Source organism: Phascolarctos cinereus, unplaced genomic scaffold, assembly GCF_003287225.1.
Source record: "Phascolarctos cinereus isolate Bilbo 61053 unplaced genomic scaffold, phaCin_HiC Scaffold_726;HRSCAF=1367, whole genome shotgun sequence".
Classification (NCBI taxonomy): Eukaryota; Metazoa; Chordata; class Mammalia; order Diprotodontia; family Phascolarctidae; genus Phascolarctos; species Phascolarctos cinereus.
The window spans coordinates 318,809,124-318,881,212 of NW_027556098.1; the positions used below are offsets into that span (position 1 = coordinate 318,809,124).

Consider the following 72,089-nt stretch of genomic DNA (forward strand, 5'->3'; position numbering starts at 1 on the left):
TCTATTTCTGTTCACTTCACTTTGCATCAGGTCATGTAAGTCTTTCCAGGTTTTTCTGAAATTATCCTGCTTGTCATTCATTATAGCACAATAATATTCCATTACAATCATATACTACAGCTTCTTTAGCCATTCCCCAATTGATGGACATCCCTTTGATCTCCAATTCTTAGCCACCACAAAAAGAGCTGCTATAAATATTTTTTGTATAAATGGGTCCTTTTCCCCTTTTTTGATGTCTTTGGAATTTAGACCTGGCAGTGGTATTGCTGGGTCAAAGGGTATGCATAGTGTTATAGCCCTTTGAGCATAGCTCCAAATTGCTTTCCAGAATGGTTGGATAAGTTCACAACTTCACCAAAAATGCATTAGTGTCCCAGTTTTCCCACATCCCCTCCAATGTCCATTATGTTCCTTTTTGTCATATTAGCCAATTTGATAGGTGTGAGGTGATACCTCAGAGTCTAAATCAATAATGATTTAGAGTATTTTTCATATAACTAAAGATTAGCTTTGATTTCTTTGTCTGAAAACTGCCTATTCATATCCTTTGACTATTTATGAGTGGAGAAATGACTTGTATTTTTATAGATTTGACTTGGTCCTCTATATATTTGAGAAATGAGGCCTTTATCAGAGATACTTGGTGAAAAAAAATTTCCCAGTTTTTGTACTTTCCTTATAATTTTGGTTGCATTGGTTTTGTTTGTGCAAAAACTTTTTTGATTTTATATAATCAAAATTATCTATTTTACATTTTATAATGATCTCTATATTTTCTTTGAAGGATTTTTTTTAACAGAGAAGTGACATCACCATCCTGGATAGAATGCTGGATCTGAAGTCAGGAAGACCCAAAGGTTCAAATACAGCCTCAGACATTTACTAGTTGTGTGACCCCAGGCAAGTCATTTAACTTCTGTCTGACTTGATTTCCTCAACTGTTAAATGGGGATAATAATAGTGCCTACTTCCCAGGGTTGTTGAGAAGGTCAAATGAGATAATATTTGTAAATTGCTTAGAACAACGCCTGGCACACAGTAGGCACTTAATGTTTTTTTCCTTCCCTTCTTTCTTTCTTTCCTTTTTATCTTTCATACTGTGAATAATAATAGTCAGTAGTACAAGGCACAGTTTGGGAAGAGGGGAGTATAGAGGACCTCTCTGGGGACTATTACAGTAACCTGGTGCTAATGAGGGCATGTACAAAGACTGGCAGCAGTGGGGATTGAGAGGAGGGCATGTTTGCAAGGGATGCCGTAAAGGCTTCTGGTCTATTCAATTGACTACAAAGGTGCTATTGATTGTTTGCCTTCTGGGAAATATTTCTATTTTCATAAGGAGTTTCTAAAACATAACAACAACAGTAACAATAATTTAGAGGCACAAATTAATGGATAGAAGACTGGTCCAAGCAGAAAGATCCGTGCTCAAACACTGGCTTTGATAGTTTCTAGCTATGTGACCATTGGTGAGTCCTTTAACTTCTCCAAGTCTCAGAAAACTCTCCAACATGAGAAGTTCTAGAACTGTGTAACTGACAGTCACCTCATGCTTGTTCCATTAATAGTCCTAAAGCATAGTTCTGACCATTTCACTCCCCTAGTCAAGAAATTTTAGTAGTTCTCTCTTGGCTCTAAGATAAAATAGAAATTCTTCAGTCTGACATTTAAAGCCCTACATCAGAAGTCCCCACACTTCCCTGCATTCCCTGTTTGGGGACCTCTGTGCCACAACATTTTTCTGATGAGTTAATTAATCATCACCACTTGATTTTTCCATTGGAGTTGCCAGGTTTAGTGCTTTATATGTTCTGACCTCAGCCGATGGGACCTCCTCGGCATGTTAAAATAAAGTCAATTGAAATCTCTCTTTAAAATCCAAAAAAGATGGGGAAATGGGTGCAGCTAGGTGGCTCAATAGTTGGAGTGCTGGGCCTGGAGTCAGGAAGACTCATCTTCCTGAGTTCAAATCTGGCCTCAGACATTTACTAGCTGTGTGACCCTGGGCAAGTCATTTAAGCCTGTTGCCTCAGTTTCTTCATCTGTCAAATGAGCTGAAGAAGAAGATGGCAAACCACTCCAGTATCTTTGCCAAAAAAACCCCAAATGGGGTCATAAAGAGTCAGACATGACTGAAAAACAACCAAACAACAACAACAACAAAAATAAATAGGGTAGTATTTCAATAGGTAGAGAGATGGAAAGAGGGTCTATAGGGTGGAGTTGAAGAAATGCACAGAGACAGAAAAATATACACCCTGTTTTCTCACACACATACACATACACACACATGCACACACACCAGGTCTTTAATGTAATGACATAATGTCGTAAAAGCATGGAGAGCTCCAGATGCCATGCTAAGAAGGGTGGAGTTTATCTTGCAGTCACTGGAGAGCCATTGATGTGGAAGCAACATGAGACTGGAGGGTTGGAAACTAGAGGCAGGAGCACCAATCAGGAAGCTGTTAAAATTGTCCAGATAAGAGGCAATGGGGGGCCTGAAGTAGACTGGTGGCCATAGATGAGAGGAGGGAAGGGCTCCAAAGAGGCAGAATGGAAGAATTTGGTAATTAATTGGATAGTGGAAATAAGGGAAGGGAAGAACACAAAGATTCGGCCAATCAGCACATTGATAGTGAAGCAAGGCTACCACTATTTCTGGCATTCTTTGAGGTTGGCCATTATCATTCTGTGATGGCCTGCAGTGTCTTAGGCAAATCATTGGATCTCTGTTTTGTCATTTATACAGTGAGGGTGTTGGCTTAAGTGAACTATGTCCTTCCAGTTCTAACAGTAGATGAGATTAATGGAAAGGACCAGATAAGACCTTTCATTAGAGTGAGGTGGCCTGCCTATGGTGACCTGGTGTTACCAGGCATCCTCTTCCCTACATGTGCCCTCCAGGTAATTTAACTGTCTTTGGAAGTAAGGAAATCTCAAGTCTGTCACCATGTTGTCAAGGCCTAGGCACATAATTTACTGTTGAGGATTTGTTCAGGATGGTAGAGACTGAATCCTTGATAGAGTCTTTTGTTAAGTTTGGACTGGCTAGGAGGAAACCAATGCCCACAGTGGGTATTTTCTCAAGATCAACGCAGAAAAATCACTGACAAAGAAGGGACTTGGTCCTGACTTCCAGATCAAAGTTATTGAGACTGAGTACTCCTTTTCTTCTACTGATGTCCTTGTCATTCATAAGTTTACCCATTCCCTGTGCTCTCTGGGGCAATGGGTGTCTGAAGTAGTCCTTTCTCCCTATGGGGCCCAGACTGATCTTACCCTCCTTCATCCCTCGTGCCAAATGTGTTGCTTCTACCCCAACCATCCTTCCCTTTTTTTCTATCTCACATGTTTCCCCTTCTATCTTTCATCTTTCTCCTTCTCTCCAATCATATGGCTAACTCTCCAGTTCAGTTGTTCTTTGTTGCCTGGACTTTTGAAGTAGCTTACTAGTTAGTCTCTCTATGTCCCTCCAGTTTTTCCTATCATCAGTCCATCCTCCACACAAGTTGCCAAATGGTTCATCTTAAAGCCCCAGTCTGTATGTCACTTTTCTGCTCAGGAAGCTTCAGTGGCTCCCTATTGCCTCTAGAATAAAATGAAAACTGCTCTATTTGGAATTTTAAGAACTTCACAAATTGGTTCCAGCCTCTCTTTCCTGACTGATTTCATGTTACTCCCCATCATGCACCCTCATGTTCCAACCCATCTTGCCTACCTATCCTCTTTGTGTGAACTTCCTTTCCCACCTCTGTGTTTTTGCACGGGCTGTCTCTCATGTTTAGAATGTACACCCTTCCCCACCTTCATGTCTTGGAATCTTCTGCTCCCTTCAGTTTGGATCAAATGCCACCTTCCTGCATGACGCCTTCCCTACTCCCCTTCCTTCACTAGCCACAAACATTCATTTTTATTTATGTCATATAAGTTTTATATTTACTTATCTAGGTACATCTTATTTCCTCCTCAGTAAAATGTAAGTTCCTTGAGGATGAGTAATATTTCCTCTTTATATTTCTAGTGTCTCCACAGTGTTTTGCATGTAGTGGACACTTAATAAATACTCTTTTAATTGAATTGAAGTTGCTCAAGGTTTTAAGGACGCAGATAGTACTTGCTATTATTATTCAGTCATTTCCAGTTGTGTCCTTGGCAAAAGATATTGGAGTAGCTTGTTGTTTCCTTCTCCAGCTTATTTTACAAATGGGAAACTGAGGCAAACTGAGACTGGGTCACACAGCTAGAAAGTATCTGAGGCTGGATTTGAACCCCTGAAGATGAGTCTTCCTGACTCCAGGCCTGCATTCTATTCACTGCACCACCTAGCTGTCCCACAGAGAGGCCAGCACCCCAATCCCAGCTATCCTCAATGAAAGGTGTGGTCCAGGTCAGCAATATGATTCAGAGATCATCCTCCCCACCTACCCACCCAGCTGGATGCAGTCGTGAAGGGAGAAATGATTACTCTTCCCCTGAAAAGTCTGACTGGCCCACCTGCCACATGATAAATGACTCCCCCAGAATCTCTCTCTCAACAGAAGGTAGAAAGGTAGCAGGGAAGATGCGGGGACAGTGGAGGTAAAGGCAGGTGGGCTGGTGATATGTTGACAACAGCCCCCCCCCCGGCCAGGCTGAGGTCTACTTCAGAGAGAAGTGCCCTCCCCAGATGGTGGGTCCTAGTTACTACTCTGGACTTTCTTCTCTTAGCTGGAAATCCCCTCCTTAAGCATTCCCAGGGTACTTTGTCCCCCTACTTCCCACCTTATATTGGTATATGTACTTCTCCTGATCCCAGATAATATATGGACTCCTTGCGAAAAAAGAGAAGTCCAAATCTTTTTAATTTTTACATCCCCAAATGTTTAACACAGAGTAGAAACTTAATAAATATTTGGATTGAGTGGGACTGAATTGACATTCTGTGCTCTAAGATCTCTCCCTGATCTGACATTCCATGTTCTAAGGCCCCCAGTTCTGACAGTCTTTGTTCTTAATGATAATGGTCAACTTTTACAATGTAAAGCGCAAAATAGTCAACTTTTGCTGTAAAGTTGGCTAAGTTGTTTGAACTCACTATTGAATTAGAACCTCACTCCAATCCTGTCCAAAAGGCCTCTGAGTGTTATTATCCGAATTTTATAGATGAGGAAAATGAGGTTCCAATAAGTGGAAAGACCTGCCCATGGTTACCCAGCTTATAAACATCAGGCAGGACTTGAACCCAGGTCTTATTAACTCCTAATCCAGCACATGCTGCCCCCCACAAACCCATCACCTGTTTTGTGTTTTGGGTCGTTTGGAGCTCTAACGTGGTATGTTTTCAGGCCTCCTGACTCTGCCATTCTTCGGTTCTGTGGTGTCAGTGGTGTCTGATGGGCACCTAGCCGGAGGGAGCAGGAGGACAATCGGAAGGAGTCAGAAAGCACAAGGAGGCTGAGGTGGACGAATATCTACACCTCAAGGGCTAAAATTTCTTCACCATAGGCAGCAGAAAATCTCATGCCAGCTGCCCCAGAAGCAAGGCCTTAGCCCCTGCTGCCCCTCCCCACCCCTGCTGGGAATCAGGAGAATGGTGCCAGAAGGCTGGCCTCCTTCATCCACAACCTTCTCCCTGTGGGGGCTGTACCTGATCCAGGAACTTCCCAACAAAAGAGCTCCTTGGAAAAGCTTTTGCTCCAGCTGTGGAAGCCTCCCTTCTCATTGTGCCAAAAACAGGCAGAAACGGGCCAGAGCTTCCTTCAAGTTTTCCACTGAATGTGGGGGGAAAACACAACACCCCTCAATATGTTTCTGCAGTGATGTTTCCCCCTGCCCCAACCCTCAACTGAATTCCTTCTTCTAACCTTCTTCCAGCCAGCCCTAAAATGTCAGAACTAGGAGGGACTTTAGGGCATAGAATGTTAGACATGGGAAGAATCTTAGAACAGAAATTATTAGAGCTGTGAGGAACCTTAGAACATAGAATGTCAGACAAGGGAGTAACTTAGAACAGATTGTTAGAGCTGTGAGGAACCTTAGAACACAGAATATTAGACATGGGAGGGACTTCAGAACATAGAATGTTAGACATGGGGGGAATCTTAGAACAGAGTTTGTTACAGCTGTGAGGAATCTTAGAACATAGCATATTAGATGTGGGAGGAACTTTCAAACATAGACTGTTAAAGCTGGGAGGGTCTTAAAGCACAGAACGTCAGAACTCAAAGAATATAGAATATTCGGGCACGAAGCAGCCGAACTGGAAGGAATCCTGCAAATAGAATATGAAATCTCTAGTCCAACCCTTTCATTTTTTAGTGAAGGAAACTGAGGCAAAGAGAGTTGAGGAGACTTGTCAAAGGGGACACGGTGGTAGCAGAGCCAGGACTATCACCCAGGTCTCCTGGCTCCTGATCCAGTCATAAATGAGTCATAAATGAGTCATAAAATGAGATAACATATGGAAAGCATTTTGTAAACCTTAGGGTGCTATTAAATGTTAGGAGGAGAAGTAGAAACAGCAAGAGGAGAAATTGGGACTTGGAGTTAGGAAGGCTCGAATTCAAATTCTGCTTCATACACTTACTAGCTGTTTGAACCTGGGCAAGTTACTTAACCCTGTTTGCTTCAGTTTCCTCATCTGTGAAATGAGCTGGAGAAGGAAACGGCAAACCGCTCCAGTGGCTTTGCCAAGAAAACCCCTAGTGGGGTCACAAAGAATCAGCCATGACTGAAATGACTCAATGACAACAAACGTGCCAGACATTGTGCCAAGAACATCCCAAATGGGATCACAGAGAGTCGGACACAACTGAAGAACAACACGATGTTAGGAGAAGTAGGAATGGCAAGAGGAGGAATAGGGACTTGGAATTAGGAAGGCCCGAGTCTAAATTCTGCTTTATATCTTACTAGCTGTGTGACCCTGGGCAAGTCACTTAACCTCTGTTTGCCTCAGTTTCCTCAACTGAACATGGGGATACTAACAGCACCTCCTTCCCAAGGCTGTCGTGAGGATCAAATGAGATAACATTTCTAAAGTGCTTTGCAAACCTCAAGCTGCCATACAAATCTAGCTCTTATCAGTGGTAAGAGTAGTACTAGCTGCAGCAGGGTGTAATGGCCAGAAAGCTGGCCTTAAAGCTAGAATTTTTTGACCTGGGTTCAAATCCTACCTCTGACACATACTGGCCGTGTGAGTCTGGGCAAATCGCTTAATTTCTCGGCACTCTCAACCACTCTCCAAGACTAGAGGTTGCAGAGAAGGCTCCAACCTGAATTGGTAGAGGGTAGAGCTTCCTGTCCTGGGAATTTGAGTTCCCTATATTAATGAAATTAAAGGTCTAGTCCCCAGTCCTATTATTATTAATGACCTACTTTGCAGTTTAGCCTGGGATTGGCTTCAATTGTAGTAAAAATGCAAATAATGTCCCAGTCCAGGGCAAAGGAAGGGTTCTATTTAATAGAGCTATTCTCATGCCTTGGCCTTTGGACCAGAGTAATGATATTACTCCCTATCATTTTATAATTACATATCTTACCTCTAGAGAGTAAGCATGGTGTGCTGGGGAAAAAAAGGACCTTGGAGAAAGGCCCCAGGGAACAAGTTCAGATTCACATCTGGACGAGGGAAGCTTTGAGACCCTAGCAGAAGTATTATATATGTGGAATCTAGCAGCATCAGTCAGATTGGTTCAAATTAATTAAACTCTCTCTTTATCCCTTCAGTTGCTGGTGCCTCCAGCCAAAATTACTATACGTTGGGGCCCCCTTCAGTTCCTGGGAAGTAGAGACTTTCAGTTTTTTTCTATCACCTGATCTACTTGTGACACTCTGCTTTCTCAGCAGGGCAGCTTCTGAGAAATGTAGGGAGGGGTCAGCTACACTAATATAGTGACCGGCACGTAGTACGCACTTAATATATGCTTGCTGAATGAATGAATAATCGAATTAATTGATTAGTTGACCTTGGAGTTAGGAAGACCTGAGTTGAAGTTCTGCATCGGACTCGTACAAATGATGTGGCCCAGGGTATGTCACTCAATTTCTCAGTGTCCCCAGACAACTCTCTACAACTGTAAATTCCCAAGGAGTCACTGACCTGAATTGGTGGGAGAAGTTTCTTCCTCAAGGAATCTCCTCCACCTTTGAAATCAGAGATCCAGACCAAAACAAAAGCCTTATTTGAACCTTGTATCAACCCTATGTGGCAGACAGGGATTATTATCCCATTTGACAGATGAGAAAACTGAGCCTCAAAAAAAGAAATGATTGGTCCAAAATCATACAGTGATTTAGCCCCAAAGCCAAGACTACAGCCCACGTCATCTCATCGCTGACCACTCTTGGCTCTTTCAACTATATTGAGCTTCAACTTATTGAACATTTTGGTGATCCAGCCCTGGGGAATTACACACGATATATAGCTGTACACAACAATAACAACATTAATAATAGTATTTTAGTTAGTACTTTAAGGTTCAACTAATAGTACTTTAAGGTTTGCAAAGTACTTTATACATATTATCTCACTTGGTCCTCAAAACCACCACATGACATAGGGGCTGTTATCCCCACTTTACAGATGAGGAAACTGGGGCTGGGGAAGGTTCAATGATGTGCCCAGGGTCACATAGCTAGTGAGACAGGATTTGAACTCTGTCTTCTTCACTCCACATCCAACATTCTTTCTCCTTTACCACCTAGGGGCCTGACAAGCACTTCCTCTAAACTTTCCCCCTCCCCACTCCCACACCACTCCCCAACCATAAGAGTTGTTTTCTATCATCTTCAACCCAACCACATAAACTTAACACTCAGAAAGGACATCATAAATATCTAGGTACCCAGGACTTAGTTCTTAAACTCCACAATTCATGGAGAAATTTCAAGGGGTTCATGAATTTAGGTGGGCAAAAGAAAATGGCATCTTTGTTTTTACTCACCTAGAACTGAAATGTAGCATTGCCTTCAGTTATCTGAGAAGGGGTCCATGGGTTTCACCAGACTCTCGGAGGGATCCAAAATACCTCAGCAAACACTAAAAACCCATGCCCTGAAAGGAAGAACACAGATGTATGCCCAGAACCTCCCACTCTCACCCGCTAGATCCCTGTCACTTCTTGTCTACAGTTGAGCTAATTCACTGCCTAGGGATGACATGAGGCCTTGTGTTGATGGGGTTGGGATGTGGACCCCAGAGAGGAAAAACTCTGGATTTTCCCACATGGCCAAATCTCTGGCATTCACCTCACGCTATAAATCTATCAACTGGTCTTTCATTGTGGCTACATCCAATCTCCCAATTCTGTTGCCCTTAATCTAGCCTAGCTTCTCATTCTTTTACCTCCGTATGGCCCTAGCTATTTCCCACCCTTAATCCTAGCTAGGCCCCATTATCCCTTGGCCATGTCTCAGGTCCCCAGAGTTCTGTTCATCTCAGTTTACTGGCCACTCCCATCCAGATCCTCCTTAGATCCCTCCTCCAGTCACCCCAAACTACTCGGCCACTCCTAGATCCCTCCCACAGTCTTTCTGTATGTATGGTCCATCTTGTCTCCATTAAGGTGCTTGGATTCTTATAATCTAGCCATTGCTCAGATTCTTACAATCTAGCTACTAGCTCACTAATGTTCAGACTCCTTAAGAGTCTGCCCAATATGACAAATGTTCTAATAAACCTTGTCTTTGACTGAAAGAAGGCTTGGGTCAAAATCTTTCGGGCCGGATCCTCATGTTGTGATATTGGGGTCCCAGCACCCCTAAACTCCTAAACCTCAACAGTGTCATCTCTGGGTCCTCCATATTGGGAACAGAAGTCTGGTGGGAAAAGCCTGGGGCCAGTTATCTGGGGTTCTCAGATCTATTCTACCACCAACTGGCTGTGGGAGCTCGGGCAAGTTACCTGATTGGTTTTCTCCTCTATGCAGTGAGGGAGTGTTTCCTATACAATCTGTAAGGTCCCCTCTAAGTCTACACTCTGTTAACATGATGCTCAAATGAGATATTTGTTAAGAGTTTCACAAACCTTAAATCACCATAGAAATACTAGTTATTATTATTATTATTTTAGCAAAATATCCATTTCAATCAAATTGTATTACAACAAAATACTAGCTCCCTTTTCTATAGTGGTAAGTTATCAAGCACTTTTCTCACAACTCCATGAAGAAGCCCAAATATGTCCATTTTACAAAGTAGAAAACAAGACCAGAAATGGGAAGCGTATTTCGCAAAATCACCTGGCTAGTAAATCATGACAGGAGTTGGGGATTCAAATGCAGGTCTCCTGACTCCAAGGGCAGGTCTAGTTACCCAGAGACACACATACAATGGGTGATGTATGTGAATGGAACGTTTTAGCTGTCTGATGCCTAAACCATACCAGAGTACTTACAGCCTTACGGATGACATGCTTTTGACCATCCCTCCCCTCCCACTTTCCCCACTCCTTTTTACTATTACTCACTTTTGCCTCTTCTGACACTGTGTTAACTTCACACCTGCCAGGCTGGTCTGACAGCTAGAAAGAGAAAAATAGGCAGAGATCTCATAACTTCATTGAAATACATTGGATTAGGAGGGCTTTCTGGTCAGTGCTTGACAGCCAAGACAAGGTAGATTTGGAGAGAAAAACTAATGAGGCAGACTGTTAACTTCCTAAAAACACAGCCAATCAGGAGGTCTGTCAGAGCAGTCTGAGCAAATCAAAGCAGCTTGTTTATCTGTGTTGCTCTAAGGTTTACAGACTCGGCTTCCAGTAACCCTAGTTAGGGAGGCAGAGGGTGCAGGTATAATTAGCCCCTTTTAATAGATCCCAGATCCACCAGGCTGGCAAGCATCACAGGGAAGGACTTTAAACAAGCCTTTGGATTCCAAAGACCCATTTGCACGACAGCTAATGAGGAGACCGGAGAGGTTTGCATGACATACATTGGTGTTCACAAGGCGCTACCTTTTTCTCCAAAAGGCCAAAGAAGGACCGGTCCAGATCACACGTCTCCAACCGTCAATCTCACTGAAGACCTAAACTGAAAAGGGCCTGAGGACAAAAGGTTGAAGAGAGGGGAAAAAAAAAACCCAACACTCAATTTGGAGACAATGTTTGATTCAACTACTGGTTCTTCCACCTGTGTGTCCCAAGGCAGATCATTCACTCTGACTGAACCAGTTTTTTCATCTGTAAAATGAGAAGGTTGAACCATGTGGTGCTCCAGGCTTCTTCCACCTCTGTGATCTTCTTCATGTCAGGGTTAGAAAGGGCCTAAGAACCTAGAACATCCGAGCCAGAAGGGAGCTTAGCACATTGAACGTGAGAGACAGATCTTTAGATAGTATCAAGTTCAAACTTTAAAGGAGGCTGAAACCCAGAGAGGGGAAGCAATTTGTCGAAGGTCACACAGCAAGTTGGAAGAAGATACAAGACTCAAACTGAAGTCTTCTGACTTCCAGCCCAGGACTCCTTTCACATATGCTGGTGCCTTGATCTTTCAATTCAATCCATTTATTAAATGCCTACCACAGTGCAAGACCGAGGCAGCTGGGTGGTTCAGTAGATAGAGACTAGGCTTGAAGTCAAGAAGACCTGGGTTCAAATCTGGCCTCAGATATTCACTAGCTGTGTGACCCTGGGCAAGTCACTTAATCTCTGTTTGCCTTAATCCACTGGAGAAGGAAATAGCAAACCACTCCTGTATCTTTGCCAAGAAAACCCCATGGGCATTATTAGCATGCTATAGTCCACAGGGTCACAAAGAGTCGGATACAACTGAACAACGACAGCAATGTGGCAAGATGCTGTGCTGTACTTCCAAGCTCTGCCGACCAATTGATCATAACTTTTTTTTTATTTTGTTGCTATAGTTTGCTTTTATAGCGTCTTCATTTCCAAACACATCCTTTCCCTTCCCCTACACCCCCCCCCCCACTTATCAGGGAACCATACTTTATAACAAAAAAAGAAAAAAAGGAAGGAAAAAAGTTCAGCAAACTAGCACATAAAATCAAGGAGTATTTATTAAGCACCTACTCTGTGCAGGGCAATGTGCTAAACTCTGGAGACACCCAGAAAAGCAAAAAATGGTTTCTGCTCTCAAGGAATTCATAATATAATTGGGAAAATAATATGCAAACAATTATGTAAGAACAAGATATGGATAGATAGATAGATAGATGATAGATAGATAGATAGATAGATAGATAGATAGATACCCTTGATGTGATTATATATGATAAATGAATAAGATATATACATATATCTTGATATGATCATATATCATCTAAATAACATCTATTCATATCTATATGTTATTCATATGTATAAATATTACATGATAAATTGGAAATAATTTCAAAGGGAAGGCATTAGCATTAAAGGGGAATTAGGAAAGGCTTCCTATAGAAGATGGCATTTTAGCTGGGACCTGAAGGAAGCCTCGGGTGCCAGGAGTTAGTAATGAGGAGGGAAAGTTTTCCAGATATGGGGGACAGCCAGAGAAAATGCCCAGAGCCAAGAGATGGCATATCTTCTTCATGGAACAGCAAAGGAGGCCAATGTTAGTCGAATCTGTCAGTACATGCAATGTTCTGCACCCATTGACCAATTTATTATTCAGTATACTGAGCAGCTTACCTGCACATAGTAGTTTATGGCAAAAAAAAAAAAGGTACTCTGCATATATTGCATCATTTGATCCTGTCTGAACTTTAGAATGAGGCTCCTCTTGCCCTCCACATTACAGAGGAGCCCTTCAGAAAAGGGTGGAGAGAGGCAGAGCTTGCTTTTCCAGAGAAAGATTCTACAGACAGGTGTCAAGTGGACATAAGCCTGTGGATTTCTTGGAGGTAAATAAATTTAATGTGGTTGGCTTTTGTTCTCCTCTCAACATTTTTTCTTACCTTTCCAGGAGCTCAGGGCTTCTTACCAAGAACACAAACTATACTTCGAACGATGAAGTTAGAGAACTTAAGTTCTAGAAAAGAAATAGGTCAGATTAAAAAACAAAAACATCGTGGGGTAGTAGGAAGTGCACCAGGAATTACAAACAGACAATCTGGCTCCACCACTTGCTACATGTGGGAGTCTCTCTGAACCTCAGTCTCCTCATCTAGAAAATGAGGATAATAATAGTACCTCTGTACCTGTCATGTAAGTCAAATAAGATAACATGGGTAACTCAGTTGGCAAAAGTTAAAGCTATATATCAATGTCAGCTATTTGTGGTGGTTCTGATCTCATGATCTCGGCCCTGAGACAGCAGGCACGCCCAAGAGAAGAGGGCAGGGCTCAAAGGGTGCTGCGGAGGCCACCACCATGCCTGGCCTCGTGGCACAGAATCGTCATTGCCCAACTCTCAGGTGTATGTACTTCTCGACCCTGAACCCCAGGAGTAAAGCACAGCTTTACTCAGTCCATCGTCGACTACTGTCCATCCTCCAATCACTTGCCTCTTTGGAGGAAGGAAAGAAGGAAACAAGCATTTATTAAGCACTTACTATGTGCCAGACATTGGGCTAAGCACTTGACAAAAATTATTTCCCTGTGATGTATCTACTGTAATTATCTCTATTCATAATAACATCATAATTTTCATTATATAGTTGAGGAAACTGAGGCAAACAAAGGTTGAGTGACTTGTCCAAGGTCACACGGGTAGTAAGTGTCCAAGATGGGATTTGAACTTGGGTCTTCCGGACTTCAGGCCCAGCACTATGTCTACCGCAGTACCTAGCTGCTTCTTTGTGCTCTTGTTGGAAGGAACCCCAGCAGCTCTCTAGCCCAACCCATACTGAAAAGGATTCCCTGCTATAATATGCTTCACAAATGCTCATGTAATTTCTGCAGTGAGGAGGAACCCTCTACCTCCTAAGGTGCCCCAATTCATTTATGGGCCACTCTAATTGTTAATATGTGTTTCCTGACATCAAGCCGACATCTTTCATGTCCTGGTTCTGCTTTCTGGGGCTACATAAAATGAGCCTAATCCATCTTCCACAACACCGCCCTTCAAGTATACTTCAAAAGCTCCAACAGTTTGAGAGCCAAAAGGGATTTTAATTTGAGGTCATCTAGTCCAACCCTCCCATTTTCCAGATGAGGAAACTGAGACCCAAAGAGAATGACATGACTTGCCCAAAGTCACACAGGCAATATGACAGAATCGGGATTCTCAATCTGCTGACTCCAAATCCAGTGCCCTTTCCACTACCCTCCATGGCTGTTGACTGATAGATGCTTCTTTGAATGAATGAATGAAAAAAAAAACCCATTTATTAAGTGCATACTACACGCAGAGTACTGTGATATAAATGGAATTTATAATACCTGCTACCAAGAATTCCCATTCCAATGGGAGAAATAACACATAACTGATATAAATAAGTCTCAGAAAGGGAAAAAAATGATTTATCAACCTCTTCAGCCAGTACCTATGGAAGGTTTCAGCTGCAAATCCAGTAGAAAGGTTCCATGGTCCTTAGATTACAGTAGCAAAGGATATAGGAATGCCTCTTCTTTAAGGTCATTTCAAACTTACCAAATGATACCAATTGCTGATGTCGAACCATGTGACAGTGCCAAAGACTTTGGTGGTGAGAACATCCTTTTCTGGGTTATCAATAGCGCAGCTGCAGCACCTGCAGAAGCAATTGCCAGGCTATGTTTCCACAGGCAGTGCTTCCCAGAATGATGGCTGAAGGCTGGACTGGCAGCAGGACTGCTGACTGGGGGGGATTGCCCCTCCCAGATCTCCTGGGTTCATCTGCCTATTGCTGGCAATTGCAACCCCCAGTTGTTGCTGGGGGTGGTGAGGAAGGTGGCCTGCCTCTCCACAATGATTTCTCTGCTCAATGATAATGCTAACGTTGTGATGAACACTCAACCACCTTTGGTGTCCACCTGTCACCCGACTCTCACCTGTGGCTCCAAGAAGCTCTAGCATGCACAGCAACCAAACCCCAGTAAAACCATCTTGGCAGATGGGCTAAACCAAATTAAGGGGAACCTATGGGCCTCAAACCCATCAGTGAGTTAGGGGAATGTCTACCCCAAGCGTGGGAAGACTTTCCCCAGAAGAATGGGCAGATGAGAACAGTTTGTTCTAATGATCACGAAGGCAGCTGATGCAGGCCCTCTGGAATTCTTAGAGCTTGGTTAGACACGGAAGACCTCAAGTTCATCCACTAAGTTCTGGTCATCTCCAGGCCTCATTTGTCTTGCCACTGGACTTCGATGACTCTGGGAGAGTGAGAGTGATGACTGCGGGAGAAACTGCCAAAGGACAAACAACAAAACAATGTTGTGATGTGGTGCTGATTGATGTAATGCCTTAAGAGTGGAAAAACAGTTTACATACATTGTTTAATCTGATCCTTACAGTAGCCTTTTGAAGTAGGTAGAAGTGTTTTTCATTTTACAGATGAGGAAACTGAGATGAGGAGATTAAATGATTTGCCCATGATTATACAGCTAATAGGCACTGAAGGCAAAATTCAAATACGCTTCTTCCTTGCTCTAAGACCAATATTACATCCACGATGCCAGGCTATGTCTCAGCTAACAACAATTATAGCAAAATCTTGTATTCTCAGCACTTTCCTTCAATGATATGACTATAAAAACATGGTCTGCCAGAGGGGACCATTTGTGAAAGCCTTCTCACATATTCATCAGGGAAAGTAGGCAAATGGATCATTAGTTATTGATTTTCTATCACCTTTTATCTGTAATTATGCTTGAGATTTTTTTCAACATTTTGTTCCCTCCTGTCTTAGAGATATAAGGAAAATCAATCCCTCAGTACCCTCAAAATTTAATTCCCTCTAGCATATATCTCTTCTGTGCATACTTAGCCTAAACAAGTTGCTTTTCCATCTTTGTTTAATGCCATCTCTGCTTCCTCATATAACTCATCAAAGCTGAGATATAGTAACGCCACTGTCAATGATGGGAAAAAAAGAGTTTGTTACAGAAATTTTGACAGATTTCTATTTTTCATCTTTTTTTTTTCTGTCTTGCTTCCAGTTTTCTCCTAAAATGGCCTTATGAAGATCTGGCTTAATTGGGTCTCTCATGAAATTCTCTTTAAATTTGTTTTCCCCTCATTTGCTTTTGTTCCTTCAGCACTGTCAATAAGCTTCCCCATCCTCCTCTGTAAGATTCTGCAAATTAGTTTAAATTCTAAACCACTGTTGTCTTTGACTGCCACAGTTCATCACCAATGAGGATATCATATATTTGTTGACTTCGGAGGTTTGTAGACTCCTCTTTTTCCCTCTCTGAAATTTATTTACATCAGTTAAACTTCTTAAGAAATGGCGATAGCCTTCGACAATATCTGGTTGGTTGGTTTGAAATCCAATTCCCACTTTTCAGGGTCAGCAATTTCCTTAAATAGGACAGGCCAAAGTTAACTCAGTTGCATATCATACATATATTCTTAATCAACAGCTTCTCCTCATATCTTAGTTGAATTGATTTTGTTAGTGCAAAAACTTTTTAATTCCATGAAATCAAAATTATCTTCTTTTATAATTGTTCTATCTGTCCTTTCTGAGGACTTTCTTCTAGCCATAGTTGTAAAAGATTCCTAATGTGATTCTCTTCTAATTTTTTCTATTGTATTCAGGTTGTACAACCACTTTGAGCTTATTGTGCTGTGTGGTGTAAGCTGCTGTTGTAAATCTAATGTCTGCCAAAATGCTTTTCAATTTTCCAATCAGTTCCTATCATCTAGGGAGTCCTTCCTCGGGTTATTAAATCAACTCTTTTCTGTTCCTTTCTTATCTAATCTGTTCTACTGACTTACTTCTTTATCTTTTAACCATTCCTAAATTGATTTAATAATTTCTGCTTTATAGAATAATTTGAGGTCTAGAAGTGCTAATCTCCCTCCAGTCCTGTTTTTTTCACCAATATTTCCCTTAAGGTTCTATGTTTTTTATTCTTCCAATCAATTTTGTTACTATTTTGTCTAGCTCTACAAAGCATCTCCTTGATAGTTTGCTTGTATATATTAATTTGGTTAGAATTATCATTTTTATTCTATTTGCAGAGGCCCCAAATTAGGACTGGATATCCCTCCATTTATTGGGGTTTTCCTTTATTTCTTTAAAGTATATTTTTCTTACACTTAGATAATTCTTAAGTATGCATGTCATATCTTCTAATTTTTATTTCTTCTAATTTGTTAGTGATTTTTATCTTTCTTCTAATAAGTCAGCAATCTGACTGTGCATAGACAACTGATTTGGAAGTGACTCCAACATCAGTAACCAAAGATTTCCTTTCTGTTAGAATATAATCAATTTTGGAGAGTTTTTGTGATTTAATTTGGTATTTACCATGTTCTGTGCCTCCTGACTTTTCATAAGGAGTACATCAATAACACACAACTGTGAAACTTCTATATAATCTGCAATCTCGTTGACTTTCTCATTTCCTACTTCTGAACCATGTTTTCCAATTTTTTCCCCATCTTCCCCGATTCCCATCTTTGCAATGTAGTCATTTAGTATTAAATATATATGTTCATTTAATTTAGAGGGTATTATAAAGTTCTTCAAAGACTTTCTGTCACATAAGCTACAATTACCTTCCCGGTGGTCTTTTTGCAAATGCTTATTATAAGCAACACAAAACAAAGTAGCCAAGCATCCCATGAAACTAAACATCCTTTTGCCTTTAGGTATGATAAAAACCAATTCTCCTTTATTTACAGACTCCTTCATTTGCCTCTCCAAGTAGAACATGTAATTCATCCTTCAATTTAGTTTCAACTTCTTAATTTTTTTTGTTGTCACCCTTTATTTTTTATACCACAGTTCTTTCCCAATCAGCTTCCTCTTCCACTGACCCTTTCCTTTTAACTAAGAAAAACTGATAAATCAAGGTAGATTGAAAAAATCAACCTCATCTACAACTAGGATGAATGGATGAAAGTTGCAGGGGCAGATCTCTGCTTGATATAAAGAAAAACTTCCTAACAACTTCCAAAAGTGAAATGAACTGCCACATGAGGTAGTGACTTTCCTGTCAAGGAGATTTTCAAACAGATGCTTGGTTGACCTTTTGTCAGAGATGCTACAGAGAGATTTCCTATTCAGGTACAGTTTGAATTGTATGCCCTCTGAGTTTTCTTAGCACTCTGATATTTTGTGCTCCTATGAAATAAAAAAGAATGACAATGACAAGAGCTGAACCCCCTGCTACCTCGTTGTTTTGCTTTTTTTCTCACCTTGGTCTTTAGTACAAAACCAACTTTTTCAGTTTGCGGGAAAACACAAATCCTTACAGTCGCAAACTGATATATACAAACAAACATGCTTTTGTTTGATCACATTTAACCCACCAGGGAGCACTGCTAGGCACTACTCTGATTCTGCTCCACAACAATTGGTTCTGAATGGTCCCATGTTCTATTTAGGTGGTTATGTGCCCCAACAAGACACAGGGGAATTGTTAAGTCCTGTATTATTCTCAGAGAACCTTGAGAATCTCTGTACCCCAGCTCTATCTCTCTTGTGAATGTCAGTGTTCATTTCCTTTTTTTTTTTTTTGCTTTTTGGTGAGGCAATCAGGGGTGTGACTTGCCCAAGGTCACACAGCTAGTAAGTGTCAAGTATCTGAGGCCGGATTTGAACTCAGGTCCTCCTGACTCCAAGGCCAGAGCTCTATCTACTCCACCACCTAGCTGCCCCATGTTCATTTCCTTAGTCTAAGGATTGTGGTCTGTGTGGATTTATCAAATTAAACTCTTGGCTTGAACCCATACATTCCAGGAAAATTCTATCATTCTCCCCTTCATGCTGTGTTTCAATAGATCCAAATCCCAAAAGAGTGGCATCATTGAGTCAAGCACAGAAGCATGGTTTAAACGTGTCCAGTCTTAATTCATTACCAAAGAAATAAAAAGAAAGAGATAAAATTAGATGTACATTAAAAGAATTCCTCTATGGCTTATTTCAGACCTAGACAGGCTTTAACGAATATAGTTATAACTATAGTCCTAATCCAGGTCAAACTATAGTTATAACTCAATCATAAGTGTAGTCCAAACCTAGGAGTTCCTGACTAAAGTTCATTGCAGCCCATCATTCACAGCCACCAGAAGAAAGCCAATATCCACACTGTTGGGTTTAGCAAACATATTCCCATGTGCTTTTTCATTCTCAGAATCCTGAAGGGTAAAAGTCCAAGAGTGTGTAACCTCATGAAGGTAGGGACTTTTCCATTTTTGTCTTTGTTGACTAGGAACCCCTTTCTGACCATTTTCAATTTTATCTTTGTAATCTTTTTTATCTCATGCCTAGCAGAGTGCTTGGCATGTAGTAGGCATTTAACAAATGCTTGTTGGCTAAACAAACAAATGAATAAATGAAAGGTCTACGAAGACCAAGGAACTTGAGAATTTGAATTCACTCCCAGCACTGCTCCTTTTCCACTTGAAACTCTGTTACTGGAAGCAACTCCCAATCCTGCCCTGTGACTTCTCTGTAAATGGTTCATCATATGGGCAACATGAGACTGTTGGATACTTTTTTCTTGTTCAACACTAGTAAAATCATGGAGTCTAGGGGGCAGCTAGGTGGTGCAGTGGATAGATTCAGGAGGACCTGAGTTCAAATCCAGCCTCAGACATATAACACTTACTAGCTGTGTGACCCTGGGCAAGTCACTTAACCCCATTGCCTAGTCAAAAAAACAAAAGAATCATGGAGTCAGAGGCAAACCAGGTACAGAGAGAAACTCCTCTGGCTACAGTCTCCCTTCTCCCACTTAAATTATCACTCCTGGAGAGGTTGCCTGGTGGCTGGCATGTCACATCATTCCCAGCTCTGAGCTAGTCTTTTGGTATGGTCTCTGCTTTCTGTTTAAGTCTACTGATTCAGGAAGGCCTGAGTTCAAATCCTGCCTCAGACTAGACGTGTGACCCTAAACAAATCATTTAATCTCTGTCAGCCTCAGTTTCCTCATCTGTAAAATGAGAGTGTTGGACTCAGTGGCCTCTAAGATCCCTTCCATCTCTAAATTTATGATGCTATGTAACATGGGCCAATGCTTTTCAGATAAGGAAGAGAATAAGTATTTATGTAGTGCCTGCTATGTTCCAGGCACTGTGCTAAGAGCTAAGGCAAACGGAAGTTAAGTGACTTGCCCAGAGTCACTCAGCTGGTAAGTGTCTGAGACCAGATTTGAAGTCAGGTCTTCCTAAGCACTATTGAAGGATTAAATGAGATACTATTTATAAATCTCTTTGGGGTTTTCTTGTAAATACTAGAATGGTTTCCCATATCCTTCTCCAGATGAGGAAACAGGCAAACAGGATTAAGTGACTTGCCCAGGGTCACACAGCTAGTAAGTGTCTGAGGCTAGATTTGAACTCAGGAAGATGAGTCTTCCTGAGTCCAGGCCTGGTACTCTATCCACTTTGCCACCTACCTGTCCCTGTAAATGTTAGCTATTTTTAATGCAGTGTATTACTATTCCTATGGGCTCTATGTTTTCCCTTATGCATGTGTCTCTAGGCTTTCATCAGTATTGTTTTCATCATCAACATGATCATCACCATCAAACATCTAGGATCATAGACTTCAGAGCTGGAAAGAAATTTGCTAGCTCCAAACCCCTCATTTTACAGAGGAGAAATTTCATGCTCAGATAGGAGAAGAAATTTGCAAAGGGCCAACAGGTAGTATCTAAGCACCTACCTTGTTTGGGACCCTGTGTTGTCACTGAAGACACCAAGAAAATGTCTAGGGTATAACTTCAAAAACAGGAGAAAGAAAAATGACTTTGAATGGAAAAAAAACCAGAGAAACAAAGGATATGGGGAGATATGAGGAGGGAAGGAGTAAGATGGAAAAAGAGGGAGACTGACAGAGAGACAGAGACAGGGATGGACAAAGTGAAAAAATGAAGAGATGTAGAGACAAAGAGTGAATAATAAGGAAAATGAAAGAAGGGAGGAGAGAGCATAAAAGAAAAAAAAAGTCCAGAAAAAAGAGGAAAGACAAGCGGGAGAAATAAAGAAAATGCCCATAAGGAAGAAATAGATGTAAGAGAAAGTGAGGGACAGATCGAAACAGAGAGGAAGAGCTCATTTCTAGTCAAACAAGACAGGTTCCCCTTGCCCTTTCCCACAGACTAACACAATAATAATAATAATAATAATAATAATAATAATAATAACAACAATAATAATAAATTCAAGACTCAGGTTATCCGGAGCTTAGTGAATGCTCCTGTGTTCCAAGCCCCGTATTAGGGCTCGCTAAGGAAACTACTTTCTTTGTTCTCTGTGGAGAAAATTCATTTTTTTCTGCTCTGAGTAGGGATTGTATATTTTTCTAGTCTCTTCATGTCTTCCCCAACATGCATTCACACCACATACAAACGGAACAGATAGACAAAGATTTGAAAAAAAAAATCCTTTAAAAGACCTAAAATAGGGAAAGACCGAAGACCTGTAAGTCAGGCTCCCATGTACATCCTCTGAACGATAGACACTAAAAGGATGTCTCAATCCAATGAGAAGGCAACCTCTTTAGCCCTAAGTCTTTCGATTTAAAAAAAAAAAAGTATTTCTGCCTTTTGTGTTTTTACACCTCGAGCAGTTCCCTAAACCCTCTCCCTCCCCGCCCCCTTGCAGCTCAGATTGCCTGCCAACCTTATAGCTCCGGTGGGAAACCGGGGAGGGGGGGGGGGGTCGAGACCTGGAATGAGACTTGCCTCATTTCAGTTAAAGGTGCATGGGAAAGTCCCTACATGTCAGTTTCCCCTTTTATATGAGGGTGATGGTTCTTGCTGTACCTGGCGCACGATGTAACTGGGAGGAAAGCGTGCCAAGAGAAACGCCAATCTTAGTAAGGCTGTTCTGAGGTCGCCTGCTGCTCTCACAGTCAGGCTGTAAAGTCTTTGAGACCGTGTTCGGGTTTGTATTGATACTCGCAAGCTCTCCTTCTAGGGCTTTTAAGAGGTCGAGGGCTTCTTGGGCATGCCAAAAAAAAAAGTTTAGACATCTTAAACATTGTATCTCTAATTCCAAAAATCTTATTTCTGCCTTGAAGAATATGTGTGTGTGTGTGTGTGTGTGTGTGTGTGTGTGTGTGTGTGTGTGTGGTTGTGTGTGTGTATGGGGGTTGAAGGTGGTGATCTGAACTAAGTGAAATGAAACTGGAACCCACCCAATACACACACACACACACACACACACACACACACACACACACACACACACACACACACACACACACACACCTCCAACCGCCAGATGTTCTCAAAGCTCGTAACCATCTGTTGAGATTTCTCCACTAGCCCAGGATGGGGTGGGGGGAGCTGGAGTGGAGGGGAGGAGGGAGGCAGGGTGCCGAGGGCGGGACGGCGGAGGAAAGCTTGGATAAAAGGGAAGAGATAGATGGTCTTAGGACCAAACGGGCTGGACCAGAGGGGGAAAGGAGCTGAGCACTTTTGAGACACTCCCTAGGGTGGGAGAAGCCGGCTGCGGGGCGGAAAGAGGCGGGACCGGGGCGGGCCTGGAGGGGAGGAGGAGCGAGCCCTGACTCGGGCCCTTTCGCGACGCTCCCTGGAGCTCCTGGGCAGCTGTTCCGCGGTGCCTGCGGGAAGGAGGGAGGTGGCAGCAGCGGCAGCCGCCGGAGGAGGAGAAAGAGGAGGAGGAGGACACAGGCACGCACAGAGGGGATGAGAGCCCCGCGCTCGGGCTAGGCGGCGGCCGCAGGATGAGCAAAGACAGGCTGGAGAAGGGGCTGGCGGCCCAGGCGAAGGACTGAGCACCGCGGGGAGGGCGAGCGCCACTGCAGCCGGCAGACTAGACGGGAGCGCTGGAAGGTGTGTGCGCGGCGGGGCCGGGGCAGCAGCAGAAGGACGAGGGGGGGTCTCGCATTCACTCTCCCGGTGCACCCGATTGGCATTGGTGGGGCAGCTGCTACCTCCTGGGCGTGCAGGCGCCGGGCACCGAAGCCCTCCCTCCCTCCTTCCCTTCTTCCTTCCTTCCTTCCCTCCCTCCCTGTCGGGGCCCCAGCTCCCTGCCTTTCTCTCCTCACCCTCCCCCAGGAGCCCGCCGGCTGCTGGCTCTCCCCCCCGAGCTCATTCAAAGCCCCGGGCTCCCTCCTAAGGCTCGCTTTGCCTGCAAAGCGCTCTCCACTCTGCAGCCTGGGCCGGAAGGCTGGAAACTCAGGCTCAGCTCCTGTCCCCTCTCCTCTAGCTGCCTCCTCTGATGATCATCCTTGCACTGCCTGCGGTCAGGGCTGCCTGCAAGAAAGCGCTCAAGGCATTCGCCCTTCTTCTAGAAATGGGAGCTACTAGTATCCCCATATTTTACTAGAGAGGGAAACTGAGCCTCAGAGAGCAGGAAGGTGATTTGCCCGCGAGTCACCAGGGCTGATCAGTGACAGACGGAGCTGGGTCAAGATGGGGTTTGCATATGTCCTGTGTCCAGATACAGGCTCTTTCCACCGCACCACGCGGCCTCCCGAACTTTTCTCCAACTTCGAGCCCACCCCTTCTCCCCACTTACAGCTGGGTTCGTGACTGGGTGTGGATTTTACTCGAGAGGCAGGGGGTCAGGGCGCAAGGTCTTTCTGGGCCAGCCTCAATTTTCCCTTTTTCCCCAAGCTAGTGGCTGCACCTTTCGCTGGGGGGCTCCGGGAGTGGCCTATTGGCTTCTAATTTGGATGCAGCCAGGAAAGCGGGGTGGAGATGGGGGGGGCAATGGGAGGAGGAGAAATGTGGATTCCGAGGCTCACATAGGCTTTGGAAGACAAAGGCCAGTGAGGGGTTGGCTAGAAAGGAGGTGGTCTCAGCTTCATCCTACAGCTGCTGGCCACAGAGAGAGGGTAAGGGAGTGTGTGTGTGTGTGTGTGTGTGTGTCTGTGTGTGTGTCTGTGTCTGTCTGTCTATGGAAAGGTGTCGGGATTCGGAAGCAGAGAGGCTGGGTTACGATCTCTCCTCTCTTACTAACTAGCTGTGTAACCTTGGGCAAGTCATTTACGCTTTTCTGGGGGCTTAGTTTCCTCCTCTCTAAAAGGTGGCAGGGATAGGATAGACTTACAGTTTCTCAGGTTCATCGCTTCTCCAAATCCTACGACTCTATTTGCTTGCTTGTGTAATGTTTTCGGGTTAGCTTTCGCCCTACCCACCAGTCCTCCTTTTCCAGAATGGGAAGGGGGTGTTGTGAGTCCAGAAATTCATCGCTTCCCACTCCCTGTTCAGAAGTTGAAATCCCCAGAACGAAACTCTATACCCTTTGGAGGGGGGAGGAATCAATCCACCACCACCGTGAGGGGAAGAAACGAAGATATAGGGGAGCCTCTGTAAAAGAAGGGGTCCTTGATTTACTTGAGTGGGGGTCTGGCTGTTAAGAGAGGCAGAAGAGTCTCCCGAAAACAGGAGACTAGAGCCTTCTGCCAGGTCACTCACATCCTGGCTAGCTCGTCTCCTCCCTGAATGTCTTTGCACTTTGGAGGGGGGAGGGGGGGGATGGATGGCAGAGGGACCGACCGCCTTGCTACGGCTGCAAGTCCAGCAGCCCCAGCGGCTAGGAAGGCTCTGGTCCCCGCCCCAACAACCCCACACTTCGGAGTTGGCTCCGCCTCCCCCCCATTTGGTCTGGCCCTCCCTCCCTCCCTCCCTCTCCCAGTTTGGAGAGAGGGGCTGTAGGCTGTGAGGGTCTTGTACAGCACCACCCCCAACCACCTCGTTTGCCTGGGATGAGTCTATTTCCAAACTGGGGGGAGAAGGGGCCATGACTAAGGAAAGATGAGATGAGGGGACCCTACTTTTCGAATGGTTCAGAAGTTTCTCCCTCCTCCATTCTGTCTGGATCAGCCCAGACATGCCAGCCAGAGAAAAGACTAAAACCTTAAGAAAGGGGGAAGTAGGGGGTGGGGAGTGACTGGCTCTGGGTTGTTTCATGGTCAGAGCTAGGAACCAGCCCTGCACACAGAGAGGGGGCAGTTTCCCAGCCAGAAATAGGATGTAACAATAATGTCTGTCCCCAACCCCTCAAACTCCTCTGACCCAAAACTTTGCTGGAGCCAAAGGATCCCCACCCCTTTTCTGAATTACTGATGCTCAGAATTTATTGCATTTCTTCCTCCCCAGCTTCTCTCTGCTCCCTCCGCACTCCCCCCCCCAGCTCAATAGTGATGTGTTGCAGAGATTCCTAAGTGCTCATTCCCAATTTAAGGAGAGGAGAGGAGATGAAGAACTCCTTAGAATGTCATTGGGAACATACCAGAACAGTGAATGATAGAGCTGGGGAGGGACCTTAATGGGACAGTGAAGGAATATTGGATCTTGAGTCTGAGAAGGAAAGTTCAAAACCCACTCCTGCCCCTTACTAGCTGAGAAACTTTGAACAAGGCATCTTTTCTCTCTGGGCCTCAGTTTCCTCATCTGTAAAATGAGGAATTTAGATGATTTGGTCTCTTAGGTCCTTTCCAGCTCTTCCACAATATGAACTTAAGAACACAGAAGACATAAGGTCACAGCTAGAAGAGACTTTACAGCAGGGGATCTTAACCTGGGTCCATAGACCCCTATAGATTTCAGGAGGTCTGTGAACTTGAATGGAAAAAATATATAACATCTTTACTTTCACTAACCTCTAACTAAAATTTAGCATATCCTTCAATTATGGATTTTATAAAAAATCATTCTGAGACGAGGTCTGTAGGCTTCACCAGACTTCTAAAGGGATTCATGATACAAAGAAGGCTAAGAACCCCTGCCTTACAGACTGTTGGCCTTACACCTAGAGCCCCTCCCATTCTACAAAGAAGGAAACCAAGGCCCACAAGTAGGAAGAGAAGAAGGGACATTAGACTAGGAGGCAGGACACTTGATATGTTATTTTGACTTTTTGTGACCTTGGACAAATTGGTTTCCCCTTCTGCTCCTCTGCAGCCTTGAACCTGAAATGGAGATAGTAATCCCTGCCTTGCCCAATTCCACAGGCCCATCAAGGGTCAAGGATCAAGTCATTCTTACTGGATAGGAAATGCCTTATAGCTACAGAGCACCATACAAAGGTGAACTAATAGTGCTGATTCTGGTATTAACATGTATGTTATTGTCGTTCAGTCATTTCAGTCACATCAAGTCTTCATGATCTCTTGTGGGGTTTTCTTGGCAAGATCCTAGAGTGGGTTGCCATTTCCTTCTCCAGCTCATTTTACAGATGAGGAAAGTGAGGTAAACAGGGTTAAACAACTTGCACAGGGTCATACAACTAGAAAGTATCTGAGGCCAGATTGGAACTCAGGTCTTCCTGATTCCAGGCCTGGTCCTTTATTTATTGCCCCACCTAGCTTCAAATTAACTTATATAACCTTGGGAAAGACAGTTCCCCTTCCTGGGCCTCAGTTTCTCTGTCTATATCGTGAAGGAACTAGACTGTGTTGATATCTGAGATCCTGTCCCTAGGCAGAGCTGTCTGGCTAATTGTCAGGGTACATACAAAAGTCCTGCTTTGTTCACTGCAGCGCTCAAAAACACAAAAGAAAGTAATCTCTTCCATTTCCTAATTTTCAGAGCACTTAGTCTATAAAAATCATAATATTTTAATACTTGGATGTGTCTGTGATCTCAGTGATGTGGGCGTGCCCTCCACCAGTGTAGATTACAACTCATTCATATAAACCTCACATTTATAGAGTGTATTATCTAACAGCTGGCATTAATAAAGTGCTCCAAGATTAATGGAGAGAGCATTAGAGTTGGAATCAGGAGAACCTGGGCTCAGTCCTCAGCTGTGGCATCAGCCACGTGACCCTGAGTAGTTATGTAACCTTAGTTTCCCCTTCTACAAAACAGGGATCGTAATACTTACAGTCTCTATCTCACAGGGTTTTTGTGAAGCTAAAATGAGATGATGTATATGAAATGCTTTGTAAATTAAAGAAGGCAAATATTATTGTTCCTGTTTTACAGATGAAGAAACTGAGGTTTGTAGACATGGAAATGACTTACCCAAAGTCACCAGTCTTGTAGCCAGATCGGAGTTCTTTTCACCACAGTGCCTCTCTTCTGGCCTTTGCTGTGTTCTCCATTGCATTAATTCAATCTGGCAAACATTAATTAAGCTCCTATGGTGTGCAGAAGAACACTGTGCTAGGCAGCAAAGAAAATGCTAAGTGTAGAAAGACATACCTTCATGGAGCTTACAGTCTAGTAGAGGCATCTAGATGTCTTATGACAGACAGAAACAGCATGTAAGATAAGAGCATCAGAGAGGCACAAACTGAGTGCCTTGCAAAACCCAGAGGCTTACCAGCCAGGGGATGAAGGGAGCCTTCTTAGAGGAGGTAGAATTTGAATTGGGCCCTTTAAAGGATAGTTAGGACAGACTAAGGAGGGAATTATTGTGTGCTCATCTTTTCTGCCAGATGTATGAAGGGCACAGAGTTCATCTCCTGCTTTCATCTCTTTATCTTCCCCAGTACCAAACATAGATTTGCCCAGAATAAGTGTTTAGAGCATCTTTTTATGATCTTGAACAAGAAACCCATCTGGAATGGAGAATCAGTGAGGGGAAGCACGTGGTCCTTACCCAACCTGGAGGAGCTGGGTTGGGAGGCGGTACATAGTGCAGACAGTTTGCTTTGACAGCCGTGAAGGGAGTGATTCCCAGGTGTGACCTGATGGGAGGGTGAATCTTAGTAGGATGTGTGTGTTATATATATACATATATATTATATATTATATTATATACATATAATATATACACATAATATGTCATATGTGTGTGTGTGTGTGTGTGTGTGTGTGTTCAAGTAGTTAGCCACGTCTAGTCCAGTCCAGGACAGAATGTTAGGTAGAATTTTTCATTTTTTGGTGTATTTTTTTCTAAGGAAAAATCAAATCACCTTTGCTAAGAGTCTGGGGAAAAAAAGTTGACTGTTGAGGGAAGTAAGGAAGGTGGAAAATGTGGTAACATGGGAAGAGTACTGGATTGGGAGTCAAAGGGCCAAAATTCAATTCTGCTAGTGACTTCTTAAGTGACCTTGGGCCAGTCATTTTAGCCTATCCCTCAGAAAGGGAGATGGACAGGTCAGAGGTATTAACCACAGGGCCCAATGCTATATCTACATTTATCAGCCTAAGGTTCTTCTGACCAGAATCCTCCAACCACTATTGGAGGCTAAGGTATATCTTATTTACAGTCTGATAGGTGGGATACCAAGAGACCTACTTCTTTTCTAGTTAAAGAACATAGAATTCTCAGAATGTTGGAGCTGGAAGGGATGATAGAACATATAATAATAATGATAACTAGTATTTATACAATGTATTAAGGTTTCCAAAATAGCCTTACAAATAATTATCCCATTTAATCCTCATAACACAGCCTTAGGAGGTAGGTGCTATTACTAACTCCACTATATAGATAAGGAAACTGAGGCCAAGAAAATTTAAGTGATATGCCTGGAGTTTAGACAACTAATAAGTGTCTGAGGTAAGTTTTGAACTCAAGTCTTCCTGATTCCAAGTCTGACACTCTGTATGAATACATCTGTTGGATAGATACCTATATATGACAATATCTAGCTGTCTGAGGGGGAGAGGGACCTTAGAACATAGAATGTCAGTGCCAAGAGATGCCTTAGAACACAATATGTCAACACTAGAAAGGACCTTACAACACAGAACATCAGAGCTAGGGGGGACCTTAGAAGAGAGAGCATCAGTTTACTTGTCTAAAAAGTGGGAGTCATGTGTACACTAAGTCACAAGGTGCTATGAGGAAAGCAGCTTGTAAACTACTCTATAATTATAAACTTTAAATAGAACTGGAAAAGAATTTCCATGAGAAAGTTGGACTTTTAGCTCTAACAGCCTCTCTCTTTTCCCCATCTGTCAGTAATAGCAGGGGAAATTCTGTCTGCCTTGCCCACTTTCTTGAGATTGATTGTGAGGGAGCTGAAGGAGATTGGGACAGGGACTGACTGCATCTGTGATTTCTTTAGCATGGAGAAGTCCTGGGTGAGAAAGCCCCCTCAAACAATGCAGGTCAGCATCCTCTCTGCAAGTTGCAGTCTTGGAACATTACCTAGAGTATTGAGGGGTGGGGAGCATCTAGAAAAGTTAAAGAGCTGCCCAGCTGTAAAGAAAGGAGTGACTTTCACAGGCATCTCCATGAAGTTGGGGATTAGAGTTTGTGGGAATGAGCCTTTAGAATGTAGGGAGTTATTTCTTCCAAGGCTCCAGCTCTTCCCACGGTTGACAGCTTCCCGAGCTGACCAGGCAGGGTTGGAGGGAGGAGAAAGGGGGAGGGACAGATGCAGAATCAGGGATTCCACTGGCGTCAGAGTTCACAGGATCATGAGCCCCGTCACCCAGCCTGTGAAATACCCTAACCCTCCCTCCTCCTGTGAGAATCTTTGGGCCAAGCAAGGAAGGGCAGGGAGTTCTTTCTGGCTTTCTTTCAGACCCTGAAAATCAAGCTGACTAAATCATTCTCCCATCAGAGGATTTCTTGTTGAAGGGTTGGGCTGTCTGGTAATTCCCTGGGTGGGAGAGGAGGCAGCAAGGAGGGGAAATGTGGGCCTGTTGGAGCCAGAATCCCCAAAGAGGAGAACAAATTATAATAGTAACAACAGCTCACGTAACTCTACCGCTTGATGGTTACAGCCCGATTCACAACTATTATTATCTCATTTGGCCCTGACTGTCACCTTCTGATATAGGGTAGGGAGTGTTATCCTTCCCCTTTCACAGCAAAGGAAACTGAGGTCTAGAGGGTAGAAGTGATTGGTCCAAGATCATATCAATACTGAATAGCAGAACCAAAACCAGAGCCGTGTTTTCTCTGAAGACCTCATCCTCAGACTTGGAAGGTTGCTCCAAGGTCATCTGGTCTAACCCCTACCTGAAGCTCAGATCCTCTGTATAAATGCTGGTGTTTTAGAAAGAGCAGTAGATCCAAAGGACCTGGGTTCAAATGCTGACTCAGCCACTTGTTATCTATATGACCTTGGGCAACTCATTTGATTATTCTGGACCTCTCCATTTCCTTGTCTGTTCAATGAGAAGGTTTGACTAGATAGTTTCTGAAGACCCTTCCAAAACTGCCAGTGACAGGAAGTTCAGTGCTTTCCAAGGCAACCAGTTCAATTTTTGAACAACTCTAATTGTTAGGAAGTTGTAGGTTGCCCAGTAGATAGAGCACTGGGCCTGGAGTTGGGAAGACCTCAATTCAAATCCAGCTTAAGACTCGTACCAGATATTTGATCCTGGGCAAGTCATTTCATCTCTGTCTGACCCTGTTTCCCCAACTGTAAAATGGGGATGATCATAAAAACAACCTGCTTCCCTGGGTTGTTGTGAGGATCAAATAAGATAATATTTGCAAAGCATTTAGTACACATAGAGTAAACACTATATAAAAATATATTCCCTTCCCCTTCTTCCCCCCTTCCTCATTCCTTTTAACCTTCCTCTTATTGATCCTGATTCTTTCTGTCCTCTGAAGGCCTAGCAAAAATGAGAGACATTTTGGAATAGTGGAAAGAACACTGGTCTTAGAGACAGAAAGTCCAGGCCTCAGGGTCAAACTCATCTGCTTTACTAGCTAAATGAGGACGTTAGAGATGATCCCTAAGGTCTCAGCCAGCTCTAATGGTTTGTGAGTCTGAATCTGTTTGTGGGACTCATCTCTGTGTCATGGATAAGTAACTCCTAGCACTTACCGACCAAGTCATCAAAAAGTTGTGATCTTCTTTGAGAGAAGAAATCACCCCACTGTGAGCTCCCTATCTGATGAAATTGCAGATACCTTTTTTGTGAGTCCATAACCCAACCCATCCCCTAGGATAACCCTTTACACACTTAAAGGCAATGGCTCTGCCTCCCCAAGTCATCGCTTCTCTGAGCCACCTGTCTCAAGTTCCATCAACCAGTCCTCATAGGGGATGGTTTCAAAATATTTAAATCCATTCATTCCAAATGTACCACGTCCCATCAGTTAGTATTTGGAGGAATTCACATTAGTCTTAAAAATATGTTCTCCCTGAAATTGGTCATCATAGCTTATATGTTGTCCATATGCTCCAAAACAGGGTAGGAGCCATGTGTCACACACTGGCCCTGGTGTAATGGAAAAAGCCTTTGCCTGGAAGTTAGAATACCAGGGTTTAAGTCCTGATTCTAACCGTATCTAGTTATATGAACCAGGCCAAACCTTCTATATCTACTGGCCCCAGCATCCCCATCTGTAACGTAGGATGATAATAATAGGTCCATTTTCTTTTTATATAATTTTGCCAAGTTTATAGGCTCATAGGATCATTGATTCAGCGATGAAAGGGACCTCTGAGTCATCTATAGGCAGCTAGAAGGCCCAATGAATAGAATGCTGGACTTGGAGTCAGAAAGACCTAGGTTTGAATCCTGCCTCAGACATTTATTAACCATGTGACCCTGGGCAAGTCACACTCTCTTTAAGCCTCAGTTTCCTCATCTGCAAAATAGAGTTAATAACACCACCTATGACTCATATTGTGAGCATCAAATAAGATAACATACATAAAGCACTGTCACACCTTAAAGTGCCATAGAAATGCTAATTATTTGGATCATTATCTAAGCCTACCCCAATAGGTCCATTTTCTATAGGACTTTCAAGTTTACAAGTTGCTTTCCCTACAACAATCCTGTGAGGTGAGAGGTGCAGGGGACACAGCAGGGCTTAGTAGGTAGAGGATAACTTGGAGTCAAGAAGGACTAGATTCAACTCTCACCTCAGACTCTTAGAGCTGGATGGCCCTGGGCAAACTGTTTCCTCTCCCTGGGTCTTAGTTTCCTAATCTGAAAAGTGGGTATAATAATACCCCCTACCACCTCACTGTGTTGTGACAATCAAATGAAATAGTGGATGTAAAGTAATTTGCTGGCCTTCAACTGCTACAGGTCCCTATCAAGTCAACTCACCTGCGTTTCTCCAGCTTCCACAGCTGTTAACAGAGGGCATCAATGTACAGGAAAACAATTTCAACAATATCAGCAGCCCCTGGTGGATGCTTTTCTCATCTACCCATGCCGCTGGGTGGGTTGGCAACTTATGCAAACACACTTCAAGATATGGGGTGAGTCAGACAAATATGTACTGAGCACAGCCCCACCCAGGCACTATAGGACAGTTTGCCCCAGTGTAGTCCAGACCCTGCCTTCAAGGAGCTCCCTGAGTAATTGGGAGGATGGTGTTAACACATGAAAAGCTAACTAACGACAGAGGCAGTGTGTGATTAGGTCCTCAAGAGTAGCAAGAGTAGCAAGGGGGTGGGGGTGGAGAAAGGTGGGGAAGACAGAGAGGAGGAGGAAGGAAGGAGAGAGAGAAGACAGAGAAAGGAAGGAGAGAGAGAAGACAGAGAAAGGAAGGAGAAAGAGAGGGAAGAAAGGAAAGAGAGGGAAAAGAGAAAGGAAGGAGAGAGAGAAGACAGAAAGGAAGGAGAGAGGAGGGAAGAAAGGAAAGAGAGGGAAAAGAGGAAAGAGAGAGAGAAGACAGAGAAAGGACAGAGAAGACAGAGAAAGGAAGGAGAGAGAGAGGGAAGAGAAAAGGGAAGAGTGAAAGGGAGAGAAGGAAGAGGAAGAAGAAGAGAGGAAAGAGAAAGAAAAGGAGAGGGAGAAAAAGAGAATGAGAAAATGAGAATAAACATTTGTTAAGTTCTTACTACTGTTTGCCAGGCACTGGGAAGCAGACTGTTTGGTGGGGGGTCTGGTGTGGAGAAGGCCAGGGAAGTGAGGCTCTTGGTGGAAGGTGAAAGCTGGCCAATCAGATCCCTGGGTGATTGGGGGAAGGTGGAAACAAAGTCTCCACACACACACACACACACACACACACACACACACACACACACACACACACACACACACACACACCCCTCCACAAGGAAATGGAGATGATAGCCTGGGTGGGGAAGGCACATCACAGAGATGTCACATAGATGTCACAGATATGGGGGATGAATTGGAGACTCAGTGTAGGGGCCCCAGATTTGGGGCCAGTGCTGGACCTGTGGCCTGGCCTGCCCTTTATGACCAATGTGAACTTGTGCACAGCATGTAATTTCTCTGAGCCTTTGTTTCCCCCTCCGTAAAATGAGAGGGTCAGATGACATAATCTGAATGAAGGTGGGGAGGATAGTTAGGGAATGCACTGGAATAACCCAGACAAAATGTGATGAAGGTGTATTTTCAGAGAATGTTCCTTTGTGCATACCTCTATAGACAGATACATGTTTGCCTGCTCTCACTAGACTGTGAGCTCCTATCAAGGATGCTCAGGCTTGGGCAGCTTTTCCTCAGACTGAGCAGAAATCTGCCTCCTTCCGATCCTGGTTTTACTGCAAACCACACAAAACAAGTCTTCTCCATGACAGTTCTTCTGATATTTGAAGCTAACCATCCAGTCTCTTCTTCCCACTCCCCCACCCCGACCCTTGCCCAAGGCTTCTCATCTCCAAACCAAACATTCCTAGCCTTTCTGTCCATAAAGCATTTCTAGCTTGTTCCCCAAATTCCCTAGTCTGCCTCCCAGATTATGAGCAGGGTTGGGTCCAGATGGGTTTGGCCAGATGTAGAGAATCTGGGACCTCAGTACCCAAACAGGCAGGCCAGCTCATTAATAATAATAATAATAATGATAATAATAATAATAATAATAATGGCAGCTAGCATTTATGCAGCACCTACTCTGAACCAGGCCCCGTACTAAATGCTATACAAATATTACCTCATTTGATTCTCACAACAACCCTGAGAAGTAGGTGTTTTTATTATCCTCATTTTATACAGAGGGTAAAGGACTTGTCTAAGTTCACCCAGCTAGTATCTGAGGCTAGATTTGAACTCAGGTCATCCTGACTCTGAGCCCAATGATCTATCCACTGCATCACCTAGATGGCTCCACTAAAAGGGGCTGCCTCTGATCCTATCCGCTCCTTACCCTTCTTGCCAGCCTGACCAGTCCTTGTGTAACCTGCAAGGCCCACAGTAGAAATCTGGACAGGACCCAACTGCCAACCCCACAACATTTCTCAGAGTCCAGATGGAGCGCCCTTCAGGGAACTCTTCATCAGCAGACATTTAGTAAGTTTCTACTCTGCACCGAGGCTCCATGCTTGGTGATTTCAGCGATCGTTATCTTGGAAAGGGACCTGAGAACACAGAATGCTAGATCTCAGGATGTAGAACACAGAATCTCAGAACCATGGGGGATCTTTGGCTCCCCAAAGACTGGAGTAAAATCCTTCTACTTCTAAGAAGAAAATCAGGCTCAGTGCATGTCCTGGGCTAGATGTTTGGTTGACTAAGTGAGAAGAGGGAGACTGCCTTAGGATGCTACCTACGATCAAACACTGGAATTTGGGGCCTAGAAAGAGGGAATGGAAAAGCTGACATTCTTTGATACCTCCAGTCCTGTCACTGAGGCTTACCCTATAGTAGTTTGGGGATAAGGTGAAAAGCGGGGTCTATGGTTAGGAGAGGAGATTCCAGACAGCATCTGATTCTGTAGAAGTGAGAGGGAAGGGAAATATCATGACAAGGAAGGAAAGAAGGGTTCTACACTTAACCCTCCACCCCTAAACAGGCCCAGAGGCTGCCTCTATGATAAAGCATTTATATATTGCTTTAAGAGTTGTAAAGCACTTTTAAAATACCTCATTTTGTCCTCACAACCATTTTAGGAGGTACATGCTATTATTATCTCCATTTGGCAGGTGTGGAAACTGAGGCAGACAGGTTAAGTGATTTTCCCAGGGTCACCTGGCTAATACATATCCAAGGTAGGATTTGAACTCAGGGCTTCTTTGTGACTCCAGGGCCAGTGCTCTATAACAACAACAACAACAGATACTTTTTTATTGTTGTTCAGTTGTGTCCAACTCTTCATGACCCCATTTGGAGTTTTCTTAGCAAAAATGCTGGAGTGGTTTGCCATTTTCTTCTCCAGTTCATTTTATAGATGAGGGAACTGAGGCAAACAGAGTTAAGTGATTTGTCCAGGGTCACACAGCTAACAAGTGTCTGAGGCTGGATTTGAACTCAGGGAGATGAGTCTTCCTGGTTCTAAGCCCGGTGATCTATGTACTGGCCACCTAGCTGCCCCAGTAAGGCAGAACTCTATCAATTCCAATTTCCAGCTACATAAGGGCTACCCTATTAGGTACTGCCATCACTGGTGGTATCTTCTCTGGGACAAGATGAGATCCTCTGTCAGGAAAGGGGTAGAGGGAATTCCTGTATTCTCAGCCACCTTGCACTAGATGCCTCTGAATTTCCTCCCAATCCTGACATGCTATGACTAAGCCCTCCATGGCTACCCCAGCCCACCACAATTTCCCTTTTATGAAGTCCTAGCCTTTACTGTTCACATCCCACACCTGGCACCGCCCTAACAAAATATGTCTTATCCTTTGAAATAGACTAAGCTTATTGAGATAAGGAACCCATGAATGGTGTGCTCTGCTCCTGGAAAATTCCCATGTGGTTTAGGAAAAAAAATCTGATTTCCATTGCTTGCCCTGATATATACTCTTATCCCCTACCAGGTGTGCCCCTTGACAAGGACAGGAACCACTCAGAACTTCAGTTTCCTAGCCTAAGACTTGGAAAGGACCGCAAATTCCAAATCAAATTCAACCTAAACTTACAGAAGAATCCCTAGTCCAAGTACATGGCCATCTAAGCTTTTACCTGACAGTCTCCACCATCCCCCAAGGCAACCCAATTCTGAGGACAGTTTTTTGTTTGTTTGTTTGTTTTTGGTTTTTTGGTTTTTGTTTAGGCAATGGGGTTAAGTGACTTGCCCAGAGTCACACAGCTAGTTAGTGTTATGTGTCTGAGGTCAGATTTGAACTCAGGTCCTCCTGAATCCAGGGCCAGTGCTCTATCCACTGTACCACCTAGCTGCCCCCAAGGACATTTTTCCTATGGAGACTGGCTGCCTCTACATCTTCTGGCCTTTGTGCCTAGTTTTTTCCCCAAGGCCAATAGGAACAAGGCTGTGCCCTCTTCTGAGGGACAGACCTACAGATACTAGAAGACAGCTATCAGCCACGCTGAGTCATCTCTTGTCTGGATAAAACATCTATTGTTTCACCTGACCTTCACATGGTGTGATATAAAGGGCTTTCACCCTTCTAGATACCCTCCTGGATACTCTCTACTCTATTACTGTGGCATCGAAACTGGCACTTTATCAGTGTGCCTTAAAGGTGGTACCCAGAAATGTACACCATTCTCCAGACAGGGTCTGAGCAGAGCTATCTGTAACAGGACCATCATCTTCCTTATCCTGGATACCCTTCCTCCTGCCTTCCCCTTCTTCCCTCCCTTTCTACCTGTCTCTCCCCTCATTTTTCTGAAAATATCAATGCCTTTTAGCTTTCCATCAATCATTTCTTGGGGAAAAAATTTTAATACCTCTCCTCCTTCCAACGAAGCCTACCTTGTAATCACAATTTTTCTCAGTGCAACTGAAGACATTTGCTGCATTGACTTGAGAGACACTGTGGCCTAGTTATGGGGGAGGGGGACACCTGTGGCCTCAAGCCACATGTGGCTTCTAGGTCCTCAAGTGCTGCTCTTTGACTGAATCCAAACTTCACAGAACAGATAGATTCCCTTAATAAAAGGAATTGTTCTATAAAACTTGGACTCAGTCAAAAGGCCGTACCCAAGGACCTAGAAGGCCACATGCAACCTCAAGGCCACAGGTTCCCCACCCCCGAAGCCTAGTAGATAGCATGTTGCCACTGGAAATGGAAAACTCTGGTTCAAATCCTGCCACTGGTGCTAGCTGCATGGCCACGGGCAAATTACTTAAGCTCTCTAAGCCTTGCTCTCTCTGTGTGTAAAATGGGAGTGATAATATGAGGTGTTTGGCACACCCTGGACTTGTGGGATTCCTTCAGTGTTTGTCAAGAGATGCTTCCTTTGTTTATCCCCTTTCCCCTCTCTTCTTCATTTCTGTTCATTCATGTCAGTCATGGCCAACTCTTCATGACCCCATCTGGGGTTTTCTTGGCAAACATGCTAGAGTGGTTTGCCATTTCCTCCTTCAGCTCATTTTATAGATGAAGAAACTGAGGCAAACAGGGTTAAGTGATTTGCCCACAGTCACATAGCTAGTTAGTGTCTAAAGCCAGATCTGAACTCACAAAGAGGAGTCTTCCTGACTGCAGGCCTGGTGCCCTATCCACTGCATCACTTACCTCCCCCCCCCGCTTCCTTTTTTCTCAGAGCAGATATGGAGAACCACTTATCTGGCTATAACTGGCTGTATCATAGTCTCACATTGGGAACCCCAGACTTTCACAAGAGAAGCTTTGTACTGAGACTCGGTAGAGGTACAAGGAAGGAGGGTGGCAAGGATTAGCCTGATCCTTCTGGTGCCAGATCTGACCACAGGTGTCAGAGGCAGGCCATCTAACCCAGTGAGGGGCCTGAGGTTGGAGCCCTATCCATGCTATTCCCACCAAGTGGGACCTGCCCACCCTTCTAAATATGGCCAGTGCCTGAGAACTCCTTTCCTCCTGGGTCAGCCCATTCCTTTGTTGGGAAGCTCTGACTATGAGACAGTCCTGAAGAATCCGAGGATTCAGAATCTTCGAAGTCATCTGGTCTAACCCCCTCACATTTTACAGATTGGCCCCCCCTAAGGCCCAGAGAAGACTGACTTGCCCATGGCCACACAGCTTTCCCTCTATTGAGCTGAAATTTGCCCCCTTTGACTTCTCTACAGTCAGTCCTAGCACTGTCTTCTGGTGACAGAACAACTCTCCTCCCTTTTCTTTGTGATAACTCTTTGGGTATTTGAAAGCAGGAAAAATGTCTTCCTTCCCTGTTTCCAAATCTTCTTTCTCCTAGTCCAATGTCACCGATTTCTTTAGCCAGTCCTAGTAAATAGCAGAGCTGGGATTCAAACCCAGGGCCCCTAAATCCCAAACCAGTGCTGTTTCCTCTGTACTATATGGCCTGTAGTTCTTTCACTATCCTGGTCACCTTCCTCTGGATTCTCTCTAGCATTTCCTGGAAAAGACCTTAGATGTAGGATTGTCAGAACACAGATTTAGAGCTGCCCAGGTCCTTTGAGGTCATGTGGGGGAAACTAAGGCTCAGTGAAATGAGGCCCCATCTGCCCTCCAGATGGAGTCTGACCAGGGCAGAGTACAGCGGCAGCTATTGCTTCCCTCCCTCTGGACACTGCCTCTCTGAAGGAGCCTAAGATGGAGATGTGGCTCTGGCACCTCAGGGTCAGCTCAGAAAATGAGGCACTCGTTTGCACGCTTTCCTCGGCAGCTGCCCAAGGAACTGTGCAGAGTAAGACATGCATAGAGTGGCTTCCAACAGGAGTTTGGGGCTGGATCCCTGTAGTCTGCCCTTAATTACTTCCACCTGGGCTCTGCGGCAGCCGCCCGTCCAGCCTCTCCCCTCCCTGATGCTGCTTGTAATCTCATGGTGATTTCTCCTCTGTTCCCCTCCTTATTCTCCCACTTCGCCTTCCTCCTTTAAGAAAAAACAAAGGGGCAAAAAGCCATCCTTGGAGCTGGGATCCCAATGAGAGAGAGCCTGTGGGTACCCCTCACCGTGAAATCAAGTTAGGTCATGGGAGAGGCTGAGTGGGAGAAAAGATGCCTGCTCAGCTATTGCCTCTCCCTAGAGGTACTAAAGCAAAGGTGGAATGACTGACTGACTACCTGTCGGGTGTCTTGAAGAGGGGATTCTCCTTCAGGTAGGGGTTGGACTGCCTGTGTGGGGAGGGCCAGCAAACTGCAGCATCCAAGAGGGTCATCAGATGTAACTTTAGAGCTGGAAGGGATCTTGGAGGTCATCTGGTCCAGTCCCCCCCACCCCCCTTCGCCTCCCATTCCTCATATCTGAGGCAAAGAGAGATGTGACTTGCCCAAAGTCACACAGCTAGTAGGATTCAGTCAGAACTGAGAGTGTCAGTCGTGGAAAGGACCTTATACCATAGGATCATGGGAGCACAAATTTAGAGCTGGACAAGTTCTTGGAGTTGTTTTGTTTTGTTTTGTTTTAATGGGGGGGAAACTGAGGTTTAGAGCAATTTAGTGACTTGCTCAAAGTCACATAGCGAGTAAGTGTCAGAGAGAGGATTTGAACCCAAGTCTTTCTGACTCAAATCCAGCACTCCACCCGCTACACCATGCTGCCTCTAACATTACATCATGATATCTAGATAGGACTTTAGAATATAGAAAGTCAGAAGCAGAAAGGAACTTAGCAAACAGTCTTTCAGGGCTAAAAGAGCTTTGGAACATTGAATGTGGGAGCTAGACTTTTGAACAATGGTTCTCAAATGTTAAAAATTACGAGGGACCTCCTAAAAGAGCTTTGAGATCCATATTTGCTATATTATAATTTATATTAGATATCCATATTAGGATCTATATTAGATATCCATGTTTACTATTATTATAATTTATATCCAATATCCATATTAGGATCCATATTAGATCTCCACATTTGCTATTATTATAATTATATTAGATATCTGTATTTACTATTATTATAATCTATATTCAATATCTACCCATATTTGCTATTATTATAATATATATTCAATATCTACCCATATTTGCTATTATTATAATATATATTACATATCCATAGTAGAATCTATATTTCATATATATATATGCTATAATTAGAAATGAAAACATCTTGGTACTATTATGAAAATAGTTTTAGTTTGGGGACCTGCTAATTTCCCAGACCACACTTTGAAAACTCCTACCTTAGAGAATTAGAGAATTAATCTTAGCATTCATTCCTTTCAACATATTCAGTTTAACCAGCAAGTCTAAATACCTACTTCCTATCTGGTAGGCCCTGTGCTGGTGACACTTTGGTGGCTAGAGATTTTATCTTCAGTGGTACAGCTCAGAATCCATCCACACCTTCTCTTGCTGAGTGATTCCTTTCCATGGTCATGTCTTCTTATAAATCCTCCAAAGGCAATCTACCAAACACACTGGAGATCTTTCTCTAGGCCTTTCCACATTCTTGGAAGAACTAATATGGTGTTTGGACTTGGGATGCAAATGTGAAAAAGGCCCCTACACTTACAGAATCTTAGGATGTAGTGATAACGACTCACTTTTCTACCCTTCTAGGGTAGGTGGCATGAATATTATTTTAAAGCTAGAGAAACTAAGTCCAAATAAGGGGAACTAATTTAATTTGCTTAGAGTAATTTGTTGTTGATTAGTCATTTTTCAGTCATGTCCAGCTCTTCATAACCTCGTTTGGGGTTTTCTTGGCAAAGATACTGGAATGGTTTGCCATTTCCTTCTCCAGCTCATTTTGCAGATGAAGAAACTGAGGCAAACAGGGTTAAGTGACCTACCTAGGGTCACATGCTAGTAAATGTCTAAGACTAGATTTGAACTCACAAAGATGAGTCTTCCTGGCTGCAGGCCCAGGTGCCTATATGAGGTAGGTAGTATAAATAGTAGAATCCCTATTTTACAAATGAACAAACTCGGGCCCAGGGAGGGGAAATGAACTGAGACTCCGTTCACCCCACGGTGTCACAAGTCAGGTTGTCTGTGTTTGGGGAAGAGGGGCTCAGGTCCCTCGAGCCTCCTTTTGTATGTGAGCTTTGGGGTCAGCCATCAAAGCCCCCCAGAGTGGGGAAATGATTATGGAGGTGTGAGAGGAAGAGGGAGACTTTTCCCTGAGCTCTTTTTGTATTTCAGAAAAATGGCAAATTTTCAGGAAACACTTTCTCTTTCCTGAATTTTCCCATTCTTCTCCTCCTTACAGTTTCATCACCCTCTCCTTCCAAGCCCATCTAGAAATTCCCTGGCCACCTTTCCCAAGTAGCTCTCTTGTCCCAATTGTGGCCTCCACAAGCCATCTGTCTTCCTTCTTTCAAAACCAGCAGTAGACTCACTCCGTTAGCAAACCAACCCTCAGCCTTTCTTCATGCTAACAGCTCCCTGAGGTGTGACTCAATGCTGAGCAGAAGTTGAGAAAGGAGAGGGCCATAGAATGTCAGAGGAGGAGGATGTAGAATGTTAAAGCGTAAGCTTGGGATGTCAGAGCCAGAAAAGGCCTTGGAGGCTAGAATGTCTGAATATATCAACCGATCAATGTGTATTTATTATTAAGTGTTACTGTATGCTGGGCACTGTGCCAAGTTCTAGAATACAAAGAAAAAAAGGAAAAATAGCCCCTGCCTTCCACAAGCTTACGTTCTAATGAAGAAGTCTATATACATAGACTGGTATAAACAAGGTTCGTAGAGTAGATACAAGGTAACTTTAGAGGGAGAGACACTTGGCATCCAAGGAGTTTAGATGGTGCGGTGGGTAGAGCACTGGCCCTGGAGTCAGGAGGTTCTGAGTTCAAATTTAGCCTCAGCCATTTACTGGCTGGATGACCCTGGACAAGTCACTTCATCTATTTGCCTCTGTTTCCTCAATTATAAAATGGGGATAATAATAGCCACTCCAGGAAACTGAGGCAAACAGGGTTAAGTGACTCGCCCAGGGTTACAGTTAGGAAGTGTCTGAGACCAGTTTTGAACTTATGAAGATGAGTCTTCCTGATAGAGCTCAGTGCTCTATCTATTGTGCCAACTAACTGCCCCTCAGATAATATTAGTAAAATGCTTAAGACAGTGCCTAGCATATAGTGGGCACTATATAAATGTTAGTTTTTTATTATTACCATTATTAGCTAGGAGAAAAAGCCTCCTGAAGAAGGTAGCACTTAAGTCCTACGGAACATAGAATGTGAAGGCTGGAAAAGGACCCATGAGATCAGCTAGTCAAATCCTTCCATTTTACAGAAAGAGAAACTGAGGCCCAGAAATAGAAATATATAGAAGAAGCGGTAGCCTTGCCCACCTCAGTAAATAGTAGAGACGCTTTAAGGTCAGACAGCTCCTTTGCAGACCAAGGTCAGGTGAAAGATAGATGAGACAAAGAAAGCCAGTGGAAACAGAAGGTGGCATGCTTGATTTTCCTTATTCACAAGTTTGGTGTTTGGATATATTTTTCTCAAGGCTAAAGCCTCCTTGTTTTTGTCTCTCCTGTGTGTACCAGGTTTCATGTCATTGGGCTTTTTATTTTCTTTTTAAAAGCCTGGATGGCTGACAAGTTCTCGTTCCTGCCCCCTACCTTCTTATTTCTAAAGGAGATTTTTATGCATTACTTATTTACTCAGCATCCATTAATGTCCCTGCCCCAGACCTCCAACCCAGTCAAGGGCAATTCCTGGTCTTCGAGAACATTTCTTTCTCAGTCTTACCCAAATTTGCACTAGGTTAGTGATAGAGCTCAGCCTAGAGCCCACTTCTCTCTGCTGGTCTAAACAGCTTTATTTTTTTTAATTTAAAAAAGTTTCATTTTTAAACAATAGAAATCTATTTTCTCTTCCTCCCATCCCCTATCCCATTAAAAAGGAAAGGAAAACTCATTTCTTGTATACTTAGGCAAAATGAATTCCCCCATTGACCATGTTTAAAAATCCAGGTCTGATCCTGCCCCCTGAACTGTACACCCCTCTGTTCCCCACCCCCCATCAGGAGGTAGATAGCATCAGTCCTCAGGAATCATGGATCGCATTGATGAGAGCTCTTCCAGCTTGCAAAGTGGTTTGTCCTTACAGTTGGGTTGTTAACATACAGAAATTGTTCTCCTGGTTTTGCTCGTTTCTCCTGCACCAGGTTGATTCCCCAGCTCACCCCACGCCCAACTTTCTTACTTAAAATGTTGTTTCACACAAGTCACCCAGGAAGGGTGCAAAATTCATTAAGTGTTCCCCTTAGCTCCCAGAGGCTTCTGCTCAGTTCTTGTCACTCACTTTTTAGCACGTAAAAACAACATGTCAAATCCTGGAACACAGAATGTTAGAACATCCCCCTTCTACGTCCTAAAGATCAGGTGTCTTTCAATGCTTTGTAGTTCAACTCCCTTATTTTACAGACTGGAAAACTGAGATCAAGAGAGGAAAAATTACTTGCCCAAGGTCACAGAGCAAGTCAATGGTCAATCCATCTTTCTTAAGGTCCTATTACTTAGAGCTAGAAAAGATCTTGGAAATTATTTCATCTAATTTTATATATGAGGAAACTGAGGCTTAAGAGCTGGGAAGTAAATTGCCTGAGACTCACACAGTGAGTTGGTGATGGAGCCAGCACTCAAATTCAAGTCTCATACCACTGCATGCTAACCCTCCCAATTTGAATTCAAGGCTTTTAAACTGAATCCCCTTTTTACTATACCATGCAGCCTTTCATAATTACTTTTGGAGTCAGGAAGACCTGGTTTTGAATCCTGCTTCACATACTTACCAGCTGTGTGTGATCCTAGGCAGGTCTGTTAGCATTTGTGGGCCTCAGTTTCCTCATCTGTAAAATGAGGGGTTTGGCCCCCATGACCCCTAAGGGCCCTTCCAAGCCCTACATCTGTGGCCGTGTGAACAATAATACAATACAACAAATATTTCTTAAGCATCCACTATAGCTTTGCACACTGGGGAAGTATAAGATTTAGAAAAAAAAAACCCACTATCCTTTCCCACAAGGAGTTAGTAAAGAGCTTAGAGTTTAGAAGAGAAGTCATTTTCCCTCACTGGGCCTGTGTAATGAAAGGATTGGTTTCATTGGACTTTTCTGTAAGGTCCCTCCAAGATTCAGTTCTAACTGGCTTCATGACCTTATATAAGTCATTTCTCCTCTGGGTCTCAAATTTTCTCCCAGAAGGCAGAATGAAGGCCAGCAGGTGAAAACTGTAAAAAGTCAGATTTAGTCTTGAACAGCATGCTATCAGAGCTTTTCCAAAGCAGAATGGGATGCCTTGGGGAAGTTGCAGTTTCCCTCTCAGAGGTGTTCAAGCAAAAGCCAGATGACCTCTGCTCTGGTATGTTACACAAGGGATTTTCTTTTTAGACTAGGTCTCCCTATCTCACCCAGGCAGGAAGTGCAGTGGCCTATCGTGAGCCCAACCCTGCTATCAATAGGTGTGGGAACTGTGACCTACTCTGTTTCCAACCTGGGCCAGTTCACCCTTCCGTAAGCAAACGGTGCCAGGACAAATAGTATGAACGCCCAATCAAATTAGCCCACTGCTGCTCCGAACTGCTGAGTTCAAGCCAGCTCCTAGCCTTGGTCTCATTAGTAACAGGGATTATAGGTGTGGGCCTTCCCTCCTGGCCCTCAGTGGAGATTCCAGTTCAAGGACAGGTTGGGCTAAAGAGAGAGTCCCTGAGGTTCCTCCTAACCTTGAGAGTGTGAGATTTTTCTGTAAAGTAAGAAAATGGGACAAAGTCAGTGAATTTCGAGCTGGAAGTAACCCCAAAAACCATCTACTCCAATCCCCTCCTTTTACACGAGGGAAAACGGAGGCACCAAGCTAAGATAACCTGCCCAAGATTTCACAGGTAGTAAAGAGACGTGATTTCCCCCCAGGTCTTCCGAGTGGCAGTCTCATTCCAGTCTCATCTCTAATATTTCTTCCATTTCTTCCCAATAGTCTCCAAGGTACTTTCTCCTCCACTCTCATTCCCTTCTTTGTCCATACGGTGGCTGAGTCAGGCTGGAGTTGGGCCTTGTTGCATAACCCAAGATCTGACAAAAGTGACTATTTCATATTTAATGACCACAGAGTTGTATAATCACCTGGGGTGACTGAAGAATAATCTCTGGAGCTTTCTCTCTCATCTTGCTTTCTTAAACCTTTGGAATGGATCTATGTAAGAAGAGCTGAGCCTGGCACAGGAGCTCAGACCATTTGGATGTCATTAATAGTATGCACAGTAAACAGGCTGGAACACAATACAGGGCTTAGGGTAACTTTTCTACCCCGCTTTGTTTCCTGAAATTCTGAACACCCTGGCCCTCCCAACTAGGGTTTGGCATGAAAGGCACCTGAACAGGCTTTAATCTGAAAATTGGCCTATCTGAAAGGAACAGGAGGCCAGCAGGGGGAAAGGGGTGGAGGATAGGATGGATGGGTTTGGGGGACTGGGTACAAGCCAGCTGTGTTTGTCCTCACTCTGTATCAGAGTCCTGGGCAGATAGAGTTGCTGGCCCTTTAAATGTTTCATGGGAGCAAGGCCAGGGAGAGGGAGGTAAGTTCAGGAAGGGAGGGCTGTCTGGCTGAACCAGGCAGAGTGCTTGGGGAGGCACAGAGCCTTCCTCAAATAGGCTTATCTTGGAATCCTATGAGTAGTCCTTGGTGCCAAAGTGTAAGACATGACAGAGGCACTGGGCTCCTTCCTGGCTTGAAGTGACTTCTTTTCTTGGGTGAGCTGACATTGGTCAAACTCCACTGGAGAACTATGTCCAGTTCAGTGCATTATGGGCTAGATTAGACATTGATGCACTAGAGAGGAGGATCTTGGTGTCACAGATTGGGCACAGGGAGGCAAAGAGACCCAGAGTTTGTGACCTGGGCTGAATCACTTTCCATCTTTGGGCCTCAGTTTCCTTTTCTGTAAAATGAGACTAGATAATATCTAAGGTCTTTTTCAGCTCTTCAGATAATGATCCTGTACAGAGAAGGATAATCTACTAGGATCAGTAGAGGAAATGTGGATGTTTAACCTGGGGAATAAAAGACCTGAGGGAAGGGGGTCTTCATGTGCCTAAAGAGCTGTCCTAGGGAAGAGGAAGTGGACTTTTTTTGCTTGGTCCCAGAGGGAAACAGATTGGGATAATGCACGGCAGTGAATTCCTTGTCTAGACATTTTCAATCAAAGATTGCATGACCACTTCTTGGATATGCTATAGATTTTTAACTAGGGGCTGTACTACATGCCTTTTGAGGTTTCTTCTGACTCTTAAATGTTGTGATTCTATGACAAGGCGGATTTCATCTCTATATAAGGAAGGGAATCCTAAGACTCAGAGCTGGCCTACGATGAAATGGGCTGCCTTAGTAAGGAAGGAGCTCCTCATCACTGGAGGTATTCAGGCAGAGCCTAAATAATTATTTGTTGGGGACATTGTAGAAGGAATTACTTCAGGGGTTGGGAGACTGGACAGGAAGAATCTGAGATTTCCGTCAGGGCTGAAATTCTTGGTGCTGTCCTGGGAGTCAGAAGACCCAAGTTCTAACCTCACTTGTGCTATTGACTTATGATGTCTTCTAGACCAAATCTGTCTCCTGTGAAATGATGGAATGGATTTAGGTGGTCACTGAGGTCTCTTCCAGCTCTGACGTTCTGTGTCTCGGGGTCCTTCCCAGCCCTGACATCCTGTGGTTTTATAAAATTGCCCTTTATGCTGGGTGTTGACATCTCTCAGACCCTGACCCTGCCCTCGTTCTTTTTGTCTTCCAGGCTGCACAATGCTGTGGTCCCTCTGGCTTCCTCTCCTGTTCCTGGCCCCTTGTGCCAGGGCCATCCACCCATGTTTCCCAGGCTGCCATTGTGAAGTGGAATCCTTTGGCCTGTTTGACAGCTTCAGCTTGACCCGGGTGGACTGCAGTGGCCTGGGTTCCCACATTGTCCCAGTCCCGATCCCCCTGGACACAACCTACCTGGATCTGTCCTCTAACCAGCTGGAGGCAGTCAATGAGTCCATGCTCACAGGACCAGGTTACACCACTTTGGTGGGCCTCGACCTGAGCTACAACCGCATCACCAAGATTTCTTCCACCACCTTCTCCCGGCTCCGATATCTAGAGTCCTTGGACCTAAGCCACAATGCGCTGGCGGCCCTGCCTGAGGAGAGCTTTGCCAGCTCTCCCCTGAGCGAAGTGGATCTGAGTAGTAACAAGCTAACAGAGATCTCCATGGACGCCTTTACTTCTCGAGGGCAGGGGAAACCCCTCAATGTGGATCTCTCCCATAACCTCCTTACCCGGGTGATTCGGCCACACCTGGACAGGGGCACCCCCAACATCCAGAGCCTAAACCTCTCCTGGAACCAGCTACAGGACGTGCCTGACCTCCAGGGTCTCCCCCTGCGCTACCTCAATCTGGATGGCAATCTCCTGAGCAGGGTCCAGGCAGGGGCCTTCGCTGGGTTGAAGGACCTCATTCACCTGTCACTCAGCAGCCTCCGCCGCTCTACAGAGCTTGCCCCGTTTGCCTTCCGTGACTTGCCGAGCCTCCAGGTTCTGGACTTGTCAGGCAACCCCAGCCTTCAGTCAGCCAGGGCCGAGGTCTTCTCCAGCTTGAACTCTCTGCAGGAGCTGAATCTATCAGGCACGGGGCTGGCAGTCCTGCCTGACAGGCTTCTGAAATACCTCCCATCCGTCAAGAGCATCACCCTGGGGAAGGACATCTGGTGTGTCAAGGTGGTCAAAGAGGGCCAATACCGACGAGAGCTGGGCCAGACCAGAAAGGAAGTCTTGTACTGCCATGATGGCCACGGCGCCATGGCCAAAGCCCCCTATGTGTTGTAATAAACGTCACAGATATCACCAGGAGAGGTGGAAATAGGGAAGGCCCCTGGAGGGTCTGGGGAAGGGTAGGACCCACATGGAGGTGGAAGGAAGAAAAGCTACACTACACCTCCATTGCAAGCAGATACTGAGGCCTACCCTCATGCCATTTTTTTTGGGTAAGCCTGTCAGTTTAATTTATATTTATATGTGCCAATACCAGGTTCAACTCCTGATAGAGAAAGAGAGAGAGAGAGACAGACAGACAGAGAGAGAGAGAGAGAGAGAGAGAGAGAGAGAGAGAAAGTGTGTGTGTGTGTGTGTGTGTGTGTGTGTGTGTGTGTGTGTGTGTGTGTGCGCGCGCGCACGTGTGCATGTCCTACTATTCCTCTGCCTAGAGGCTCCCCCGTGAGGCCACTCTTGCTCTTGCCCTGAGCAAAAATTCCCAACAGGGCTTCTATTTCCTAGTCTCCTGAGTAGCACCTGGGACCAGTTAGAGAATATTGGGAACCAGCCATCAGAGCTGAGGTGTGACAGGAAACATTTCTGACTCCAGAATGCCCCTGACTTGGACATCCCCTTTCTGGACTCTGAGGGAAGAGATGGAAATCTTCAGGAATACCCCACCCATGGGTCTGGGGAGTCATCAGAGCTTAGGCGGAAGTTCAGGACCAAGAGAAGAAGGAATAAACATGCCTGAGGGTGTGTCCTCTCCATCTCAGATATCTCTGGTCCCTCCTCCAGCATTCCCCAGCTCACATCTCCAATTTTCCCCTTATCCTTGACTTAGTTATCCTCTGGCTCGGACATCCTCCCTCCCTGACCCACACCACCCACAGCCATGTAATGTAGCCCATGGCTCGTTTGGTGCCAAAGTGGGCCCCGAGCCCACCTCTGCCTATATACCCTTGGTGTTTTTCCCAAAGTGCCTTCCCCCAATGCCTTGACTCACACTGTGCTCAGGCATCTTTCTCTTAGGGGGGTTTGTTTTGTTTCGTTTTGTTGTTGTTGTTGTTTTTTTAATAATGGACAAGCTGAACGAATAAATCAATAAAGAAGGTAGTCATACCAAATAAATGTTTTCTCATCTGAAAAACTTCTGGGGTGTGAGGAGCTGTGTACATGTGTTGTGTCCTATTGATTTACTGGGGACCCTTCTGTGCTTTTGTCCTCCCACTCCAGTTATACATTTTGCACCGATTTATTCTTTCCTATAAGACCTTTCCTTAAATACCAGTCTGTGGATAACTGAGGAATATACTGATATAGAAAAAAAAAAAGCATTGATATCTAAGCACCCTAAGGGTTTGAGTAGACTTCACAGTCAGCATGAGTCAATCCTGTCAAATGGAGCCCAGAAAATGAATCAAGTCTTAAGCCACTCTGAGAGGCATGACTTCTAGATTGAGAGAGATGATCACGCTGTGGTGCTGTGGCCTGAGCAGACCACGTCTGGAGGAGATGCCTGGGGTATGTAGGGAGGAGGTTAAAGTTCGGGTGGGAGTGGGGGTCAAGAAGAGAAACAACTTCCCCTCTGCCCAGTCTGCTCAGTTCTAGGTGCCACATCTTAGGAAGGACATTGAGGAAATGGAGAGCATTCAGGAAAGGACCCCATTGATGGAACTAGGGATGTTTAGCCTAGAAAAGGAGAGAGAAGACTTGGGTAAACATGGTAGCTGTCTTTGAACTATTGGGATGGTTGTCTTATGGGAAAAGCCCCAGAGGACAGAAGTAGGAGCCATGGGTAGAAGTTGGATCAAGGCCAATTTAAGTCTTGATGTCAAGAGAAGCTTCTGAGTTCTCCCAGAGTGGAGCAGGCTATACAGGAAGGCAGTAGTGGCCTCCTCCTTAGGGGCTTTCAAGCGAAGGCTGACTGACCACTTGCCAGGTAAGCTATGGAGGGAAATCTTTTTCAGGTATAGGTTGGACGAAGGCCTCCCCAGTTTGGAATTTCCGTGATGAATTCTGCCACTAGATCTGCCTGACCCTGAACCACTCACTATCCTGATCTAGGTCAGTTTCCTTAAGTATAAGACGAAGTGGTTAGCCTAGATCAGAGATTCTTAACTTGGAGTCCATAAACTTCAGAAAGATTGATAGAGATATATATGTATGTATGTAAATACACACATATATATATGTATATCTATATATCCATCTACCATAATATATATAGTGAAATATATGCATATATGTATATATATGCATATTCTAAAATGATGGCACAACTATATATGTGTATGTATAATATATTTTTATATATTATATACACACACACAAATACATACTTGTTGGATGGTCATTTCAGTCATGTCCAACTCTTTGTGACCCATTTTCTTGGCAAGGATACTAGAGTGGTTTGTCATTTACTCCTCCAGCTTATTTTACAGATGAGGAAACTGAGGCAAACAAGATTAAATGATTTGCTTATGGTCACACAGCTAGTCAACATCTGAGGTAGGATTTGAACTCAGATTCTCCTGACTCTAGGACTGGCACTCTAGCCACTGCATCACCTAGCTGCCATATATACATGTGTGTATATATAATATATATATATATATATATATATATATATATATATATATGTGTGTGTGTGTGTGTGTGTGTGTGTGTGTGTGTATATATGTGTGTGTGTGTGTATATATATATATGTGTGTGTGTATATACACATATATATGTGTATATACATATACACACAAGCACATATATAGATGTATATGTATATAACTTTCAATATACTTTATTTCTTTTGTCATGCTATTTATTTTATCTAATACATTTAAAAACATAATTCTGAGAAGTCCTTAGGTTTCACCAGACTGCCCAAGGGGTCCACGACACAGCAAAAGGTAAAGAAGCCCTGGTACAGAGAGCCTCTAGAACCCCTTCCAGCTCTTATATACTCTGATCCAAAGTAGATGGACTTGGCTTTAAATGCCTGTCAGTGAACAACCTGGCATCACCCTGTTGTAGTAAAAAATATCTCTGATACAGGAGTATGCTGGAGCCAGCTCAAATCTGCTCACCCAAGTGTTAAATTTTCAGTATAAGCATTTTCACCCTTGGAAACTAGCAAACCCTACAATTCATTTTATTGATTGTTTAGACTGAAGAAAGTGATGGGAGAAATGTTAACAATATAGATTGAGCTTAAAAGTGTGTTGTCCATACTTTTTTTTTTTGGAGAGCTGGTTGTTACACACTTAGCAGCAGCGCATCCTTTCCACAGGTGACGGGTGGCATTAGTAGATTACACAATCAATTCAAGAAGAGAACAGCAGCTGAAAGTTTGGAAACCAGGGTGTTGGTTTCGGTGGGTCCTCTCTCAAAGCCTGTTTCCTCCTCTAGATGATGAAGGGAGTGGGCTGGATCTAACTCTAAGCGCCTTTCTGTCTCTGAAGACTTCTGAACTTCTTGACCTGCCCTAATCTTCTGGAGGTTTTCCAGCTTCTCAGTGCCCTTCCCAAAAGGCGGTGCCCCAACTGAGCACAGGCGATGGAATTTAACAAGGGCAGGGGATCTCGTCTGTCTCTGCTCTGGACACTGTGACTATCCAGAAGGCTAAAATCCCATCACATTTTTTAAGTTGTCCTATTACACACTGAGTCATGCTGAGTTTGTGGTCCAAGAGCCTCCAGATAATTTCCCCAGGAACAGCTATGCCTTTTTGTTCTAGCTGGGGCCCAATAGGGGCCTCCATGTGTAATGAGGTTATTGACCTGAGACCTGCACTAAAGCTGCCTATACTCTACCCAGACCTGTCTAATGAGAAGAGACGAGCTTCAGTTGTGGTCTCTTTCTCAGTTTCAGGCCACGACTCATCTCTTAGGGCTCAGGGAGGAATTCAAGGCACCCTTTCAGCCAGGTGTTTGCCTTGGTCTAGAGTAATAGCAACCATTAACATTGGAAAGCAGCATGGTGCTATGGTAAAAAAAAAAAATCCTTGGACCTGGAGTGGGAGGACCCATCCTCCTTCCTGGTCACACTCCAGCTAGAGAAGCAACATTGAGAAGCTAGAAGACAGTCAGAGGAAAGCAACCAAGGTAGTGAAGAGATTTGAGTTCATTCATTTGAAGGAACTGGGAATAAATATAGATAAATAAATAAAAATAGAGCAGACTTGGAGAGAGATATGATACCCATGGAAAGGGGACCATATTTGTTTTCCTTGGCCCCAGAGGGTAGAACCAGGAGGAATGTGGTGACATTATAAAGGGGCTGATTTAGGCCTGATGTCAGGAAAAAATTCTTAACCCCCAAGTGGAATAGGTTGCCTTGGGAGACTGTGAACGTCTTCAGCCTTCTAGAAGCAATATGACCCCTTATTAGCCATGTTAAAGTGGGGATTCCTCTAAGACATGGGTTGAATGAGATGATCCCTGAGGCCCTTTCGAAATTTAAAATTCTGTGCCCTGGGTTCAAATCCTGGATATGGCACTTAGCATTTGGTCAGTGTGGCCTCAAACAAGTCATGTGACATCTTTGAGGATGATTCTCTGTAAAATGAGAGGGCAGGCCTAAATGACATCTCAAGCACCATTCAGTTCAAAATCCTAGCTTACATTTAGCCTTTACTATTCATTATTTTGGGAAGGAGAATGTTTAGTCCGAAGAAAAGAAGACTCGAGGTAGAAACATATCTTTGAAGGGCTATCATGTGGAAGAAAGAGAAGACTTGTTCTGTCTGGCTCCAGATGGCAGACCTAGAAGCAATGGTAAGTGACCTGATTGAGCCCTCAGTCATTTACTTCTTAGGTATGGGGACCCTAGGCAAGTTGCTTAACCTCTGGTTGCCTCACTTTCCTCATCTACAAAATGGGGATAATAATAGCACTTATCTGCCAGGGTTATTGTGAGGAGAAAATGAGGTAGCATTTCTAAAGCACTTTGCAAACCTTAGAACATAGAGCATAATGTCAGAGCTGGCAGGGGCCTTAGACTATTGATTATTAGAATACAGAATGTCTTCATGCCAAAAGGTCACACTTTTCATGATAGGATTTGAGATGGCTAGGCAGGAGGTAGAGGAGGAATTTTTTTAGGGCAGATAAAGTTTCCAATCTATCATTAAAACCGCACCTAGCAATAGTCCTATGGAACCAGGCATAATCCTCCTCCTTTCCATTGGGTCAGGCTAAGGACAATCTAAAGGCCTAGAAGGAAAGAGGCCCGGCCTTGGATTCAGGAAACCTGGTATGTAGCCTGGCTCTGACACTAATGGACTGTGTTACCTTGGGCAAAGGATCCAGAGGTGATAGGCCATAAGCACTAGGAAGAACTCAGAGGTCATCTAGTGTAACGGCGTCCTTTCACAGAAGACCTAGAAAGTAAATAGGGAGGTTATCATCCCCATTTTATAGAAGAGAAAACCGAGATTTAAAAAGTTAAATGATTTGACCAGGTTCTGCAGCTAGGAAGTTTTGGAGCCAAGACTTGTCAAGGTCATTTGACTAGAAGATAAAGCTTTTTTCAGCCCGCCATATTGTCATCTCTGGTTGGCCTACAATGTGGTTCTGTGCCTCAGTTTCTACATCTGAAAAATGGAATCTGCTCTACACTCCTCCCATGGCTATGGGGAAGATCTAATTAGCCTTTGAGAGGTCCTCATCACCTCTCACTGGCTATCACCCTGCCTTAACTCTCAGCCCACTCCCAGAATCCTCCACTCAGCTGTCAAATTGAACTTTCTAAAGGTCAGGTCTGGCCATGTCACTCCCCTATTCAAGGACTTATAAGCCTGGCATGTCATCATCATCATCCTCATCCTCATCACTAGCATTTATATAGAGCTCACCATGTGGCAGACACTGTGCTAAGCACTTTATAATTATTATCTTATTTGATCCTCACAATAACCCTGGGAGGTAGGTGCTATTATTATCCCCATTTTACAGATGAGGAAACTGAGGCAAACAGAGACTAAGTGAGGTGTCTGAGGTAGAATTTGAACTCAGGTCTTCCTGACTTCAATCCTACCTATCTACTTTGACACCTAGCTGCCTTTAAGCACTTAGTAAGTGCTTAATAAAGCTTATTGACTGACTGACTGGCTGGCTGGCTGAGAGAAGATCTGAATTCTAATCCTCAGTCTGTTACTTCCTACCTTTATAACCCTGAGGAAGTGACTTTCCCTCTCTTGGACTCAGTTTCCTCCTCTGTATAACAATTTCTAGATAATTCTAAGGACCCTTCTAGCTCTAAATGAGCCCATCTCAAAGGCAAATATCAAAGGACCTGACATCACAGCTCTGGTGCTTTATAAGAGGGTGGGGCTTAGGAGACATTCACTTCAACAAAAACTCCAGGCACTATCCTAGGACATAAGGTTACAAAGTCAAAAAAAAAAAAGAAGAAGAAGAAGAAAAAAAGCTTCTTGCCCTCAAGGAGCTTACATTTTATTAGGAATACAAAATCTGACATGTATGTAAATGTAAGGTAATTCAAGTATGACTTACTCCCTGGGGGTCCAAGATAGGGAAGAGGCCAGGACTGAAGCCTTGAAGGAAGATAAGAATTTTACAAAGTGAACTTGAAAATGAAAGAGCATTGCTGGCACAGAGGACAGCTCCTGCGCAGACAGAAGAGGAGGAGAGATGGAATGTCAGCCTCTAGCAGCAGCTAATAGTCTAGAGTACCTGAAGAAAATGAATAGGAAATATTACTAAAGGTAGGTTGGGGTCAGATCAAACTCCATGCCGACCAGTTTACATTTTAGTTTAGAGGCAAAGGGGAGCCTCTGAGGGATTTTGAGCAAGGGAGTACCTTTAGAAGATCATTTGAGCAGGTATGTGGAACATAAGGTAGCTACATGGGACAGTGGATAAAGCACTAGGCCTGGAGCCAGGAAGACTCATCTTCATGAGTTCAAATCTGGCCCCAGACACTTACTAGCTGTGTGACTCTGGGCAAGTCACTTAACCTTGTTTGCCTCAGTTTCCTCATCTGTAAAACAAACTGAAGGAGGAAATGGCAAGCTACTCTAATATTTTTGCCAAGAAACCCTCAAATGGGGCCACAAAGAGTCAGAGTCAGGCATGACTGATCAACATATGGAAAATGGATGGGAGAGGAGAAAGACAATTCAATTCAATACAACTCAGCAAACATTTACTAATCACTTAACATTCCATACACTGCAAGAGGAACTAAGGGTACAAAAACAAGCATCCAATAGTCTCTGCATTCAAGAAGCTTATTGGGGAGACCGATTAGGAGACTGTGATAATCACTGAGCCGCTGATAGGACATCTGCTCTTTAGACAATGGAGTGTGGAAGAGACTCAGAGGCCTGGATTAGAATCCTAGAATCAGAGAACCTAGGCTCTTAGAAACACTGAGAAACACACAGCATCTGAAAATGGAAGATCAGAGAATATTAGACTTAGAGAAACATCAGATCTTAGAATCTTGGAAGAGTGGACTCTAGAATCACAGACTCTCAGAATTATGTATTCATAGACTCTTGGAGTCTCAGAGCCGGAAAAGACTCTTAGGGGGTGGGGGGTGGGGGTGGGGTCTCATCCAGTCCTCTCTTGTAGATGAAAGAGCAGCAAAGTGAGGGGAATGAAAGTGGAAGAATGAAGAGAAATAGCAGCATTAATTCGATTCAACAAAAGTTTCTCAAAAGGCTTCTGTAAATAAGGCAGGTTAATTCATTTCAGAAGTTTTCTCATGCTGGAAAAGCAATCTGCCTCAGTATCCTTCTCATCCCAGAAGATTCCTTCTTTCTGGAAGCCCCTTCCTCTGATTGGTTGGTTCTGAACCTTCATTTTCAGGAAAGTGCCCAGGCCAACCATAGCTCTGAGTGAGGCAGGATGAACCAGATGTGAGGACAGGTGTGAGGGAAGAATCAGGGAAGCCTGCTTGGAGGAGGCAGCATCTTGATTTAGACCATTAAAGAAGAGAGGGATATTAATGTGTCACAGGATGAGTAACACATGATCATAGATTTAGAACCTGAAGGGGCCTTAAAGCCCATCTATCTAATTCAGGGGTGGGGTACCTTCAACCTTCTAGGTCCTTGGGTGTAGCCTTTCAACTGAATCCAAGTTTTACAGAACAAGTCCTTTTATTAAGCGGTTTGGATTCAGTCAAAGGCTGACTTGAGGACCTAGAGGGCCACATGTGGCCCTGAGGCCACAGGTTCCCCACCCTTCTCTAATCCAACACCTTTATTTCACAGATGAGGAAACTGAGGCCCATAGAGCAGAAATGAGTTGCCCAAGGGAACAAAGTACTCTTTTCATGGATGGAGATTGGGGGTGGGGGGAGTGAGGGAAGAAAGAAGGGAGAGTTCATTCCAAGTCCAGGAGATAGAATAAGCAAAGGTACAGAAAAGATAAGACAAGAAAAGGGGATGGAAAACACTTCTGTTTGGCCACAACACAGAACATGTAAAAGGGATTAGTCTTAGATGAAGCTAGGCAGGTAGGTTGGATAAGCCAAATTGTGAATAAACTCTCTTCCCTCCTTCCTCTGCTCCTGAATGGAGTCCCACCTCTCTGTTATCAATTCTCCCTCTTTTCCAAGGAGTTCTTGTTGTTCAGTCATTTCAGTCATGTCTTGGCAAACTGGAGCAGTTTGCCATTTCCTTCTCCAGCCCATTTTACAAATGAGGAAACTGAGGTAAACAGGGTTAAGCGACTTGCCCAGGGTCACACAGCTGGTAAGTGTCAAGTGTTTGGTCTGAGGTCGGATTTGAACTCAGGTCCTCCTTCGGGGCCAGTGCTCTATCCACTGCACCTCCTAGCTGCCCTTTCCAAGAAGAAGTTGCTTTTCTTTTGATCCATAGTCTGTCTCCAGTTCTAGCTTCCCCACCTGTGCCCCAGAAATCACTCCAAAAGTTAAGATGCCAGGCCAGAGTGTGCCCCCAAGGAGTTCTGTAATATTTCCTTTGACCTCATACTCTCATCGTACCAAAGCTCAGCTCTTCATACCCTATGGGAAGGTGAGATGCTGTGGTCTGTCATGTCTGGCCAGTGAGTCATTCAAGAAGCATATGCGCCTGCTATGTGCAGGGCACTGTGCCGAGCCTTAGGGATAAAAAGAAAGGGAAAAAAAGCAGTTCCTGCCCTCAAGGAACTCACAGTCTAATGGGTGAGGCAACAAGCAAACAAATACGAACAAACTTTATACAGGATAAATAAGAAAGAATTAACTGAAGGAAGCCATAAGAATTAAAGAGGGTCCAGGACAGGCTTTCTGTGGAGGATAAGATTTTAGATGGGACTAGAAGGAAGCCAGGAGGTGGAGGAGAGAAGGGAGAACAATCCAGGCATGGTGGATATTGACTGCGATCATTGACTGGAATCCCAGCTCAGAGAAGATGCCGAGAGATGAGAGATGGAGGGTCTTGTTCATAGAACAGCAAAGGAGGCCAGTGTAACTGGATTGCAGAGTGCATGGGTAAGCAAGGCATAAGAAGACTGGAAACACAGGAAGGGGCCAAGCTATGAAGGGATTTTGAACGCCAAAAAGAGAATTTTTATATTTGATCCTGGAGATGATAGGAAGCTATTTGGGGTAGGGAGATGACATGGCCAGATCTGTGCTTTAGGAAGATCAACTTGGCAGCTGGAATGAAGTGGGGAGACCAACCAGGACCTCCACCAAAGTGGTCAGAGGACAGAAGGGGGCATATATGAGAGGTGTCACAAAGCTAAAATAGAGAGGACTTGTCAACAGATTGGATGGGGTGGAGGGTGTGGCAGAGGATGAGAGTAAGGAGTCAAGGATGACACCTAGGTTTTGAGCCTAGGGGACTGGGAGGACAGTGGTGCCCTGCACAGGAATAGGGAAATTTGGAAGGGATGAGGGTTTGGGGAAAAGATAATGAGTTTTGTTTTGAACATGTTGAGTTTAAGATTCATGGAACATCCACTTCTAGACATCCAATAAGGAGCTGGAGATTCAGGGCTAGAAGTTAGGAGAAAGGTTAGAGCTAGATAAGTAGATTTGAGAATCATCAGCATAAAGGTGATCATTGAATCCATGGGAGCTGATGAGATGACCAAGTGAAATAGTACAGGAGGAGAAGAGAAGAAGGCCCCGAACAGAGCTCTGGAGAACATCCAAAGTTAGTGTGATATGGATGAGGATCCAGCAAAGGGTACTGAGGAGTCAGGTCAGACAGAACCAGAATGGAGTAGTGCCACAGAAACCTAGAGAGAAGAGAGCATCAAGAGGAATTCTTCTCTGACCAGCTATTCCATCTCCTCAGCAGACTCCATCTTCTTCCCTATCTTACCTCAATAAGAATATGAAGGGTAAGAGAGGGAAAGGACTTTAGAGCATAGAATGTCAGAGCTGAGAAGGCCCTTAGAACACAGAATGGCAGAGCTGGGAGGGCCCTTAGGACACAGAATGTCAGAGCTGGGAGGGCCCTTAGAACACAGAATGGCAGAGCTGGGAGGGCCCTTAGAACACAGAATGGCAGAGCTAGGACGGCCCTTAGGACACAGAATATCAGAGCTGGGAGGACCTTAGAACACAGAATGTCAGAGCTGGGAAGGCCCTTAGAATACAGAATGTCAGAGCTGAGAAGGGCCTTAAAGAGCACATTGTCTAATCCTTGAATTTTATGTATGAGTAAATTGAGGCCCTAAAAGGTGAAGTGACTTGTCCAACATCATTAAACAGAATGAGTAGCAGGGCCAAGACTCAAATGTAAAACTCCTGATCCTCAGTCCATACTCACTCTTCTTGCATTTCCTTGTCACAAACATCTTCATTTATGATACTTACTTTATAAGAGACAATAAAAGTCTCTCCTACACCCAGTACTCATGATGGTCCTGAGCAAACAAGATGCAGTAAATATCTGTGAGCTACAATAAGCTAAAGTAAATAAATAGGGTGATGTAAAAGTCACTATGCAAATAATCTAGCATGTTTAATTCATGTTTGTACTTACAAGTAATTACTTCTTCCAGATCTATTTTTCTTTATATCAACATAAAGTAAGCAGGATTGTAATGATTTCTGCCCTTCCCTGGATGTCATATTCAACATAATATACGTTGGCCTTGGCCTATTCCAGACATGCTCTTGTGTGTACAGAGCACAGGGTTAGCTTCTGTTTGAAAATCAAGTGTTCATTTCATGAGTGAGTCATTGTTCTAAACTCTTAGGAAATCAGATCTTAGAAACATAGTCTTATTTCACAAAATTTTGGAAACACAGAATCTTAGATTATTAGAATTGAAGAACTTCACATCACAGAACCATAAAATGCTATTCCTGGAAAGACTTCCAGAGCGCACCTCCTTCAACCCCCCTCTTTTTACAGAAAGGGAATCTGAGGCCAGGGGAGTTAAAATGACCTGACCAAGGTTTCACATACATGCATTGTTCAAGGGCTATTGACTGGAATCACTGGCTGGAGGGGCAGACTTTAATGGAGGTCAGAAAGAAAGAGCACAACGCGGTCTCACAGCTTTCCAGTGCCCTCGCTCATTCCCTCCTTCCCTGCACTCTCCGAAGAACTAATCCATAGTTTCTTCCTCCTGTAGCCTCTGTGCCATTCCCTCTATTCTCTCTAAACTTACTCCATCAATTTTCTCTTCTCTCACACACATTTTCAATCTCTCTCTCTCTCTCTCTCTCTCTCTCTCTCTCTCTCTCTCTCTCTCTTTCTCTCTCTCCTCTCTCTCTCTCTCTCTGTCTCTGTTTCTCTCTCTGTTTGTCTGTTTCTCTGTCTCTGTCTCTCTGTCTGTCTCTGTCTCTCTGTCTCTGTCTCTCTCTGTCTCTCTGTCTCTCTCTCTCTCTCTCTCTGTCCCTTTCTCTCTCCTGAGTGTTCTCATTCAACCTATAAATGTGTTCAGCTCCTAGCAAGAGTAGTTAATACTCAACACCTCCACCTAGTGGTGTGCTGGTAAATATTTAACAACTGACTTTTCAGAAGGAAAAAAAGGTATGTACAACACATTTTTAAATTTAATTTGCATTAGAAACATTTTCTTCTAAAGTTTAGACAATAAACAAAACAATAAATCCCACTCTGACTTGTAGGATTTGCCAGTTTCCATGATGTAAATGTTTGTGCCGACAATTTAACCATCAGCTCTTTGGGGCCAGTTTAGGTTGGTTCTAGCACACTTCTACCTTAACCTCTCATCACCCCATCATTTAGTCGGTCAACAAGCAATTACCAAGTGCCTATTAAATGCCAAACACCGTGCAAAATGCTGTTGATACAAAAAAGCAAAAGCTAGTCCCTACTGTCAAGGAATTTTATCCTCTTCTCTGTACAAAACTGATCTCTCCAAGGTCAATAGTGACCAAATTTATATTCAGATTTAATTCTCTTTTCTCTATCCTCATTACCCGTGAACTCTCTGTGGCATTTGGCGTCCTGCCACCTCCTTGTTATCATGTCCTTTCCTGCCTGCGACAGCACTGAAGTTTCTTCCTCCTGTCTCTCTGACTGCTCCTTCTTTCTGATTCCTGTTCTTCCTGCCTTTCTCCCAAACATGAATGTTCCCCCAAAGATTCTATTCTTGGGTCTCTACAATCCCTCCCTTGGTGTCTACATCCACTAACACGGATTCCATGGTCAGCCTTATACGGATGACTTTCGCCTTCTGGGATGAGGGGAATCCCTGAACCTCAGGTTCAACTTGTGTAAAACTGAATTTGTCACTTGACCCCCAGACCTGCCCTCCATCCCCCGCTCATTTTCTCAGTTTCTAACAATGACACTGCCGCCTCTGCAGCCTAACAGCCTATCATTCTGGAGTCATTTCTGATCCTTTTCTCCTTCACCTTCCTTCCCTCCACCCCACCACACATACAAACACAACCCATCTTATTTATTCTGCTTCTGAAATTTCTCTCGCCCTCATCTCCTCCTCTTTGCTCCCACAGAGCCGCCCTAGTTCATGGACTCAATTGCTTTTCCCCTGGAGTACTGTAATCTTCTCCAAAGTGTTCTGGCTACCCTCAGTGTATCGGTTCATCCCTTTTCCAATCTACCCTTCACGTGCTCCCCAAGTAATCTACTTGACTCGCTTTGATGATTGCATTACTCCTCTACTCAAAAGACTTCCTTGGCTCCCCATTACCTGCTGAAGGAGGAATTGTTTTACAAGCACAAACACAAGAATGGTGCCTGCCAGACAGTAGGGGCTTAACAAATGCTTATTGAATTGAATAAAAAAAGTCACCTTGATATTCAAGAACCTGCAAAATCTTGTTTCAACCTGCTTTGGAATTTTGTATCACATTAGGCCCTGCACATACTATACACCAGGGGCTCTTAACCCATTGTTTCATAAGGTCCCAGATGGGGAAAATTGCATCTTTATTTTCACTAACCTCTAATTCAAATTTAATATTTCATTCGATTATTTTAAAACTTTTTTCTAAGTCTGCCAAAGAAATCTGTGACACATAAAAAAGATTAAGAGCATTTGCTTTATACATTAGCTAAGCTGTATAATTCTCCATCCCTCTTCCAGATTCATTTGCCCTCTCCCATGAGTTTTTACTTAAGTTCTTCTGCCATACATACAAAAACGCACGGAATAGACTGCTTCCCCCACCTCCTTTCTTCCTGGTCCAACTCAATCAACAAGCGTTTCCATTTTTGTTTTTGGTGAGGCAATTGGGGTTAAGTGACTTGCCCAGGGTCACACAGCTAGTAAGTGTTATGTGTCTGAGGTCAGATTTGAACTCAGGTCCTCCTGACTCTAAGGCAGGAGCTCTATCCACTGTACCACCTAGCTGCCCTTCAACAAGCATTTTTTAATGGCCCACTATGTTGTACTAGGCACTGAAAATACAAATGCAAAATTGAGACAATCCCCGTCCTCATGGAACTTATAGTCTACTAACCCAGAATCCACTTCCTCGATGAAGCCTTTCCTAACTCCCCCCACCAGTTGAAAGTTATTTTTTCCTACTAGAATTTCTCATAGTGTCACATCTGAGCCTTTCTTTACAGCTATCTCAGGAAGTAGCCTTGGATAGTGGAAAGACCGCCAGGCCTGGAGTCAGGAAATATCTGTCTCCTGTATTTACTATGTGTGTGAACAAGTCATTTCCCTTCCCTGGGCCTCAACCTCCTAATTTTAAAAATGAAAAAGTTGAACTGAATCATGTCTAAGATCCCTGCCAGCTCTGGATCAGCAGAGACACGGTATGATTTTGGCCAAGGACCAGGTGGACTATTGCTGCTTCCTGTGCTGCCACCTTGTGGTTGCGTATGGACTCCCCATCTGTCTATCACCCAGCCCGTCAAACCACTGCATTTTAGAGCTGAGAGTGAGCTTAGAGACCAAGTTTTCTGTAATAGTTAAAAATATCTGTAACTTTCTTAGTAGTGGGGAGACTGACGACACCAGTACAGATCAGGACACGCACACGTCAGTGCTGAAGGAACCTTCGAACATACAAGAGAATGTACAATATCACAGTGGGGAGGGCCCTTAGAACACAGAATGTCAGAGCTGGAAAGGACATTAGAATGCAATGTCAGAGTTGGAAGGACCCTTAGAACATAAACTGTAAGAGCGAGAAGGGCCCTTAGAACACAGACTGTCAGAACACACACACACAGAGAGCTAACTTTTTAAGCTTTTTTATAATAGCACTTTTATAATGGCTAGCATTTATAGAGAGTTTTAAGGTTTTTGGAATGCTTTACATGCTATCTTATTTGATCTTCACAACAACCCATGAAATAGGTGCTATTATATCCCATTTTGCAGATGAGAAAACCAAGGCTCATTTGCCCAGGGACCCAGAGCTAGTAAGTATCTCTTTCCAACTCTGACAGCCTTCCAGCTCTAAAATTCTGTATCACTGTCCCAAATTTATAGGTGGGAAAACTGAGTACCAGAAAAGCGAAGTGACTTTCCCATCATCATACAGTTAACAAGTAATAAATATAATCTAATCTAATTATAGACTATCGCTTACCAGTGATCTCTTAATGACCAAATATGATGGTCTTTTCTCAATCCTCATCTTTCTTGAGCTCTCTGCTATATCCAACATTGTTAATCAACCTCTCTTCCTAAATTCTCTGTCCTTTCTGGGTTTTCATGAAAATTTTCCCTCCTGGTTCTCAACCTACTTGTCTGACCATTCCTCAGTCTTCTTTGCAGGATCAACATCTATGTCTCTCCAAGTGTGAGTATAGCCCTGAGCTCTGTCCTGAGTTCTTTCTTCTCCCACTATCTCTGTCTCTGTCTCTCTCTTTCTCTCTTTTTTTTCACGTACACATGTACTCACACATGCACATACATGTGTTCAGATACACATATCAGATCCCACTGGTTCAATTATAACCGCTATGAAAATGACTGTCCTCATATCTAGCCCTCAGTTCTCTCCTGAGATTCAGCCCACAACTCTTGCCCCACAATGGCCATGGGCATCCCAAACTCAACCAGTGGAACACATCACCTTTCTTCTCAACCATCTCCTAAACTTCCTTACACCATGGAGGGCACCATGACTGCTCCAGTCATCCAATCTGTCAAATTTGGAGCCATCCTCAACTCATCCCTCTCCCCCCCCCCCATGTTAAATCCATCAGATCTTTGATTCTGTCTCCATGTCTCACAGCCACCACCTTCTGTCCTTCACAAGGCCACCACACAAGTTCACGTGCTTCTCACTTCTCATTGGGACTCTACCTATAGCCTCCTGCTTGGTCTCCCTGACTGAAGTCTCTCTCCTCTCCAACCTATGCTCCTCTCAGCTGCCAAAATGATATTCCTAAAGCAATATCTGGCCATGTCACCTGCTCTTTTCTTGTTTCTAGTATAAAATAAAATACGAACTCCTTTGTTTAGCATTAAAGGTTCATAAATTGGTTTCATCCTGCCTTTCCAGGCTTACCACATATCACCCTCTGCTTCCTTCACACACTTTATAATACTACTAATCTGGTCCACTTGCTATACATAACATTCCATTTCCTATCCCCATTCCTATGCACAGACCCTCCAACATGCCTGGAATGTCCTCTCCCCTCACCTCTGCCTCTTAGCAGCCCTGACTTGTTTCTAGGTTCATCTCAAGTATCAGCTCTTATAGGAGACCTAGCCTGATTCCCCCCTAGTTGAGATCTATCAGATTTATTTTGTATTTCTTCTATATTTATCTATCTGTGTACATGATGTTTTCCCAGCTCCTTGAAGACAGGAACTATTTCTTTTTGTCCTTAGGTCCCCAGAACTGAGCACAGTGCCTGGCACATGGTAAATGCTTAAAGACTACATGTTGAGTGAATGAATGCATGGGGTGGGGAACAATACATGAATGTACACAGAGAAAAGTTAGAAAGCGAGGGAAAAATCACAAAATACCATATTAAAAAAGGTACTCACCATGAACTCTGGATTTAAATGATGGCTCTGCTACTTATGATCTTTGTGACTTTGGAGAAGTCCCTTCTTTTTTTAAGTCTCAGATCTCTCCGGTGTAAAATGAGCAGCTAGTATTGATTAGAGAAATGCAAATCAAAACAACTCTGAGGTACCTCATCACACCTATCAGATTGGCCAATGTGACAAAACAGGAAAATGATAAATGCTGGAGAAAATGTGGGGAAATTGGAACACTACTGCATTGTTGGTGGAGTTGTGAAATGATCCAACCATTTTGGAGAACAATTTGGAACTATGCCCAAAGGGCTACAAAAATGTGCATACCCTTCGATCCAGCAATAGCACTTCTAGGGCTATGTCCCAAAGAGATCATACAAATGGGAAAATGACCCACATGTACAAAAATATTCATAGCAGCTCTTTTTGTGGTGGCAAAGAATTGGAAATTGAGAGGATGCCCATCAATTGGGGAATGGCTGAGCAAGTTGTGGCATATGAATGTAATGGAATACCATCATGCTATAAGAAATGATGAACAGGCTGACTTCAGAAAAACCTGGAAAGACTCATAATGGTCTGATGCTGAGTGAAGTGAGCAGAATCAAGAGGACTTTGTATGCAATAACAGCCACGTTATGCAATGACTAATACTGTTAAACTGAACCCTTCTCAACATTACAAGGATCTAAGACATCTCCAGAGGCCTTGGGATGGAAAATCCAAAGAAAGAACTATGGAAGTTGAATCACTATCACTTATTTTTACCTTCTGTTGAGTTTTGTTTCATCTTTCTGATGGTTCCTCCTATTGGTTTTAATTTTTAATTACAACTTCACTAATGTGAAAATATGTTTAATGGGTATGTAAATGTAAAGCCTATATCAGATTCTGCGCTGTCTTGGGGAGGGTGGTGGGGAGGAAGGGGGAGAAAAATTTTCAACTCAAAAGCATATGGAAGTGATTGTTGATAAATCAAAATAAATTAAGAAAATTTAAAAAATAAGAAAATTTAAAAAAAAATAAAATAAAATGAGCAACTAGATGATGTCTAAGATACTTTCCAGCTTGGAGTCCAAGAATCAACAACTATTCAGTTACCCTTTGGGGCCTTTACTCAATAAAAGGTACATGGGAGATGTCAGATGTTATATTCTAGTACAGGGTTATACAACATATATCTAAACAATAAAAGGTAGGGGTTGAATGCAAAACAGATCCAGACAAAGTGCTCTAGGAAAATTTGAGAAAGCAGAGAACCCTTTTCCTACAGCCAGGTGATATAGTAGACAGAGCGCTGGGCTTAGAGTGAGGAAGATCTGAGTTCAAATTCAGATACTAGCTGTGTTACCCTGGGTTAGTCACTTAACCTCTGTCTGAGAAAACCTCAGTTACCTCAACTGTGAAATGGGGACAATAATAGCATTTACCTCCCAGGGTTGTTAGGAGGGTCAAATGAGATGATATTTGTAAAGTACTTAGCCATAGTACCTGGCATAACATATAGCAGGTGCTTAATAAATGCATATTCCCTTCCCATATTTGGGAGGATCAAGGAAAGTTTTACCTGAACAGATCATTAAAAGAAGAGGATTTACAAAGGCAGAGATGATGAGGGAGTGGAGTACATTTTAGGGATGGGCTTAGGGATTAGAGGTAGATGGCACAGCATGTAGAAATGTTGTGAGTAAGGACACTGTATGTCAAGTTTTGAAATTAAGAATTCTATTCTGGTTGGAACATACAGGGAAGTAATGTGACATAAAATTGGAAAGTGTGGAACCTCTAGGGGAAGGGGAAAGATGTTAAATGGCAGGGCGAGAATTTGCATTTTATGCTAGAGCAGAGGTCTGTGATTTTTTTTTACACGAAATGAGAGAGAGAGAGATGCTAGATGGTAGATAAATAGATGATAGATGGCAAACTGATATATGATAGTGACAGGTAGATGAGAGACTGATAAATGAGAGATTAATAGGTAGATGACAGATGAGAGAAGAAAGAGATAGATGATAGGTAGATGATAGATAGATGATAAATAAGTTGATAGATGATAGATAAGTAAATAGATGGATGGATGGATGATAGGTAGATGATAGATGATAGGTAGATGATAAGTAGGTAGGTAGATGATGGATAGACTATTTCCATATAATTGGTTCACTTTGTGCCTTTCTAATAGATGGGAAAAGATTTGTATAACATACATTACAACACAGGGCAGAGTATGATAAAGGCCACGGGAGAGGCAGTGACGGTGCTGATTGTCTCTGGAGTAACATTTTTTGTGTCCTGGACTGGCACAAAGCCTATGGACCCCTCCTCAAAATAATGTTAATAAATGTAGAAAATAAAACTCTGTATATATATATATGAATACACTATGTATATGTATATATATATGTATGCTGTATATGAGTTTATGAAAATACACAAAGAGCTTTTCATCCATCATTTCAGGAAATGACTCTGTATTTGCTTTGCATATGTATTCTATATTTACTAATCTGTATCTTCCTTCCAAAGTTACTTTATACTTAGTTATATATTGACATATATAGAATATATGTTTATATGTAGACATGTTGTCTTCTCCAATAGAATGTAAGCTTCTTGAGGGCAGGAACTGATTTATCTTTGTTTTTCTAACTCTAGTACCTAGTACAGTGCCTGACATACAGTAGATGTCAGTAGACATTATTATACTTAAAGGAGGAAAGTAAGAGTCAAAGATGACTACTTATATACTCAGGGTCACACAGTCATACAGTATTAGAGACAGGATTATAAGGCAAATCACTTTCCCTTTTCATAGCCTCAGTTTCTTCACCTATAAAAATCAAAGAAAGGAAGAGGGAATAAACATTTATATAGCACTTTGTTGTTGTTGTTACTGTCATTCAATCACGTCTGACCATGCTAAGAGTTGTTTTCTTGGTAAAGATACTGGAGCCATTTCCTTCTCCAGTGTGTTCCCATTTTACAGATGAGGAATCGAGACAAATAGGGACTAGATGATTTGCCCATGGTCACACACCTGGTAAGTATCTGAGGCAGGATTTGAATTCAGATCTACTTGAATGCAGGCCCAGTGCTCTATTCACTGCACCACCTAGCTGCCCTTTTATATAGCACTTAGTATATGCCAAAGACTTTCCTCAGTGCTTTTTACTAATATCATCTCACGTGAACCTCACAACAACTCCACTCGAGGTAGATGCTATGATTATCCCCATTTTATAATTGAGGAAACCGAGGCAAAGGGTAATGAAGTGACTTCCTTGGGGTCACACAGCTAGCTATTCAGTGTGTAAGGCCAGATTTGAACCCAGGTCCTCCTGATTGTAGGCCTATTGCTGTATATACTATACCTCTAGGTACCTGTGATGAGGCAGAAGAGTGAGAACTTAAAGAAACAGCAGATTAGTAGTGCTTTGACCATCTATTAAACTCTTGACGGGCATTTTGTTTGTTTGTAATCAACAGCCTGTTACCTTTGCTGCTTGACCTCTTGGGATTAGCTGATATTCTAAAAGCTCCAGTGACTCTAAGAAACGTAGCAAATTTGTACAAAAGAGGCCAATGCCAATAAGACTTCTGGGGGCCAAGATGGCAGAGTAACCAAGGAATCGCCATAACTCTCCCATATTCACCTCTAAACGACCATAAAATGCAGCCCCAAAACAAATCCTGGAACAGCAGAACCAGCAAAAAGAATGAAACAATCTTTTTGTGTAAGAAACTTGGAAGGTTGGCAGGAAAAGTCTGTCTCACTTGGGTAAAAGAGGAGTGCAGTCCAGGACAGGAAGCATCCCAGAAAGCCAGCAACAAGCCCCACCTCAGCAAACCAGCGGGAGATTCTGAGCCCCAGTGCAGAAGAGCAGACAAACACGAATACCAGGACCTGCCACATGCCTCAGCATGGCCAGCGGAATGGGCGTACATCAGCTCTCAGAACCACCCACGCGTGTCAGTATAGCCCTGAGCAAACAAGACAGCCAGCTGCCAGAATGCCAGGTGCTTCAGCATAGCCCTCGGCAGACAGGTAGACACCAACCCTACAGGTGCTGAAGCAAACAGGCAGCCCCAGCCCCAGGACTCCCACATGCTTCTGTGTAGCCCTGGGGAAACAGTAAGACACCAGCGCGGAAACACCCCATAGGGCCTCAGCATACACCTAACACCGGCGCCGGCGCCGGGGCCTCGCCTCAACACATTGTACACACAGTAAAAGCGACATTGTGCGATCAACTATGATAGACTTAGCTCTTCTCAGCGACACAATGATCCAAGACAAGTGTAAAGGACTCATAATGGAAAAGAACTGATGGACTCTGAATGCAGACCAAAGCATTTTTTTCATTTATTTTTTTCAGGGGGCTTTTTTTTCCCTTTTGATCTGTTTCTTCTTTCATGACTATGGCTAATAAGAAAATATGTTTTACATGATTACACACATATAACCCATATCAAACTGCCTACCATTTTAGGAAGAGGGTAGGTGAGGGAGGGAGAAAAACTTGGAACTCGAAATCTTATAAAAATGAACGCTAAAAAATTTTTTTTAACATATAATTGGGGGAGGGGCGAATAAAATACTATTTTTAAAAAGAGGCCAATGCCAGAGGAAGATGTTCACTTTATGTGGATAGAAATCATTATCATCATGTGTGAAAAGATATTATTATTTTACTCTTCTGCTTGTAAGCCCTCAGTGGCTCCCTACTGCCTTCAGGGGAAAGCTCAGGCTCCTCAATCTGGCATTCAAGGTCTTCCAGAGTCTGATGCAACCCTTGGCTTCCCTACTTATTGCATACCACTGCTCCTAAGAAACTCAACTCTATCCAAACTAGAAGACACACTGTTCCCCAAACATGCTTCATACTTTCCAACTCCTCACCTTACTACAATTACTCCTAAGACCTATCTCTGATCCTTTGTGTTATTCAGATTAAGATAACACTTTCTGAGTGCCCTTTTAAGGGTGATTATAAGCTGGAAAAGTTTATAAATTATATATTCCAGTATAGAAGAGCATAGGATTTTTCGTGCTGTAAAGATCAACAGATGAGAAGTTAGCAGAGAAATGGATACATGTACTGCAGATATTCCTGAATGGACCAATGGTATCAAAGCCTACAATCCACAGTTGTGAATTACATTGAACTCATGGATTTCCCCACACACACACATGCTTTCCTGTCAGGTTCCCATCAGAATGTGCCCATTCTTCCCTACAGCTACTGAATACATTGATGGAAGAATATGACCCAGGTTTATCTGTGGTTTGTGATACTCTTTATTTTTCGTGCACTTACTTTAATATGAGCACCATTATTATTTCTTTTTCTTTATTGTCAAATAAATGGTTATGTTTAAGACCTAAAAGTGTGAGTGACTGGTTCTTTAAACAGAAATGCATCAGAGCTAAAGCGGTGAGTAGCGACGAAGTTACCCTTACGACTTTGAGAGAATTTGAGTGTAATCATATAGCAGTGGCACATCTCTGGGAACCTAGACATGCCAGGGTGAAATTGGATTGGAGTGAGTCAACAACCCAAAGAATAAGTTGGTGTCCACACACCCCATGTAAGGGATGGTGTTTTAAGGGTCTTCCATTGAGCCTTACATTGTGGGGGGTGTTCATTTCACTAGCAATTCATCATGTACTTAGTTCTGTTGTGTTACTGTATCTACTGTATTGCAGCTAATATGAGCAGTATGGATTTTGAATCACTTAAATACTGGCGCCTCGTAGTTCACCTAGGGTGTGAGAGCTCAGTAATGCTCTTTTTATATTTTTACCTTTAAGGAGACCTAGGCATTGTCTTATCTGTGACATGAGTCCAGACAGCTCATCTGAAATACTTAAGGAAGGTAGGTCTATAGGATGAGGTATGCCTGTTGGCCTAGAAAGCCCACATACTCCACCCCAAGTGATTGATACTTTGGGAGCTCCACACCTCTTTTGGGGCTTTTCTGAGTTCAGACTTGGCCCTGGAATTCCTCAGGTGTTACAGAAATTGTAGAAATGTTGGGTATCTTAAGTTGTGTCAGAGACACAGAGGTAAACCCTGTGGAAATGTTTTTCTGGACTTCCATTTGGACTCCCTATGTGTTTTAAGGATATCTGGAGGAATTTGGGGCACCCAATGTTGCAAAGAGCCAGAGGAATTGCATAGCATTAAACCAGATCTGTGAGGGTTATTTCCAGAATGGAGGCTGGGACAGATAGGAATTAGGTGAAGATAGAAAGAAATGGCCCAGTTCCTCCATGGGCATAATGCTAGTTTTTTATTTGTTTGTTTTTGTTTGGTGTGGTTTTGTCTCGTTTGAAACCTGATTGAGCCCAGAGCGGAGGGGCTCCTTAGCAGAAGAAGGTAAGAGTCTTGGTCTTCCCTGCTGCTAGTGGATTAATGGGGCTGCAGAAGCACCACCCCAAATGGGTTCGGCTTCTCACTTGAAGGGTAAGAGGATGACTTACAATCAACCCCAGGTCCTTGATCCTTATGGACAGAATCCCATGCTTTTGAGGGGCTCTGTAGGAACCAGTCTTTCCTTCTGAAAGAGGAAACTTGATTTCCTTTCCTGATTTCTTCCATTTATTGCCTATGCGTTTGGGAAGGGTTTCGTAAGCATCAGGCCCTTTCTAAATACTAAGCAAGGAGTAACCTCTGATAAGCTTAAATGTGCTTCATTTGTTAGGCCTATATGACTCTGTCTTCGGAGGTAACTGTGTTTTCTGCCTCTAAGTTGGGGACAATATAAGATCTTTGTCACCTGGACTTTATTGAGATTCTTTCACATAAGGTCCTGGGGAAGACACTTAAAATACCAGTCTCCGAGCCTCCCAAGGACCCCAAAGGTCTTTTCTAGATTGAGAATATGACCATCGAGTTCAAAATGCACACCAGGTATATTGACTGAGGCGAACACTCAGTAGGGGAACAGGGTAGCATAGAGGGACTATCTTAGAAGGGCCAGTACCTGGAGCATGCATGATATTACCTGCCTGGCTTCAGTCAAAGTACACCATGTAGAAACTTGGGAGCAGCTTGTTTCTATAAATGCATGATTGAGGGCCTGGTACAGTATAACGATGATACATCGCCTAATTGGCTTCAGAGCCAATGACTCCAGGGCTGCTGAGTCAGAAATGAGGGTTCATACAAAAGGGATGACCTGCCCCTCCTTTAGTTTCTTTTCTTTCTTTTGCAGCTGCAAGCAAGACGGAACTATATTGAGCTGATCCAGAAAGTTGGGTGGGGCCACGGTGTCAGCCCAGTTTCCCATCTGACATTGGTGGCTACCAGCCCATGGATGCCTCTGTCTCTTTTCATTCATTTTTTCCTGATTTTAGGTAAATGAATGTTCTGAGATAATTGTGCCTGGTCAACCATGTGAGTTCAGGAGATCCAAAGATCCCATCAGAGGTCACATTGGTAGCTGGCAGTGAAGAAGAGGCCCAGAACAGAAATAGATCATCCATTCCAACAGAGACGTCATACCATGCAAGAAGCCAACCCACCTGAGCAGCAAAGCATCAATTGCTGATAATACACTCCATACCCTACTTAATAGGGATCTCACAAAGGGGAAAAGGGACCAGGAGTTATGAATCTCTTTGCCACACATATTCTCCCTGACTTTGTATTTAAATTTGACCCTATTCTCCCCAGGAACCTTGTGGCTGTCAGAGGGGAATGTTAGCACCCCCTCCCCAAGTGGAGGTCATGTTTTATACCAACTCTTCTTGCTATAAATACTTAGTAAATAAATGTTTTGGGTTGGAAATATAAGCTAATTGATATCTTCTGGCTAACTGTCAATGGGAAGATACCAGAGGGGACTCATGAGTAACAATACTAGAAACCTAGCCCCCCTAGTTACCCCTAGAATCCTGAGTATATAATCAACTCCCTCTCTGGGGACCCCAACCAAAGAGGCCACATAATATTCAAGAGAGGGTGCTACATAAAGAAATATAACAAGTCCTTTATGAACTAATACAAAGCGGGGGGGGGGGGGGGGGGGGGAGGAAGAGAGCCAGAGCAGAGGGTGACTGAGACCATGTAAGAGGAAAGTGAAAGAAAATGAATGAAAGAACAAAGAATTTTGATGGAGACTTCAAGGGAGTGACTGAAAAGTGGTTATGAGATTTATGTGTTGAAATTCACTTAATTAAATTTACCTAGTAGCAAAATAAGTTTAATTGGTTATATTAGTGTTCAACATTAAATTTATGAGTCATTTTTTGAAAATATGATCATAGCTAAAATGCCCCTTAGGGAATACTTTTTTTTTCTACCCCTAAATCAAACAGCAGAAATGTTTCAGTGACAGTGTGGTGAATTGTAAATACTTTGAAGCAGAAGGCCTGGGTTC

At 43.5% G+C, this 72,089-nt stretch overlaps 1 protein-coding gene across 1 annotated transcript; it reads left to right on the forward strand.

The window, feature by feature from the left end:
- Window positions 1-22,424: 22,424 nt before the first annotated feature.
- On the forward strand, window positions 22,425-48,463 carry TSKU (tsukushi, small leucine rich proteoglycan). The gene is made up of 2 exons (XM_020989520.2): window positions 22,425-22,828; window positions 46,319-48,463. Exon 2 carries the CDS (start codon window positions 46,327-46,329, stop codon window positions 47,386-47,388), a length of 1,062 nt encoding a protein of 353 aa, XP_020845179.1. The 5' UTR covers window positions 22,425-22,828; window positions 46,319-46,326; the 3' UTR covers window positions 47,389-48,463.
- Window positions 48,464-72,089: the final 23,626 nt, after the last annotated feature.

Excerpts from the sequence above, each read along its gene's own strand:
- TSKU (XM_020989520.2), top strand. The coding sequence starts at position 46,327 with ATGCTGTGGTCCCTCTGGCTTCCTCTCCTGTTCCTGGCCCCTTGTGCC.